This window comes from Ovis aries, chromosome 7, assembly GCF_016772045.2.
Source record: "Ovis aries strain OAR_USU_Benz2616 breed Rambouillet chromosome 7, ARS-UI_Ramb_v3.0, whole genome shotgun sequence".
Taxonomy (NCBI): domain Eukaryota; kingdom Metazoa; phylum Chordata; class Mammalia; order Artiodactyla; family Bovidae; genus Ovis; species Ovis aries.
The window spans coordinates 25964409-26036497 of record NC_056060.1 but is presented as its reverse complement, the minus strand read 5'-3'; the positions used below and the strand labels follow the sequence as shown (position 1 = coordinate 26036497).

The 72089-nt window shown below is 37.3% G+C and overlaps 5 protein-coding genes and 2 pseudogenes across 5 annotated transcripts in view; all 7 read right to left on the bottom strand.

Annotated features, from left to right (window-relative positions):
* Nucleotides 1-86, bottom strand: part of LOC101119566 (olfactory receptor 4F6-like) — a 948-nt gene extending 862 nt beyond the window's left edge. The window contains exon 1 of the mRNA XM_004010404.4: nucleotides 1-86. This exon is cut by the window's left edge and continues 862 nt beyond it. Coding sequence (XP_004010453.1) covers nucleotides 1-77 — 77 coding nt within the window. The 5' untranslated portion in view covers nucleotides 78-86.
* A 16983-nt stretch (nucleotides 87-17069) lies between these two features.
* On the bottom strand, nucleotides 17070-18294 carry LOC101107606 (olfactory receptor 4F21-like; annotated as a pseudogene).
* Nucleotides 18295-24147: 5853 nt separating this feature from the next.
* LOC114115836 (zinc finger protein 543-like) lies at nucleotides 24148-24965 on the bottom strand. The gene is made up of 2 exons (XM_027972237.1): nucleotides 24708-24965; nucleotides 24148-24609 (listed from the first exon to the last, which is right to left on the bottom strand). The coding sequence occupies exons 1-2, from the start codon at nucleotides 24963-24965 to the stop codon at nucleotides 24148-24150; spliced, it is 720 nt and encodes a 239-aa protein (XP_027828038.1).
* Nucleotides 24966-31720: 6755 nt separating this feature from the next.
* Nucleotides 31721-32716, bottom strand: LOC105613335 (olfactory receptor 4F15-like; annotated as a pseudogene).
* Nucleotides 32717-39215: 6499 nt separating this feature from the next.
* LOC101107102 (olfactory receptor 4F15-like) lies at nucleotides 39216-40151 on the bottom strand. The gene has a single exon (XM_027972236.1). The coding sequence runs from the start codon at nucleotides 40149-40151 to the stop codon at nucleotides 39216-39218; it is 936 nt and encodes a 311-aa protein (XP_027828037.1).
* Nucleotides 40152-54332: 14181 nt separating this feature from the next.
* LOC101106852 (olfactory receptor 4F21-like) lies at nucleotides 54333-55268 on the bottom strand. Its single transcript, XM_027972235.1, has one exon. The coding sequence runs from the start codon at nucleotides 55266-55268 to the stop codon at nucleotides 54333-54335; it is 936 nt and encodes a 311-aa protein (XP_027828036.1).
* Nucleotides 55269-65761: 10493 nt separating this feature from the next.
* Nucleotides 65762-66673, bottom strand: LOC114115710 (olfactory receptor 4K15-like). Its single transcript, XM_027972191.1, has one exon. It carries the CDS (start codon nucleotides 66671-66673, stop codon nucleotides 65762-65764), a length of 912 nt encoding a protein of 303 aa, XP_027827992.1.
* Between the last annotated feature and the right edge of the window lie 5416 nt (nucleotides 66674-72089).

Below are 72089 nucleotides of genomic sequence, written 5' to 3'. Positions count from 1 at the left end.
AAAAACTGCATCCCTGAGGATTGTGTAAGTCCCAGTAACACAAATTCAGTTACCACAGAGCCATTTACTTGGTCCATTGAATCATAAAGAAGATAAGACTGTCAAGTGACCTGCAACAAAAGAAAAGAGGGATCAACTTAATACAACTTAAATGTTGTGTTAAATGCTGATAATTTAAAGTTGGTCCTTTAACTTAATTGATTATAGACTACTTACAAAATAATGGGAACCAGGGTATAAAATATTGAATACAACAAAGCTTCACTCAGAGACAATCTTTCACTTTAAATGATCCTATTTATTTAAATATGTGAGCAATCAGACAATTTATGGTGTTAGGAAAGAATGTATAACATAAACTCAAGGAATACAGATGAAGTAAAACAATACAAGTTAAAAACAAAAATAATGAATACCAGAAAATTGGAAGAGGGTATAAAAGCACATAAACTGATTAAAAAATAGATAACTTTAAAAAAATAATCATAATAAAGTTAAATATAAGTTAGAAATGAATATGAAAAGTGTTAGTCACTCAGTTATGTTCAACTCTTGGCGACCTCTGTAGCCCACCAGGCTCCTCTGTGCATGAAATTCCCTAGGCAAGAATACTGGAGTGGGTTGACATTTCCTTCTCCAGGGGATCTTCCTGATCCAGGGATTGAACCTGGATCTCCTGTATTGCAGGCAGATTCTTTACCATCTGATACACCACACATATTGGAAATGAGCATAGACATGCATAATAACTGTTAAGATACCTCTGAAGGCTATTTCCTACATGTACTTAAAAACAATCTACTTTAAAAATCTTACATGAATTTGAAGTACCATAGACAGACAAAAGATTGATATTTTCATAATATTTTTTAAAAGTTCATTAAAAAATTTATTATTATTATTATTATTTTTTTACTTTACAATATTGCATTGGTTTTGACACACATCAATATGAATCCACCACAGGTGTACACGTGTTTCCAATCCCAAACCCCCCTCCCACCTCCCCCCCCTCCTACACCATCCCTCCAGATCATCCCAGTGCACCAGCCCCAAGCATCCTGCACCCTGCATCGAACCTAGACTGGTGATTCATTTCTTATATGATATTATACATGTTTCAATGCCATTCTCCCAAATCATCCTACCCTCTCCCTCTCCCACAGAGTTCAAAAGACTGTTCTATACATCTGTGTCTCTTTTGCTGTCTCACATACAGCGTTATTGTTACCATCTTTCTAAATTCCATATATATGCATTAGTATACTGTATTGGTGTTTTTCTTTCTGGCTTACTTCACTCTGTATAATCGGCTCCAGTTTCATCCACCTCATTAGAACTGATTCAAATATATTCTTCTTAATGGCTGAGTAATACTCCATTGTGTATACGCACCACAGCTTTCTTATCCATTCATCTACTAATGGACATCTAGGTTGCTTCCATGTCCTGGCTATTATTAGCAATATAGAACAGTCTTTTGGACTCTGTGGGAGAGGGAGAGGGTGGGATGATTTGGGAGAATGGCATTGAAACATGTATAATATCATATATGAAATGAATCGCCAGTCCAGGTTCGATGCATGATACTGGATGCTTGGGGCTGGTGCACTGGGATGACCCAGAGGGATGGTATGGGGAGGGAGGAGGAAGGAGGGTTCAGGATGGGGAACACGTGTATACCTGTGGCAGATTCATGTTGATGTATGGCAAAACCAATACAATATTGTGAAGTAGTTAACCTCAAATTAAAATAAATAAATTTATATTTAAAAAGCTCAAATCATTTAATAAAACCTCTGAGGCCTAATAGATAAATGGACAAATGATATGAAGAGAGAATTTAGAAAAGTAAACTATATATGTATTTTTGCATATATATATATTCCTCAAAAATCAAATCAAATATAAATCTATTATTTTTCTATTAAGTTAAAAAGGTTTTATAGTTATTGTTGTCAAAACCAACACTCATTAAAATAGGCACATTCATACACCACTGATAGAAATATAGACTAATCTAAAATTAAGAAAATATTTTGAAATGGTACTGATGAACATAGCAGAGAAGGGACTTGACACACAGAGGGAAGGTGAGGGTAGGACAAATTGAGAAAGCAGCATGGACATATATACACTGTCATGTGTAAAATAGATAGTAGGATGTTGCTATATAACACAAGGGGCCCAGCCTGGTGCTCCCTAACGACCTAGAGGTGGGGGTTGGGAGGAGTGGAGGGAGGCTCAGGAGTGTGCATGAATATGGCAGAAACCAACACAACAAGATAAAGCAATTTTCCACCAATTAAAAAAGAAGCGAAAGATTATTAAAGAAAATATTTTGAAATCATGTGTCAAGAATCTTGAATCTGTACCGCTTGGTGCAGTAGTACTCCTTGTGAAATTCTATTTGTATCAAAAAAGATTTTTGCACAAAAATGTTTGTCATACTTTACAGTTGATAAAACTTTGAACCATTTAGATATCAAATGTTAGGTTTAATTCTGTTATGAAGGAAAATATTAAAGTTATTAAAGTAAGTGTTAATAGAAATTTATAATAGCATTGGTAAGAATTTTATTTATAATATTAAGTGTATGAAAAGTAAACAGATTGCATAGTACAGTAGTTGACTTTTATTTTTTAGAACTTGAAAAATCCTTTAAATTTTAAATATCTTTCAGTATAATTATCATATTTATATTAGACTTTTGGATAAAAACATCCAAGAGCATAGAGAGCTAAAGGATGATTTATTAAGAAGGTTTACAAACAAAGAATAATTTGTAATTATTAGAAGACTAGCTGGGGAAGTAAAGGACTTTAATACTTCTCTCATCCAATTAGACATTTTCGTAAGCTGTCAGATTGATTAATAGATGATAGTATTAGGGCAGAATATAGCCAAATATGTATAGTGTCCTGATGGATCTGGATTTTGATGGTGGAAATAGGAAAGGTTTGATTAACTTCCTATTTCAGCAAGATACTATTGTTTCTGTTGCCTCTTGATTAATTTTTCTATTGTCTTCTACCTTCTCTCACCTAGATGTTCTAAACACTCTTCCTAGCGTTTTCTCTGAAAAGTATGTTTAACCATTTTAAATTTACTCATTCAATTATCAATGGACTTCATATCCATATTTAAATCACCCATGTCACAGGGGTGTAAGGACAAAGAATTTGGGCAGTGGAATTGAATCTGGGGAGCATTATAGAGTTTAGAAAGTCATCCCTAGAAGAGTTCATGGCAATACCCTCTAGTCTGCTGAGCAGAAGGTGTTTGTTGACTTCCTGATCTCACCATGCAATTCACTGTCTTGGAGTAATAAAGCTGAAGCTTAAGAATCATGTTGACTGCTTACGATCAAAGATTTTAACATGTAAAACTAACATAAAACATATAAACTCAATTCTTCAAGTCTCCGTCATCATGAAAGTGGATGTTTCATCTTATAAAAACAATTGAAGTTTTCTCTAAATTGATTTGTCATATTTGAAAATTTCCACCTGTATTAGCTTAGTACTGCTGAAATGGTGCTTGTCTTGGAGTGTGAGTGATAATTAAGTTTTTTAAACTGGAGAAGGAAAGGGCAACCCACTCCAATACTCTTGTCTGGAAACTCCCATGGATGGAGGAGCCTGTAGGCTACAGTCCGTGGAGTCGCAAAGAGTCGGACACGACTGAGTGACTTCATTAACTCACAAAGAGGAAAATCCAATACTCTTTGAATCTTAATAGCCTAAAACTGTAAGATTCCATTTAAAAGTGTAATTAAATTTATTGATAATCTTTAATTATGCTGCTGCTGCTGCTGCTGCTGCTGCGTCACTTCAGTCGTGTCCGACTCTGTGCAACCCCATAGACGGCAGCCCACCAGGCTCCCCATTCCCTGGGATTCTCCATGCAAGAACACTGGAGTGGGTTGCCATTTCCTTCCCAATGCGTGAAAGTGAAAAGTGAAAGTGAAGTCGCTCAGCCTTGTCTGACTCTTAGCGATCCCATGGACTGCAGCCTACCAGGCTCCTCCATCCATGGGATTTTCCAGGTGAGAGTACTGGAGTGAGGTGCCATTGCCTTCTCCAATGGTATAATTACAATATAAAACATGGCGCTATAAGCATAGTAGTGTGGTGAAAGTCAGTAACATGTCTAAGGAACAGGCAGGAAAGAAGATTTAAAGAAACAGGAAGAATGAAAATAGAAAGGGAGTGAAGAATTAAAGGAAGGCAGGGGATGGGATAAATAAAATCTAGGACAAATAAAGAGGATAAAATGATGATTAAAAGAGACATTGGTGCAATGTTGCACATCTTTGCTTAAATTGCCTGTCATTGTTTACATCAACACACATCAGTATATTATGAACACCTGAGTGTGAGCTTTATTTGCATTTCCATTCACTATTTTAGTACATTTTACCTGAAAGGATGGAAAGTAATAATAAAATTTTAGGGAAAATAGTCACTGATATGAAGAAAAGTTAAGACTTTAAGCAAATAAATAATGGATGTGGCAGAGGGGTTTGACAGTATGGAGTGGGTATAGTTTTGGCATGGTGGTTCAGCTGACAGGTCACCTCTAAAACATTAGGAAGTAACTGATTAAAAACACCCCTTTAACTTCCAGTCAGTATTTTGCTTTCCTTATTTCTAATATTTATAGCTGTTTGTAAAATGTAAAAATTAAAGTTCATTATGTAGGTACACTTTCTGCTTTGTCCAGCACTGTGTCACTTGATTAAAACAGGCTGGCACATAGAAAAAGCTCAAGGAATATTTGAAGAATAAATTGTCCAGAAATTATCACTAAATTGCCCAAGTAAACAAAATAGAAAGATAAGTGAAGAATGGGGTCACCCATTCTATTATAAACATCTAGAATTAATGTGTATCATTATTCAAGAAGTCCTGATGACCCGAGAGTGCTTGTTTGGAGAAAAAGACCACATACTTGGTTTCTCTGCCTTCTTAGGAAACACTGGTGACTGTGTGAAGTTCCCAGGAGTTCTTCAGAAGCCAAGTTCCCTTAAAACTTGCCATCTTTCCTATTGGAGATTTAAAATTTATCAGTTATCCAGTGCCTGGAGAGACAAATCTTTAAACAAAAAAGATTATTTGATACATTTTTATAGAAGTGAGAAAGAACTTTGAGATTATCTTGCCCAGTTATTTCATTCTACAGATGGAAAACAACCCAGTGAGGTTAAATGCCCAGTGTATTTGCAGCATTACATTCACAGAGCCAGCACTAGAAGTCAGCCTAACTCAGTCCAATGACCTTCCTCACTTAAGATCTACACCTGCTTGTAGAAAAAGTCATTAAAGAGCTAGACTGTTTATATTTGATAGTATCACACCAAATTGGAAGAGTCCTAGTCATCCCTGAGTTCTCTTTCCTTTTACAATAAAATGAGCCATCCCTTTCTGAAAGACTACTTGTTTCCCCCCATTGGGTATTGCTCATCCTCATCCCCTCTCCTATTTCTTCAAACAACCTGGTCAGTGCTCGAACAGTTCTCTTTCAGAATTTTCAGCCAGCATCTCCTCTGTACCATCCTCTGGCACAACACCAGAATCTTCTTTGAATCTGAGCATATGCTCTCAGTCTAGGCATTGGCTGGAGTCTTCAAATTCAGAGGAAAGTAATAGTGAAGGAGAGGGAATCACACTAGAATCCTGGAGGCTGAGGATTGAGATTTCCTTTTGTTTTAAAACAGAATTTGGTCCTCAGGAATACGTGAGTCCAGAAGTCTGTTTTGCACAATGGAAAATGAAGTTTAAAATGAAATGAAATTACTCAGCCATTAAAAAGAATACATTTGAATCAGTTCTAATGAGGTGGATGAAACTGGAGCCTATTATACAGAGTGAAGTAAGCTAGAAAGAAAAACACCAATAGAGTATACTAATGCATATATACGGAATTTAGAAAGATGGTAACAATAACCCTGTATGTGAGACAGCAGGGGAGACACAGATGTATAGAACAGTCTTTTGGACTCTGTGGGAGAGGGAGAGGGTGGGATGATTTGGGGGAATGGCATTGAAACATGTGTGGTGTCATATGGGAAATGAATTGCCAGTCCAGGTTCGATACCGGATGCTTGGGGCTGGTGCACTGGGATGACCCGGAGGGACGGTGCGGGGAGGGAGGTGGGAGTGGGGTTCAGGATGGGGAACACGGGTGCGCCCGTGACGGATTTGTGTTGATGTGTGGCGGAACCAATACAATATTGTAAAGTAATTAGCCTCCAATTAAAATAAATAAATTTAAATAAAAAAAATGAAATGGAAAGCACAAAAGCCAGAGACGTGAATCTTGAAAAATCTTCACATTAAGAAGAGAAGCTAAAAATATCAAAAGGTATACGTGTGTGTGTGATTAATTTTACAAGACAATGCAATTCAATGATTGAAATTTGATCATAGGAAAGAGATGGTATAGGATGAAAGGACAAATACATTTCAAAGGAGAAAACTTGACACAATATTTTTTCAGGGGAACAGAAATTGAAGGAAGGTCGAGGGTTATGGGGAGAGGGAAGCAACCATGACAGGGACAGTTTTGTAATTTAAAAGTGTCTTTCTTACTTGCCTGTTCAGTCACAGGGTGTATATTTTTAGAAGAGAAAGTCAGAGAGTGTACTCTTTATCTTTGTAAATAAGCACTCCCACCCCACTCAAAGACAAAGCTATATATAAGATTCTCCATAATGAGAAATAACCTAATTAGCTGCATAAGAGTGACCCACTGCTGCTGCGAAGATGTCTAATACTCAGCCCATTTTTAGATTCTCTTGGGGACTAAATCTTTGAGTCACATTGGTTTCCCCAAGAGAGAAATATTGAAAAAATTTTCTGGTGATGAAACAGAGGGAAAGAAGCAAAGTTTTTAAAAAAATATTATTGGGTTATAGTTGAGTTACAATGTTGTATTAGTTTCAGGTATACACCAAAGTGAATCTGTTTTACAGGAAGGTTTTGATATAACATATTGGATTGTATTAAAAAATTCCTCTTTATGGTGGATGATCTTGCTTTGAGTGACTGAGATGAAGGTGTGAAATATATCCTGAGAAACAAGATATTCATAGTACCAGACTTGAAGAAATAAATCTAAACCCTTGATAGGTAAAGATAATTCTCATAATTCATAATAGAATAATTTTCCTGTTTTTAATTATGGCAGATGTTTACCTGTGACTCTGCTTGTGCTCATAAACTTCGGACTACTGGGGATGAAGGTCTTAAATGGTTTTGAACTTTATTTTTCCTGACTTGATTGGATACAAGTAAATTTTGGATTTGTTGGATCAATGTCTGAAGAGAAAAAAATGTAGAGTTATTTTGAGTTGTCTGTAATAGGAGCATGTTTACCTGAGAAGGAGATAATTATTCAGATGACCTGCAGCAATCATCAAGATAAGCCTAGCAGCTTTCTCTGAGAAAGGCTGACTTTATCTTTGATATGTACATAAAAAAATATTGATCTCCAGGTTACCACGGTGGCCTCAAGGTATCAAAACTCTATCTTTGTTTAGAGTTGTATATCATTTTATCCTGCCCAGAAGCCATATACTCTAGAAGAGCAGCAGAGTTATGGCTTGTCTAAATTAATTTTGGTAAAATAGTGACATTCCAAATTAGTGGAAAATTTCTCCTGCTTCCCTCCGCACACCCAGGGCTTGTCCATAACACTGTGAGCAGTAAGTGTATGTGCTGTGCTTAGTTGCTCCGTCATGTCAGACTCTGCGACGATATGGACTGTAGCCCGCCAGGCTCCTATGTCCATGGGGATTCTCCAGGCAAGAATACTGGAGTGGGTTACCATGAGCTCCTCTAGGCGATCTCCCAACACAGGGATTCAAGCTAGGTCTCTCACATTGCAGGCAGATTGTTTACCATCTGAGCCACCAGAGAAGCTCTGTGAGCAGTATCAGTTCAGTTCAGTTGCTCAGTCGTGTCTGACTCTTTGCGATCTCATGAATTGCAGCACGCCAGGCCTCCTTGTCCATCACCAACTCCTGGAGTTCACTCAGACTCACGTCCATCAAGATGGTGGTGCCATCCAGCCATCTCATTCTCTGTCGTCCCCTTCTCCTCCTGACCCCAATCCCTCCCAGCATCAGAGTCTTTTCCAATGAGTCAATTCTTCACATGAGGTGGCCAAAGTACTGGAGTTTCAGCTTTAGCATCATTCCTTCCAAAGAAATCCCAGGGCTGATCTCCTTCAGAATGGACTGGTTGGATCTCCTTGCAGTCCAAGGGACTCTCAAGAGTCTTCTCCAACACCACACTTCAAAAGCATCAATTCCTCAGCGCTCAGCTTTCTTCACAGTCCAACTCTCACATCCATATATGACTACTGGAAAAACCATAGCCTTGACTAGACGGACCTTTGTTGGCAAAGTAATGTCTCTGCTTTTGCATATGCTATCTAGGTTGGTCATAACTATCCTTCCAAGGAGTAAGCGTCTTTTAATTTCATGGCTGCAATCACCATCTGCAGTAATTTTGGAGTCCCCCCCAAATAAAGTCTGCCACTGTTTCCACCGTTTCCCCATCTATTTGCCATGAAGTGATGGGACCAGATGCCATGATCTTAGTTTTCTGAATGTTGAGCTTTAAGCCAACTTTTTCACTCTCCTCTTTCACTTTCATCAAGAGGCTTTTTAGTTCCTCTTCACTTTCTGCCATAAGGGTGGTGTCATCTGCATATCTGAGGTTATTGATGTTTCTCTCGGCAATCTTGATTCCAGCTGTGCTTCTTCCAGCCCAGCATTTCTCATGATGTACTCTGCATAGAAGTTAAATAAGCAGGGTGACATTATTATAGCCTTGACGTACTTCTTTTCCTATTTGGAATCAGTCTGTTTTTCCATGTCCAGTTCTAACTGTTGCTTCCTGACCTGCATATAGGTTTCTCAACGGGCAGGTCAGGTGGTCTGGCAGTATAGAACTCCATAAATCATTCTACCATGCCAGTAGAACGATTGTGCTTTTATTCTAAGTGAGGAGATTGGGGTACCAGGGAAGACAGCATATTAAGATGAATGAGGGAGAATATAGGCAGAAATTGAGTCCTAGTAAGCTAGAAGCTAGGCACAGAGCATCTCCTGGGGCTATGTGAGATTCTCTCCTGGGGCATGTGGCACAGGTTAGTTAGCAGTGGAGAAACCTCAGTCCCAGTAGAAGATCTGAAATTGTTAATGTAGAGTTCTTGAGGGAGTATCAGAGAGGCCCGAGACCAGTGATTTACAGGCTGAGATTGGCTCAAGATTTAAATCGACCAAGCCTTTAAAAAAGAACTCACTGGTATATTTCACAGTAGATTTCAGTTCTACTTGAGGAGACAGAGGCAGAAAAAATTAATTAAGGAAAGACAAGTAGAAAAAAAAGGATTTCTTTAAATCTATGTGATCTTTGATCAAGAGTAAAAAGAAATCCCAATTGCTATGCAACAAATAATTCACATTGTTAATTTTTTATTCTTTGTTGGTGTTTACTAATTAATTAATTTTATTTTTTAAATAAAAAATTTTTGGAGTATAGTTGCTGTACAATGTTGTGTTAGTTTCTGCTATACAGGAAGTGAATCAGCTATCCATATACATTTATCCCCTCTTTTTTTGGATTCCCTTCTTATTTGGATCAACACAGAGCACTGAGTTGAGTTCCCTGTGCTATACAGTAGATTCTCATTACTTATCTATTTTATACATAGTAATGTATATATGTCATTCCCAGTCTCCCAATTCATCCCACCCTCCTTGCACCCTTGGTGTCCATACCTTTGTTTTATATGTCTGCATCTCTGTTTCTGCTTTGCTAATAGGTTCATCTGTACCATTTTGTCTAGATTCCACAGTTCAGTTCAGTCGCACATTTGTGTCTGACTCTTTGTGACCCCATGGACTGCAACACGCCAGGCTTCCCTGTCCATCGTCAACTCTCAGAGCTTGCTCAAACTGACGTCCACCGAGTCAGTGATGCCATCCAACCGTCTCATCCTCTGTCATCACCTTTTCCTCTTGCCTTCAGTCTTTCCCAGTATCAAGGACTCTTCGAATGAGCCAATTTATTGCATCAGGTGGCCAAAGTATTGGAGCTTCAGCTTCAGCATCAATCCTTCCAATGAATATTTGGGTGATTTCCTTTAGGATTTGATCTCCTGCAGTCCAAGGGACTCTCAAGAGTCTTCTCCAACACCACAGTTCAAAAGCATCAATTCTTCGGCACTCAGTTTGCTTTGTAGTCCAACTCACATCCATACATGAACTAGAAAAACCATAGCTTTGACTAGATGGACCTTTGTTGGCAAAGTGATGTCTCTGTTTTTTAATATGCTGTCTAGCTTGGTCATAGGTTTTCTTCCAAGGGGCAAGCATCTTTTAACTTCAAGGCTGCAGTCACCATCTACAGTGATTTAGGAGCCCAAGAAAATAAAGTCCTTCACTGTTTCCATTGTTTCTCCATCTATTTGCCATGAGTGATGGCACTAGATGCCATGATCTTTGCTTTTTGAGTGTTGAGTTTTAAGGCAGCTTTTTCTGGCTTTCTTTCCTCTTTCACTTTCATCAAGAGGCTCTTTAGTCCCTATTCACTTTCTGTCATAAGGGTGGTGTCATCTATGTATCTGAGGTTATTGATAAATTTCCTGGCAGTCCTGATTCCAACTTGTGCTTCATCCAGCCTGGCATTTTACGTGATGTACGCTGCATAAAAATTAAATAATATAAGCAGGGAGACAGTATATAGCCTTGACATACTCCTTTCCAATTTGGAACCAGTCTGTTGTTCCACATCTGGTTCTAACTGTTGCTTCTTGACCTGCATACAGATTTCTTAGGAGGTAGGTAAGGTGGGTGGTATGGTGTTCTCATCTGTTTAAGAATTTTCCGCAGTTTGTTGTGATCCACACAGTCAAAGGCTTTGGCATAATCAATAAAGCAGAAGTAGATGTTTTCTTGGAATTCTCTTGCTTTTTTGATGATCCAACGGATGTTGGCAATTTGATCTCTGGTTCTTCTGCCTTTTCTAAATCCAGCTTCAACATCTGGAATTTCTCAGATCACATTCTGTTGAAGCCTGGCTTGGAGAATTTTGAGCATTACTTTGCTAGTGTGTGAAATGAGTGCAATTGTATGGTAGTTTGAACATTCTTTGACATTGCTTTTCACAGGATTGGAATGAAAACTGACCTTTTTCAGTCCTGTGGCCACTGCTGGGTATTCCAAATTTGCTGCCTTATGAGTGTAGCACTTTCACAGGATCATCTTTTAGGATTTGAAATAGCTCAACTGGAATCCTATCACCTCCACTAGCTTTGTTCATGGTGAAGCATCCTAAAACCCTTTTGACTTTGCATTCCAGGATGTCTGGCTCTAGGTGACTGATAACACCATCATGATTATCTGGGTCATGAATTTTTTTTTTTTTGGGTGTAGTTCTTCTGTGTATTCTTGCCACCTCTTCTTAACATCTTCTGCTTCTGTTAGGTCCATTCCATTTCTGTCCTTTATTGAGCCCTTCTTTGCATCAAGTGTTCCCTTGATATCTCTAATTTTCTTGAAGAGATCTCTAGTCTTTCCCATTCTATTGTTTTCTCTATTTCTTTGCATTGATCAATGAGGAAGGTTTTTGTATCTCTTTGCTATCCTTTGGAACTCTGCATTCAAATGGGTATATCTCTGCTTTTCTCTTTTGCCTTTAGCTTCTCTTCTTTTCTCAGCTATCTGTAAGGCCTTCTCAGAAAACCATTTTGCTTTTTTGCACTTCTTTTTCTTGGGGATGATTTTGATTACTGTCTCCTGTACAATGTCATGAACCTTCATCCATAGTTCATCAGGCACTCTGTATATCAGATCTAGTCTCTTGAATCTATTTCTCACTTCCACTGTATAATCATAAGGGATTGATTTAGGTCATACCTAAATGGTCTGGTTGTTTTCCCTACTTTCTTCAATTTAAGTCTGAATTTGGCAATAAGGAGTTCATGATCTGAGCCACAGTCAGCTCCCGGTCTTATTTTTGCTGACTGTATAGAGCTTCTCCATGTTTGGCTGCAAAGAATATAATCAATCTGATTTTGGTATTGACCATCTGGTGATGTCCAAGTGTAGAGTCTTCTCTTGTGTTGTTGTAAGAGGGTGTTTGCTATAACCATTATGTTCTCTTGGCAAAACTTTGTTAGGCTTTGCCATTCTTCATTTTGTATTCCAAGGCCAAATTTGCCTATTACTTCAGGTATCTCTTGACTTCCTACTTTTGCATTCTAGTCCCCTATAATGAAAAGGACATCTTTTTTTGTGTGTTAGTTCTAGAAGTTCTTGTAGGTCTTCATAGTACCATTCAACTTCAACTTATTCAGCATTACTGGTCGGGGCATAGACTTGGATTATTGTGATATTGAATGGTTTGCCTTGGAAACAGATCATTCTGTTGTTTTTGAAACTGCACCCAAGTATTAAATTTTGGACTCCTCTGTTGACTATGATGGTTACTCCATTTCTTTTAAGGGATTCTTGCCCACAGTAGTAGATACAATGGTCATCTGAATTAAATTCACCCACTCCAGTCCATTTTAGTTCGCTGATTCTTAAAATGTCAGTGTTCACTCTTGCCATTTCATGTTTGACCGCTTCTAATTTACCTTGATTCATAGACCTAACCCAGGGTCCCATGCAATATTGCTCTTTATAGCATTGGACTTTACTTCCATCACCAGTCACATCCACAACTGGGCATTGTGTTTGCTTTGGCTCTGTCTCTTCAATCTTTCTATAGTTATTTCTCCACTCTTCTCCAGTAGCATATTGGGCACCTACCTTCCTGGGAGTTCATCTTTCAGTGTCCTATCTTTTTGCCTTTTCATACTGTTCATGGGGTTCTCAAGGCAAGAAAACTGAAATGGTTGCCCTTCCCTTCTTCAGTGGACCATGTTTTGTCAGAACTCTTCACCATCACCCGTCATTCTTGGGTGGCCCTACACAGCATGGCTCATCATTTCATTGAGTTAGACAAGGCTGTGGCCCATGTGATCAGTTTGATTAGTTTTCTGTGACTATGGTTTTCATTCTGTCTGCCCTCTGAGGGATAAGGATAAGAGGCTTATGGAATCTTCCTGATGGGTGAGACTGACTGTGGGAGAAACTGGGTCTTGTTCTGATGGGCGGGGGCATGCTCAGTAAATTCCACATATGTGTTTTTGTAGGATTTTTGTTTTTCTCATTTTCCCCTCACTCTGTATTTAGTGAGAAATGTTTATTGATTATTTTCTATACCATTGCTGTTGATACTGATGTTTGGCAGTAAATATGATGGCAGCATTAAACAGCTCCTCTTCTCAGGGAACTTAAATGTAATGAGGAAGACTGACATTGAATAAGAAATCATGAGTGTCACTAATGTTACAAAAGTGGTAATAAGGAGTGCTATAATAATACACAATAAGAAGAGAGTTCTTGGACCCAGGTCCTGGGAATTATTCCCTGGAAAAGTGTTGCTGAAACTGAGATTTGAAGAATAAGTAGATGTCACTAGGTGAAGCATGAAAGACAAGTGTTTCAGACAAAATGATTCATCAGTGCGAAGCTTCAGAGATGAGAGAGTTTGAAGTTTCCAGGCAAGTTAAAAAAACCACCAAATTGGCTCTGAAATTAAAGGGAAAGAGCATGTTGTTCTCAGAGGCAGGAGACATGGTGGGAACCAGGTCTCTGGTGGCCTGATAAACTTTGAAAGATAGGTAATATTTTAATTTAAGGTCTATGACAATTATGTTAAAGACATTGAGAAAAACAACTACATGCTAAAGGAGAACACAGGCAAAACACTCTCCGACATAAATCACAGCAGGATCCTCTATGACCCACCTCCCAGAATACCGGAAATAAAAGCAAAAATAAACAAATGGGATCTAATTAAAATTAAAAGTTTCTGCACAGCAAAGGAAACTATAAGCAAGGTGAAAAGACAGCCTTCTGAATGGGAGAAAATAATAGCAAATGAAGCAGCTGACAAACAACTAATCTCACAAATATACAAGCAACTTATGCAGCTCAATTCCAGAAAAATAAACGACCCAATCAAAAAATGGGCCAAAGAACTAAAAAGGCATTTCTCCAAAGAAGACATACAGATGGCTAACAAACACATGAAAAGATGCTCAACATCACTCATTATGAGAGCAATGCAAATCAAGGCCACAATGAGGTATCATTTCACACCAGTCAGAATGGCTGCGCTCCAAAAGTCTACAAGCACTAAATGCTGGAGAGGGTGTGGAGAAAAGGGAACCCTCTTACACTGTTGGTGGGAATGCAAACTAGTACAGGCACTATGAAGAACAGTGTGGAGATTCCTTAAAAAATTGCAAATAGAACTGCCTTATGACCCAGCAATCCCACTTCTGGGCATACACACCGAGGAATTCAGAATTGAAAGAGACACATGTACCCCAATGTTCATTGCAGCACTGTTTATAACAGTCAGGACATGGAAACAACCTAGATGTCCATTAGCAGATGAATGGGTAAGAAAGCTGTGGTACGTATACACAATGGAGTATTACTCAGCCATTAAGAAGAATATATTTGAATCAGTTCTAATGAGGTGGATGAAACTAGAACCGATTATACAGAGTGAAATAAGCCAGAAAGAAAAACACCAATACAGTATACTAACACATATATATGGAATTTAGAAAGATGGTAATGATAAACCTGTTTGTGAGACAGCAAAAGAGACACAGACGTATAGAATGGACTTTTGGACTCTGAGGGAGAGGGAGAGGGTGGGATGATTTGGGAGAATGGCATTGAAACATGTATACTATCATGTAAGAAACTAATAGCCAGTCTATGTTCGATACAGGATACAGGATGCTTGGGGCTGGTGCATGGGAATGATCCAGAGAGATGATATGGGGTGGGAGGTGGAAGGGGGTTCAGGATTGGGAACTCATGTACACCCGTGGCGGATTCATGTCAATGTATGGCAAAACCAATACAGTATTGTAAAGTAAAATAAAGTAAAAGTAAAAATTAAATAATATTTTAAAAAATCTCTCTACTGAAATGAAGATAATGGGATAAGATTTGAAGCATGAAGACCACATAGTTGACTTAAAATTCTATTCTAAAGAATAATATGTGATGGTTTCAACAAGAATGGTGACATTGTAGAAGTAAAGAAGGGGAGGTATATAAGAAATGTTTATAAAGTGGAATTAATAGACTTGCTGATTTATTGAATATTGAGGATCAGAGTGAGGATCAGAGTTCATTATTACCCCAGATTTTGGGTTGAACTACTGGGCAAGTGTTTGAGCCGTTTATTGTGACTTTGAAAGAACAGGAGGTTTGAGGTGGAGCCATGGGAATGGATGCAATCTAGGGACAGAATATAAAGTGAGAACAGGCTAAAGATGCAATTTTGAGGAATCCTAAGTTTGTTGGTTGAACAAATGAGGGAAATTCAGCAAACAGATGCTGGGAAGAAATTACCCAAGAGGTAGGAGGTAAACCAGGAGATTATAGTGATTTAGAGGCCCAGTGGAGGATTTGAAGGAAGGAGTTATCAGCAATAGTTAAGTTAAAAAGAAATTCCTGTCCAGATGAATAAGAAAAAATTTTAAAGACATATTATTGTCTTATTTATACAGAGGGGACAGAGATGTTACTGTAACTTTAACAAACTTTAACAAAATCTTTATTCTAGATGTAGAAATCCTCAATTAAATTGATTATGCCTCAACCTTTTGGGCTTTCTATTATTCCAAGGTTATCAAACACAGATACATAAACTCTTGCATGGGGCTGTGGGGTGGAGGGGGGAATGGTGCTTGTAGTGCTGGTGGGGTGGTGGTTTGACAGAACAGGAAACCATATTCAGGGAAACCAGGACCTCTAAATACACATTCTTTGGTGATTATTATCCTGTGAAGCAGCCATTAATTATACATCTTTTTAAAAGAATAAACTGAGCTGGTTGAGTGTTAGAAGTTCTTCATATTCAGGATAACAGAGAAGCTGAAAAAAAGTGCAAAAATATTTGGTCTAAATTCATCTAAAATAGTAAAATGACTACCCTGTATGCAAGACAGGGAAAGAGACACAGATGTGTATAACGGACTTTTTGGACTCAGAGGGAGAGGGAGAGGGTGGGATGATTTGGGAGAATGACATTCTAACATGTATACTATCATGTGAATTGAATCGCCAGTCTATGTCTGACGCAGGATGCAGCATGCTTGGGGCTGGTGCATGGGGATGACCCAGAAAGTTGTTATGGGGAGGGAGGTGGGAGGGGGGGTTCATGTTTGGGAATGCATGTAAGAATTAAAGATTTTAAAATTTAAAAATAAAAAAACTAAAATTAAAAAAAAATAAAATAAAATAGTAAAATAAAGTAAAAAAATACAGTAATAAACTCTATTGGTTTAGAAAAAAATAAATTCATCTAAAATATTTATAGTGTTAAAGAAATTCTGTACATGCAATCACTGAAATCTAAACAGAAAATTGAAATGGTATCCTAAACAGAAAAAAGCTCAGGGTATGGTCAAGTTTTGAATTCAGGGCTAAACATAAGTGATAACAGTTGATTTTATTCTTACTGTAAATTAAAATAAAATTAAAATAGAAAATTAGAAGTATATACTTTATTTATAATTTACCCAAACCTACCTTTTAGATCCTTAGTCTATTAGCTTACTATGAGATATATTTGTCAATTTTTTAGATATTTATTTATAATTGACAGTAATTACACCCAGCAAGTCCTAGGAAATAGCACCAGAAGATGGTATTTGAATGTTAAGCATATAAGTGGAGGTCAGCTTAGTTTTCTTTTCTCATCTCTTTTCTCTAAGAAGGTAGAGGAAGTCAATTTATTCCTTGTGATTGTCAAAATAAAGCCAACTCTAACTTGACAATCAATTTCTACAGGTGCATCTTTGTTGAACTATCATTCAAAATAGCAATTCTCAACCATAGTAATGATGATAGTCACATGACTCTGTTTTTGGTGAGCTTGAAGCATCGTGTACTCTAGATCTGCTCCATTCATTATAAGATCCTATTGGAACCTACAGTCCGTTTGCCCAGTCTCCTCATGGCAACTCTCATGTCTTTGTTTCTCAGTGTATAAATGGCAGGATTCAAGACAGAGGTGATGGCAAAGGCAGCATTAACAAATACTTATCTAGTGATGTTGTAGGGAAAGGCCGCACACAGAGAAACATACATGGCATAAAACACAAAATTACTACAGTGATGTGAGCTGACAGTGTGAAAAATGCTTTAGATAAGTCTCCTGAAGAATGTTTCCAGACAGTGACCAAAATGAAAATGTAGGATATAATTAAAGAGAAGAAGGCAGCCATGGAAATAAACCCACTATTAGCAATAATTACAAACTCTAGCTTGTAATTGTCTACACAAGCAAGTTTCATGACCCAAGGAAAGTCACAGTAAAAACTGTCTACTTTATTGGGACAACAAAAAGGTAAATTTGTGACAAAAACAAACTGAGATACAGCATGGATTATCCCCACTATCCAGGCAACCACTACAAAGGAAAGACACATTTTGGAGCTCATAACTGTCAGGTAGTGGAGAGGCTTACAGATTGCAGTATACCCGTCAAGTGCCATGGCTATGAGCAGCAACATCTCACTCCACACGTGACATGAATGAAAAATATCTGCGTCATACATTTTGGAAAAGAAATGATGTTGCAGTTAGTGTAAAGATCAGAGATCATTTTGGGCATCGTGGTAGAGGAAAGACCTAGATCAAGTAGGGAGAGATTGGCCACAGGAAGTACATGGGGGAGTGTAAATGAGAGTCAATAATTACTGTGAACACAATGAAGAGGTTTCCCAGGATAATTCCCATGTAGAACATGAAGAGGAGAAGGCAATGGCACCCCACTCCAGTACTCTTGCCTGGCAAATCCCATGGATGGAGGAGCCTGGTGGGCTGCAGTCCATGGGGTCACTTAAAGTTGAACACGACTGAGAGACTTCACTTTCACTTTTCACTTTCATGCATTGGAGAAGGAAATAGCAACCCACTCCAGTGTTCTTGCCTGGAGAATCCCAGGGCCGGGGGAGCCTGGCCGGCTGCCGTCTATGGGGTCGCATAGAGTCGGACACGACTGAAGCGACTTAGCAGCAGCAGCAGCAGAAGAACACGAAGAAGAACCAAAAAAGAAAAAGATGCATTTTCCATGAATCTGAAAGTCTAATTAGTACAAATTTAGATACACAGAGTCATTTACTCCATCCATTGACTCAATCAGAGAAGAAGCTAAAGTATTCTGAAGGTAGAAAATTAGAAGGAATTGAGAAATATGGGTACCAAAGATTAATATCTTATTTATCCATCAATGATTATGTGGAAAACATGTTGTAAATGCCAAAATATGAAGTGAGAAGAAATACAGAGAGGGACAGGTTAAAGGAAGATAATTGAATAGGAGAAAAGAGATAATGAAAGTTAGACCATAAAGACAAGGAAAGAAATCACATGGGAATATGGCAGGTAAAATGGAGGAATTAGGAATAAAGAGTAATATTTTCCCAGCAGAGAGCTGCTTTACCAAGCTTGTGCTGTGCTTAGTTGCTGAGTTGTGTCCAACTCTTTGCGACCTTATGGACTGTAGCCTGCCAGGCTCCTCTGTCCATGGGGGTTCTCCAGGCAAGAACACTGGAGTGAGTGGTCATGTCCTCATTCAGAGAATCTTCCTAACCCAGGCATTGAACCTAGGTCTCCTGCATTGCAGGCAGATTCTTTACCATCTAACCGACCAGTAAAACCCAGTTCTGGCTTCTTTAGTCTTGTTCATATATATTTTAGCATAACATCTTCCATGTCATGAATAATCAGCATGTCTGAAGTGTTCAAACTCTTAATCACATTTGTCCACAAAAGCATTAATCGTACATAGAATAGTTTCCAACCAATGAGGGCATGAATGTTGAACTGAAGTGGTAGCATAAAATGAAAAGGTTTACTTATCTAATCATTTACAACACATGGAGAATTAAGATACAGTTAAAATCAAAGGAAACTCCAAAGAAGGAGTGTCTAAAAACCCCAAAAGAGAGCTTTTGAGTACTTTGCTAAGCTTGAGAGAGATTCTGTGCTTTGAGAACTGTGCTATAGGATTGGTCTTCCCTGGTGCATCAGACGGTAGTGATTGGCAATTCAAATGTGAAACTAAGAAACAATGATGTCTTCACTGAAACAAAATATTTAGTCATGATACACTAAGAAAATGAGAAAAGCTGCAGACCATGAAGGTCACAACGGCTTGTCTTTCAAGTATTTGAAGCTTAGTTCTGCTAAAATGCTATCTGAAGGTGAATGAAACTGCTACCAACAACTTTTTAATAGAAAGTCTATTATCACTACAAATAAATGTAAACATTGATGACATCATGTATAACACATATTTAAATCCATTCATTATCCAATATGAAGAGACAAAATATAAGTATATTAAGGGAGATAAGCTATGAAACAGGGGAAACAGTGACAGATTAATTTTTTTTTTGCTCCAAAATCACTGAAGATGGTGACTGCAGCCATGAAATTAAAAGACACTTGTTCCTTGAAAGAAAAGTTATGACCAACCTAGACAGCATATTAAAAAGCAGAGATATTACTTTGCCAACAAAGGTCCATCTAGTCAAAGCTATGGTTTTCCCAGTAGTCATGTATGGATATAAGAGTTGGACTATAAGGAAGCTGAGAGCCGAAGAATTGATGCCTTTGAACTGTGGTGTTGGAGAAGACTGTTGAGAGTCCCTTGGACTACAAAGAGATCCAACCAGTCCATCCTAAAGGAAATCAGTCCTAAATATTCATTGGAAGGACTGATGCTGAAACTGAAACTCCAATACTTTGGCCACCTGATATGAAGACATGACTCATTAGAAAAGACCCTGATGCTGGGAAAGATTGAAGGCAGGAGGAGATGGGAGCAACAGAAGATGAGATGGTTGTATGGCATCACTGACTCAATGGACATGAGCTTGAGTAAATTCCAGGAGTTGGTGATGGACAGGGAGGCCTGGAGTGCTGCGGTCCATGGGGTCACAAAGAGCTGGACATGACTGAGCAACTGAACTGAACTGAAGCTATGAAAATGCGTACAGAAACAGGAAATTGATAAGATTGGTACCAAAATGAATATGGCCATTATAAATGATGTACAATTATTTTTTTGTCATGCCCACTAAATTGTTGACAAAAAATGATTACAAATGAGTGTCTTATGTGATGTGCTATTAATATTATACATTACAAAAATATGTTTATGTATACAATAACATCTCAAGAAGATAACTTTGATAATGACACTTCAGGTAATTTTAATATTAAAAATTTGAATATCTATATTTTATATTTTTCTAAACTGACCACATGTTTGTGATAAAAAATGAAAAGAAAATGAAAGGAGAGCAAGAGGGGAGAAAGAGGGGCAAGAAAATGAAAAAGAATAACACAGAGATTTATGGAGGTAGTGAAGTATGCATATATGTGGTGGTTAGAGTAGCAGTATGATTTTTGGCACTAGTTTAATAGTTTTATTAGCCTTGGTCAAACCACCATTTCTTGGTTGGTGAATGACAATTACTGGAAGTACATGAAGAAAACTCTGGATGTTCTATGTCAGATTTGGACCAGATATGTACATGCTTCCTTCTCTAGAGAAACGTTAATATATGTGACATTCTATAGAATCCTGGTTTGTTCATTATTTGGAATAGATAAGTCATACACTGAAAACAGTAGGAAACTCTCCCACTTTTGTTCATCAATTGAATTTTATTCTTTCCAATAGTCCCTTATATTTTCCAAAAAAGATAAGGTTGAGTGAAGAAATATGGCTAAAAAGAAAAGATAAACAAGCATAGTGCATAGTGAAATCAAACTTTCTCATAACTCTACATACACTATGGTGTACTGATTAATCTGTTTAAAACTTATCAGGAATTGGTTCTAACATTTAGCTAGTTAATTCTGAAATAGTGAATTACTGATAGTTAATTCTTGCTTAGAGGGAAGAGTATATCCAAACAAGTTTAAAATATTTATTTCTTTTGCTTTCTTCCATCTGAGCCACCAGGGAAGTCTTGTTTTGCTTTCTTAGAAAACATTAAAAAAACTCAGAACTTCTCCAGAGGCAGAGTCTCATAAGATTTGGTTGCTATCTCTGTTGGATATTTTGGCTTTAACATTTAGAACATGGAAACCTTATCAAAATATTTTTTTTCAAGCAAAAAATCAGATAGAATGTAGGTATTCTGACTTTAGTGATTAAAAATTCCCTCTCTTCTAAGGAGCCAAGAGAAATTATAACCATCTTAAGACTGAAAACACACATAAGGAAAGCTGTTCAAAACTCAGTTCTTCACTGATATACCATATTCATTATTTTTTCTTTTAATTTCTACCCTTAACCACCTTAGTTCACTGGTTATAGAATACTTAAAGAACTAATGGACACAAGTTCTATTCAGCTATGTTCATTCTTATCACTCTGTCTTTAATTCTTGATCCACTCATCACTAATATCATTGAAAGGTTTATCAGATATGCCAAATGGAGGGAACTCACTGAATCCAACCATTCATATGAGGGCAAATAGTCACTTCAAATGGTGTAATCTGTTTGAAGCATGGACAGGAATGGAATGGGCAAGATATGGGCTTATTCAGTCTCCACAATGGGAAATGTGGGGACTTCATCATATAAGATGATGAAGAAGATGGTGAGAGATACAGGAACTTTGAGATACTAACTCACCAAGGACAGCCATCATAAATATTGGTCCCTTCTTCAGGCATAATATAATCTGGTGAAGAATGGTGTCAAAAGGATTGGGAATAATCGGAACTGGAGAAAAGAAAGAAAGTGCTAGAGAAATATGAGATTGCTGTGATATGGTTCAGTTTTAGGTAAATTTTTATGACAACTTTTCTAGGATGCATTTGTTGAAACACAATAATTTAGATTTCTGCTTTGTAGTGTAATCACCTCTAGAACAGAAATACATAAGTTTTTTCCCGGTGAGATTATAGTTAATTAGTAGCACTAGGTTTGGGGGACCATTGATATTCTGAGATCCCTAGTAACCAGCATTTTATTGATTTCTCCTGGGAACCATGTCTACAAGTCATGTTAATTTTCCCAAGAGAAAAAGTATCAGAACAGTTACTTGGTGATGAGAAGTAAGAAAAAAAAAAAGAAGATATAAGAATATCTCCTTTATATTGAGAGAGATAACGTGCTGGATGGCTAAGAAATAAGTACCATTTGGAACAGAAAATTTGGAACCACAAACTCACTTACAGTTACTGAGGTGGGGAAGGGTAAGAAGTCGTTCACACTTCTTCCTGACACTCTCGTTCATTGACTGGGAGAGAATGAGGTTCATTTATCAATTTTTTTTTCAAGAGACAAGGCTTAGGCTTTATGCATGGGGCATATTCTCATAACAATTCCTGATTTATTCCCATTTAGTGATTTTTGCCTATTAACTGACATATTGTTGTCCAATAGATACATGAAAAGATGTTAACCATCACTAAGGAAATGTGAATCAAAACCACAATGGTATCACCTCACATCTGTCAGAATGGCTATTATCATAAAGATATGAAATAAAAAAGTGATGACATGAATTTGAAGAAAAGGGAACCCATGTGTACTGTTCTGTGGGAATGCAAATTAATGCAACCTCTATAGAGGTTCCTAAAAATTAAAACTATCATATAATCCATATATGATTTTATATACAATGATAAATCAAGACCAGAAGAAACAAAAACACTAATTAAAGTGATATCTGCACCATCATGTGCATAGCAGAAGTTTTCACGATAGTCAAGATATGGAAACAACACAAGTGTCCACTGATGGATGGGTAGATAAAGAAATTGTGGTACATACAGCTGGCCCTCCATATCTCTAGTTCCATATGTGAGGGTTCAACCAACTACAGATAAAAAATATTAGAAAAAATTCCAGAAAGTTCCATTAAGCAAAATTTTAATTTGCCACATGCTGGCATATATTTACATAGCATTTATATTCTATTAGATATTATAAATAGTCTAGAAGATTTCAAGTATAAGGAAGAATGTGTGTAGTGTGTGTGTCAGTTGCTCAGTTGTGTCTGACTCTTGTGACCCCATGGAATGTAGCCTGCCAGTCTCCTCTGTCCATGAAATTCTCCAAGCAAGAATACTGGAGTAAGTTGTCATTTCCTGCTCCAGAGGATCTTGCTGACCCAGGGACAGAACTCTGGTCTCCTGCATTGCAGGCGGATGCTTTACCATCTGAGCTACTAGGAAGCAAAGGTGGCTTTCAGTAAATCTTTTCAGATGTACTCTCAACTGTTTAACTCTCCTGGCAATGGACAGCAATGCATGTATATACAAGATAAATAAAAGGAACGAGGTCCTCTGATCTCTGCAACAACACTCCTCTTACCTCGGATAAACTAAGGGATGACAAATGCCATAGGCTTATCATGGAAATGAAAGCTGTGTTTGTATTTCTCTCTTTTCTCTTCCATGTCTCCCCCTTTTTTGTTTAAATGTCCCTGATATAATTTTGCAGTGTAAACTGAGGAGGAAGATGTGACTGAAACCTCTGCTATATGCACAATAAAGATTGGACCACTCTTCTGTGTGAATTATCAGATATAGAATAAGTTTCGAGGCTGAGTCCATTTCTAACATGACTCTTTAGATGAAAACTGATATCCTGCAATAGGTTTTTTCACAGGGAAGAAAAATGAGGGGATTTCTTTTGGATATGAATGATCAGATTCTGAGTAAGTTGTTCCCACCTCAGATTTTCCTCAGGGGTTACATGCAGAAGTCCCCAGAAGGAGTTCTTAGAGGTTGAACTCTTAAGTGTGGAACTACATAAGGGTGCAGAGTCATCCCACATCTGTCACATTGACAGGGTTTCTCCCATTATGAACCCTTTGATTCTCAGTAAGGGATGAGCTGCGACTGAAGGCCTTTCCACACTCACTTCACTCATAGGGCTTCTCTCAGGTGTGGATGATGGAGTGTTGAATGAGGCTTGTGCTCCACCAGAAGACCTTCCCACACTCAATTCATTTGTAGGGCTTCTCTCCACTGTGAATCTGCTGGTGGCTGGTGAGGTATGACTTGTGGTTGAAGGCTTTCCCACACGCTCTGCCCTTGTAGGGCTTCTCTTCACTGTGGATGGTGAAGAGCCAGCTGAGGCCTGACTGATTGCTAAAGGCCTTTCCACAGTCTTTGCATTCATAGGGTTTCTCTCCAGTGTGGGCCCTTTTATGTAAGATAAAAGTGGAGCAGTAGATGAAGGCCTTTCCACACTCAGTGCATACATAGGGCTTCTCCCCTCTGTGGATCTGCTGGTGCTCGTTGAGGTATGGCTTGTGTAGAAGACCTTCCCACACTTGAGGCACTTGTAGGGCCTCTCCCCAGTATGGGTGATGGAGTGTTGAATGAGTCTGGTCTGCTGTCACAGAAGCTGTTCCCACACTTGCTTCTCCCTGGTGTGGATCCACTGATGTGTCATGAGCTGTGACCTGTGGTGGAAGATCTTTCCATACTCCATGCACTCAAAGGGCTTCTCTCCCGTGGGGATGATGTGGTGTCACAGGAAACCTGTCTTGTGCTGGAAGGCCTTCTCATACTCGCTGCCCTTATAGGGCTTCTCCCCAGTATGGGTGATGGAGTGTTGAATGCGTCTGGTGCTGTCACAGAAGCCCTTCCCACACTTGCTTCTCCCTGGTGTGGATCCGCTGGTGCGTTGTGAGCTGTGACCTGCGGTGAAAGGCTTTCCCACATTCCATGCTCTTGAAGGGCTTCTCTCCCATGTGGATGATGTGGTGTCATAGGAAACATTTCTTGTCTCAGAAGGCCTTCCCACACTTGTGTACATTGTATGCAAATCCCTTATACAAATATATGACTTTGTATAAGGAATTTGAGCATCTTCAGATTTTTTTTTTTGTCTGTGGGGGAATCCTGGACTAATCCACTGTGGATTACAAGGCTGTTGTTTAATAACTAAGTCATGTCTGCCTGCATCCCCATGGCCTGTAGCACATCAGCCTCCACTGCCCTCCACTATTGCCCGATGTCTACTCAAATTCATGTCTTCTGAGTTGGTAATACTACCTAATCATCTCATCCTCCATTGCCCCCTTCTTTTGTCTTCACTTTTTCCTAACCTCATGGTCTTTTCCAATGAATCAGCTCTTCATATCAGGTGGTGAAAGTACTGGAGTGTCAACTTCAGTAGAAGTTGTTTTAATGAATATTCAGTGTTGATTTTCTTTAGGATTGACTGGTTTGATCTTGCAGTCCAAGGGACACTCAAGTGCCTTCTCCAGCACCACAGTTCAAAAACATCATTTCTTTGGTGTTCAGCCTTCTTCATGACCAACTCACACATCTGTACATGCCTACTGGAAAAACCATAATTTTGACTAGATGGACCTTTGTTGGTAGTGAGGTCTCTACTTTTTAAAAGACTGCCTATGTTTGTCACAGTGATCTAAGCCTATGCCCCAACCAGTAATGCTGAAGAAGCTGATGTTGAATGGTTCTATGAATATCTACAAGACCTTTTAGAACTAACAACCAAAAAATATGTACTTTTCATTATAGGGGCATGGAACACAAAAGTAGGAAGTCAAGAAACACCTGGAGTAACAGGCAAATTTGGCCTTGGAATACAAAATGAAGAATGGCAAAGCCTAACAAAGTTTTGCCAAGAGAACACACTGGTCATAGCAAATACCCTCTTCCAACAACACAAGAGAAGACTCTACACATGGACATCACCAGATGGTCAACACTGAAATCAGATTGATTATGTTCTTTGCAGCCAAAGATGGAGAAGCTCTATACAGTCAGCCAAAACAAGATCAGGTGCTGACTGTGGCTCAGATCATGAACTCCTTGTTGCCAAATTCAGACATAATTGAAGAAAGTAGGGAAAACACTAGACCATTCAGTTATGACCTAAATCACATCCCTTATGATTATATAGTAGAAATGAGAGATAGATTTAAGGGACTAGATCTGATAGAGTACCTGATGAGCTATGGATGGTGGTTCATGACATTGTACAGGAGACAGGGACCAAGACCATCCCCATAGAAAAGAAATGTAAAAAAGCAAAATGGCTGTCTGATGAGGCATTACAAATAGCTGTGAAAGGGAGAGAAGTGAAAAGCGAAGGAGAAAAGGAAGGATATTCCCATGTGAATGCAGAGTTCCAAAGAATAGCAAGGAGAGATAAGAAAGCCTTCCTCTGCAGTCAATGCAAAGAAATAGAGGAAAACAACAGAATGGGAAAGACTAGAGATCTCTTCAAGAAAAGTAGAGATACCAAGGGAACATTTCATGCAAAGATGGGCTCGATAAAGGACAGAAGTGGTATGGACCTAACAGAAGCAGAAGATATTGAGAAGAGGTGGCAAGAATACACAGAAGAACTGTACAAAAAAGATCTTCATGACCCAGATAATCACGATGGTGTGATCATTCACCTAGAGCCAGACATCCTGGAATGCGAAGTCAAGTGGGCCTTAGGAAGCATCACTATGAACAAAGCTAGTGGAGGTGAAGGAATTCCAGTTGAGCTGTTTCAAATCCTGAAAGATGATGCTGTGAAAGTGCTGTACTCAATATGGCAGCAAATTTGGAAAATTCAGCAGTGCCCACAGTACTGGAAAGGTCAGTTTTCATTCCAATCTCAAAGAAAGGCTATGTGAAAGAATGTTCAAACTACTGCACAATTGCACTCATCTCACACGCTAGTAATGTTCAAAATTCTCCAAGCCAGGCTTCAGCAAGCAATACGTGAACCATGAACTTCCAGATGTTCAAGCTGGTTTTAGAAAAGGCAGAGCAACCAAAGATCAAATTGCCAACATCTGCTGGATCATGGAAAATGTAAGAGAGTTCCAGAAAAACATCTATTTCTGCTTTATTGACTATGCCAAGTCAAGTGGCATAGTGTGGATCACTTTGTTCATAGTGATGCTTCCTAAGGCCCACTTGACTTCACAGTCCAGGATGTCTGGCTCTAGGTGAATGATCACACCATCATGATTATCTGGGTCATGAAGATCTTTTTTGTACAGTTCTTCTCTGTATTCTTGACACCTCTTCTCAATATCTTCTGTGTGAATCGCAATAAACTGTGGAAAATTCTGAAAGAGATGGGAATACCAGGCCACATGACCTGTCTCCTGAGAAATATGTATGAAGGTCAAGACACAACAGTTAGAACTGGACATGGAACAACAGACTGGTTCCAAATAGGAAAAGGAGTACGTCAAGGCTGTATATTGTCACCCTGCTTATTTAACTTCTATGCAGAGTACATCATGAGAAAGGCTGGGTTGGTAGAAGCACAAGCTGAAATCAAGATTGCCGGGAGAAATATCAATCACCTCAGATATGCAGATGACACCACCCTCATGGCAGAAAGTGAAGAGGAACTAAAAAGCCTCTTGATGAAAGTGAAAGAGGAGAGTGAAAAAGTTGGCTTAAAGCTCAACATTCAGAAAACGAAGATCATGGCATCCGGTCCCATCACTTCATGGGAAATAGAAGGGGAGACAGTGGAAACAGTATCAGACTTTATTTTTGGGGGCTCCAAAACCACTGCAGATGGTGATTGCAGCCATAAAATTATAAGACGCTTACTCCTTGGAAGGAAAGTTATGACCAAGCTAGAAGGCATATTAAAAAGCAGAGATATTACTTTACCAACAAAGGTCTGTCTAGTCAAGGCTATGGTTTTTCCAGTCATCATGTATGGACGTGAGAGTTGGACTGTGAAGAAAGCTGAGTGCCAAAGAATTGATGCTTTTGAACTGTGGTGTTGGAGAAGACTCTTGCATGTTCCTTGGACTGCAAGGAGATGCAACCAGTCCATCCTAAAGGAGACCAGTCTTGAGTGTTCATTGGAAGGACTGATGCTGAGGCTGAAACTCCAATACTTTGGCCACCTCATGTGAAGGTTTGACTCATTGGAAAAGACCCTGATGCTGGGAGGGATTGGGGGCAGGAGAAGAAGGGGACGACAGAGGTTGAGAGGGTTGGATGGCATTGCCGACTCGATGCACATGAGTTTGAGTGAACTCTGGGAGTTGGTGATGGACAGGGAGGCCTGGCATGCTGTGATACATGGGGTAGCAAAGAGTCAGTCATGACTGTGCTACTGAACTGAGCTGAACTGAGCTGAACTGAACTGATGTTTGTCATAGCTTTTCTTCCAAGAAGCAAGCATCTTTTAATTTCATGCCTGCAATCTCTGTCCATAGTGATTTTTGAGCCCCCAAATATAAAATCTGTTACTGCTTCCACTTTTCCCCTTCTGTTTGCCATGAAGTGATGGGACTGGATGCCATGATCTTAGTCTTTTGAATGTTGAGTTTTACGCCAGCTTTTTCACTCTCCTCTTTCACCCTCATCAAGAGGGTTTTCACTTCCTCTTCTCTTTCTGTTATTAGAGTGTATCATCTGTATATCTGAGGTTGCTGATATTTCTCCTGGCAGTCTTTATTCTAGCTTGTGATTCACTCAGCCTGGTATTTCACATGATTTATTCTGAATGTAAGTTAAATAAGTACGATGACAATATACAGTCTTGTCCCAACTTGGGACCAAAAGGTGACTATATAGTCCTATCCCAATTTGGAACCAGTTCATTGTTCCATGTCTGGTTCTAAAACTTGTTTCTTGACCTTCATACAGGTTCCTCAGGAGACAGGTAAGGTGGCTGGTACTCTATCTCTTTAAGAATTTTTCAGTTTGTTGTGATCCAGAGTCAAAGGCTTTGGTCAATGAAGCAGAAGTAGATGCTTTTCTGGAACTCTCTTGATTTTGCCATGATCCAAGAAATATTGGCAATTTGATTTTTGGCTCCTCTGTCTCTTTAAAACTCAGCTTGTGCATCTCAGTTCACATAACGCTGAACTCTAGCTTGAAAGATTTTGAACATTACTTTGCTAGCATGTGATATGAGTGCAAATGTATGGTAGTTTGGACATTGTTTGGCATTGCCTTTCTTGGCATTGGAATGAAAACTGACCTTTTCCAGCCCTATGTCCACTACTGAGTTTTCCAAGCTGGCTGGCATATTGAGTGCAGCACTTTAACATCATCATCTTTTAGAATTTGAAATAGCTCAGCTGGAATTCTATCACCACCACTAGCTTTGTTTATAGTAATGCTTCCTAAGACCCAGTTGACTTTATACTCTAGGGTGTCTGTCTGTAGGTGAGTGACCACATCTTCATACTTATCTGGGTCATTAAGATCTTTCTTGTCTAGTTTTTCTGTGTATACTTGCCACCTCTTTTAATCTCTTCTGCTTCTGTTAAGCCCTTACTGTTTCTGTCCTTTATTATATACATCCTTTCATGAAATGTTCCCTTTGATATTCCGGTTTCCTTACAGAGATCTCTATTCTTTCCCATTCTATAGTTTTCCTCTATGTCTTTGCAATCTTCACTTAAGAAGGCCTTCTTATCTCTCCTTGCCATTCTCTGGAACTCTGCATTCAGTTGGGTATATCTTCACCTTTCTGCCTTGCCTTTTGATTCTCTCCTTTCCTCAGCTATTTGTAAAGCCTTTTAAACCACTTTGCCTTCTTCTATAAGTGAGTCCACATGTCTCTTTCATAGACAGTCTATTACTACACCACATTTTAAATTGAGCGACTGAGTGTTTAACCCATTTACTGTGACTCTGAAAGAAAGTGTGTGAGAAAAAGGAGACAGGTTAGTTGTAGACCTGCTGAGTGTGCATTGTCTGTGAAGCATCCAAGTAAGAAGACAGATTTGTGGATTAGGAACTTAAGAACTAGTAACCTGGCTTTGAGAGCCCCAAGCTAAAAGCTAGGCATAGTAATTAAAACCGTGGGAATGGATGTCATCTAGGGACAGAATACAAAGTGAGAATAGGCCAAAGATGCAATTCTGAGGAATCCTAAGTTTGTTGGTTGAGCAAATGAGGGAAAAGCAACAAACAGATACTGAGAAGGAATTACCCAAGGTGTAGGAGGAAAACCAGGAGATTGTAGTGTTTCAGAGGCCCAATAGAGTATTTAAAGGAAGGAGCTGACAGCAATACTTAAGTAAAAATATAATTCCTGTCCAGATGAATAAAAAAAATTAAAAAGAAGTATTATTGATTTATTTATACAGAGAAAGTCAAAGATGTAATTGTAGATTCCTGAAAAAAGGACAAAAAATAAGCTTTCAGTTCTTTTAATTGAGCAGATTTTATTTCCAGAGCAATAGGAGATGAAAAAAAAGTTATGTGTATCTTCAACAAAATCTCATCTATTAAAATGAGGAATCCAGATGTAGAAATCCTCATTTAAATTGATTATGCCTCAACATTTTTGGCTTTCCATTTATCCAAGGCTATCAAACTAAGATACATAAACTCTTGTGGGAGAAGATAGTCTGATAGATAAGAAAACATATTCAAGGAAACCAGGACCTCTAAATGCCATCTTTGGGTGATTATTATCTTGTGAAAAAGCTATTATGGCTATGCTTTTCAAAAAGAATAAACTAGGCTGATTGAATATTAGAAGACATTCATTTTCAGAATGACAGGAAAGTAAGAGTCCAAAAATCTTTGGTCTGTATTTATCTAAAGTATTGATAGTGTTAAAAAATTTTTCTACCTGCAGTCACTCAAATCTCATTCAAGTCTAAACTCAAAACTGAAATAGCATCCTAAATTAAAAAAGCTCAAAGTATAGTCAAGTGTTGAGTTCAAGGCTTAACATAGGAAATACATAGCTGATTTTATTCTTATTTTAAATCAAACTAAAATTGAGATAGAAAATTTTAAAAATATACTTTATTTATAATTAAACTTCAGTTAAGTTCAGTCACTCAGTTGTGTCCAACTCTTTGTGACCCCATGGACTGCAGCATGCCAGGCTTCCCTGTCAATCACAACTCCTGTCGCTGTTTCCATTGTTTCCCCATAATTAAACTTCAGTTCAGTTCAGTCGCTCAGTCGTGTCAGACTCTTTGCGACCCCATGAATCGCAGCATGCCAGGCCTCCCTGTTCATCACCAACACCCGGAATTCACTCAGACTCACGTCCATTGAGTCAGTGATTCCATTCAGCCATCTCATCCTCTGTCGTCCCCTTCTTCTCCTGCCCCCAATCCCTCCCAGCATCAAAGTCTTTTCCAATGAGTCAACTCTTCACATGTGGTGGCCAAAGTACTGGAGTTTCAGCTTTAGCATCTTACATTTAATCTATTTAATCCATTATTTTGCTATGAGAAATTTCTAGCACTTTTTGAGATATTTATTTGTAATTGACAGTAATCACACCTAGTAAAGAAAGAAGTAAGAAATGTCACACAGAAAATGGTATTTGAATGTTAAGTTTATGCCTGGAAATCAGCTCAGTTTTCTCTTCTCATCTCTCTTCTCCATGAAAGTAGATGAAGTCAATTTATTCTCTGTGATTGGCAAAATAAAGTCAACTCTGACTTGACACATCAGTTTCTACAGGTGTACCTTTGTTGAACTATCATTCAAAATGGTAATTCTTACCATAGTAATGATGATAGTCACATGACTCTCAGTGTTTTTAGTGAGCCTGAAGTATCTTGTACTCTAGATTTGCTCCATTCACTATAAGATCCCACTAGAGCCTAGAATCCGTTTGCCCAGTCTTCTCATGGCAATTCTCATATCTTTGTTTCCTAATGTATAAATGGCAGGATTCAAGACAAGGGTGATGGCAAAGGCATCAATAAACAAATACTTATCCAGTGATGTTGCAGGGAAAGGCCACACATAGAGAAACATATATGGCATAAAAAACAAAATTATTACAGTGATGTGAGCTGACAGTGTGACAAACGCTTTGGATAAGTCTCCTGAAGCTTTCCAGACCGTGACCAAAATGAAAATGTAGGATATAATTAAAGAGAAGAAGGCAGCCATGGAAATAAACCCACTATTAGCAATAATTACAAACTCCAGCTTGTAAGTGTCTACACAAGCAAGTTTCATGACCCGAGGCAAATCACAATAAAAACCTGTTTATTTTATTGAGACCACAAAAAGGCAAGTTTATGACAAAAACAAACAAACATGAGATACAGCATGGATTATCCCCACTATCCAGGCAACCACTACAAATGAAACACACATTTTGGAGCTCACAATTGTCAGGTAGTGGAGAGGCTTACAGATTGCAGTATACCTGTCAAATGCCATGGCTATGAGCAGCACCATCTCAACTCCACCCATGACATGAATTAAAAAAATATCTGTGTCATACATTTTGGGAAAGAAATGATGTTGCAGTTAGTGAAAAGATCAGAGATCATTTTGGGTACTGTGGTAGAGGAAAGACCTAGATCAATAGAGAGGTTGGCCAACAGGAAGTACACAGGGGAGTGTAAATGAGAGTCAATAATTACTGTGAACACAACAAAGAAGTTTCCCAGGATAATTCCCATGTAGAACACAAAGGAGAACCAAAAAAATAAAAATAAAAAGTTGCATTTTCCATGAATTTGAAAGTCCGATTAGTACAAATTCAGATACCACAGAGTCATTTACTCCATCCATTGACTCAGTCAGTAGAGAAGAAGCTGAAATAGTCTGAAGGTAGAAAATAAGAAAGAAATGAGAAATGTGAGTACCAAAATTAATACATTATTTGCTCATCAATGAATCTGTGGAAAACATATTGTAAATGCCAAAATATGAAGTGAGAAGACTTACAGATAGGGGAGCTGAAAGAATGATGATAAGTGAATAGGAGAAACGAGATAATCAAAAGTTAGGCCAGGGCGACAAAGAAATTATGTGGAAACATGGCAGGTAAGGTGGAGGAATCAGGAAAAATGAGTAACATATTCCTAGCAGAGAGCTACTTTACCAAGCTTATTGTGCAATAATTCCAACTTCTTCCATGTTATTCATATTTATTTAATATAACATCTTACATATCATGAATAATCAGGTATATTTGGAGTGTTCAAGCTAATCATATTTGTTCACACACACACTCTAGGAGAATGTACTCTCTATTTTTCTTTTACTTCACACCTGAGAAATCTCAGGCATTAATCACACATAGAATAGTTACCAACTAATGAAGGCATGAATGTTGCACGTAAGATGGTAGCATGAAATTAAAAGGTTTACTTCTCTGATTGTTTCTGACACTTGGAGAATTACAACACACTTTAAATCAAGGGAAACTCAAAATTGCAAAGAAGGGTTTTCAAAAGACTCAAAAAGAGGATTTTTCAATACTTTATTAGGATTGAGAGAGATTTTGTGTTTTGAGCACTGTGTTATAGGATTAATGACTGGCAATTCAAATATGAAACTGAGAAATAATGATGTCTTCACTGAAACAAAATATTTAGTCATGATAAACTAAGAAAATGTAAAAACTACAGGCCATAAAGGTCATGACAGCTTGTCTTCAAGTATCTGAAGCTTTGTTCTGCTAAAATGCTGTTTGCAGGTAAGTGAAATTGCTACCAACAACTTTTAAATACAGGAGACTATCTATCATCACTTCATATAAACAGAATGATTATAGATGTCTATCTATAAGACATATTTGAATCCATTCATTATCCAATCTAAAGAGAAAAAATAGAAGTATATTAAAAGAGATAAGTTATGAAAAGGTATACAGAAAGGGGAAGTTGATAAGACTGGTACCAAAATAAATATGGTCATTATCATAGATGCAAATATAGTTTTGTTGTCATGTCCACTAAATTATTGTGACAAAAACTGATTACAAATGAGTGTTTTTTGTGATGTGCTCTTGATATGTTTATATTGCAAAAATATGTTCACATTGCAAAAATATGTTCACATTGCAAAAATATGTTCACATATACAATAACATATCTTGATAACTTTGGATACTGAATGTCATTTTAATATTAAAATTTTGAATATATCTTATATTTTTCTAATTGGCCACATGTTTGCAATAAAAATGAAAAGAAAATGGAAGGAGAGCAACAGAGGAGAAAGAGAGCCAAGAAAATGAAAAAGAACACAGATTTATGGAGGGAATGAAGTATGCATTTATGTGATATTAGAGGTAGAGTGTTATTATGATTTTTGGCACTAGTAATACATGAACCGTGAACTTCCAGAAGTTCAAGCTGGATTTCGAAAAGGCAGAGGAACCAGAGATCAAATTGCCAACATCCTCTGGATCATCAAAAAAGAGAGCTCTAGAAAAACATCTATTTCTGCTTTATTGATTATGCCAAAGCCTTTGACTGTGTGGATCATAATAAACTATGGAAAATTCTTCAAGAGATGGGAATACCAGACAACCTGACCTGCCTCTTGAGAAACCTATATGCAGGTCAGGAAGCAACAGTTAGAACTGGACATGGAACAACAGACTGGTTCCAAATAGGAAAAGGAGTAGAGTACATCAAGGCTGTATATTGTCACCCTGCTTATTTAACTTCTATGCAGAGTACATCATGAGGAACGCTGGGCTGGAAGAAGCACAAGCTGGAATCAAGATTGCCGGGAGAAATATCAATAACCTCAGATATGCAGATGACACTACTCTTATGGCAGAAAGTGAAGAGGAACTAAAAAGCTTGATGAAAGTGAAAGAGGAGAGTCAAAAAGTTGGCTTAAAGCTCAACATTCAGAAAACGAAGATCATGGCATCCGGTCCCATCACTTCATCGCAAATAGATGGGGAAACAGTGGAAACAACGTCAGACTTTATTTTTTTGTGCTCCCAAATCACTGCAGATGGTGACTGCAGCAATGAAATTAAAAGATGCTTACTCCTTGGAAGAACAGTTATGACCAACCTAGATAGTATATTCAAAAGCAGAGACATTACTTTGCCGACTAAGGTCCGTCTAGTCAAGGCTATGGTTTTTCCAGTGATCATGTATGGATGTGAGAGTTGGACTGTGAAGAAAGCTGAGCACCGAAGAATTGATGCTTTTGAACTGTGGTGTTGGAGAAGACTCTGGAGAGTCCCTGGACTGCAAGGAGATCCCACCAGTCCATTCTAAATGAGATCAGTCCTGCGTGTTCATTGTAAGGACTGATGTTGAAGCTGAAACTCCAATACTTTGGCCACCTGATGCAAAAAGTTGACTCACTGGAAAAGACTCTGATGCTGGGAAGGATTGGGGGCAGGAGGTAAAGGGGGCGACAGAGGATGAGATGTCTGGATGGCATCATCGATTAGGCACTCCAGTGCTTACATAATGGCCTACGAATGAAGAACTTTTAAAAGGCAAGGATGAAGTCTTTTTATGAGTTCTTTCAGCATAGTTACTTCTCATAAAGGCAATTCTAGCTATCACCACCCTTAAAAGTTTGACCTTTCAGAAGCAAACATGGATGAGTGCTCAATGCTTGATATGGTTCCATCTATTCAGTCATTTTATCAGCAACTTAATGGCAAGTTATTTACATTGGATTCCTTCCATGTTGGAAGAACAACAAATTGTTTTTCTTGTATACATATATTTTCCAGGTATCACTTTGACTACTCTTACAGCAATACCTTGGCCATTTGGTTCAGTCACTCAGTCGTGTCCGACTCTTTGTGACCCCATGAATCGCAGCATGCCAGGGCTCCCTGTCCATCACCAACTCCTGGAGTTCACCCAAACTCATGTCCATCGAGTTGGTGATGCCATCCAGCCATCTCATCCTCTGTTGTCCCCTTCTCCTCCTGCCCCCAATCCCTCCCAGCATCAGAGTGTTTTCTAATGAGTCAACTCTTTGCATCAGGTGGCCAAAGTATTGGAGTTTCAGCTTCAGCATCAGTCCTTCCAAAGAAAACCCAGGACTGATCTCCTTTAGAATGGACTGGTTGGATCTCCTTGCAGTCCAGAGACTCTCAGGAGTCTTCTCCAACACCACAGTTCAAAAGCATCAATTCTTTGGCATTCAGCTTTCTTCACAGTCCGACTTTCACATCCATACATGACCACTGGAAAAACCATAGCCTTGACTAGACGGACCTTGGCCATTAGGTGATCCAAAAACACATAGGATGCTTAATGTCCTTCATAACATTGCTTAGGACAAAGGAATATGTTGACAAGAAAGAAAGAAAAAATGATCACACAATCAAGTGATCCACTGGTGATTCAGTGAACAGAAGCTATCAGCTCTTAGAATGTGGGGATAGCTTTTTAAAGGTATAGGTTAAGATGCAAGTTAGTCCCAGTTTGGAAATGGCACTCTGCGCTTTAACTTTGAACCATTAGTATAATGTATTGTGCCCCAGAATGCATAGGTGTGGGAGCCAAGGGTAGATAGTAAGTGGCTTTATTCACCATCACTTCATTGGAGAACTTGAGCTTTCTGAACCTACAACTTTGAACTCTACAGGGTTGGGAAAATGCTCCTTCTGAGGATAGAGTAAGCATTCCAATAAACCTGAAATTTTGGTAGCTCTCTGGTCATTTTGATTTTCTTGTGTCAGTAGATTATCAGACAATGAAACAAGTTTCTATCACTCTAGGAATAATTAACCTTAATTAACATGAATAAATATAGTTGCTGCTACACTTGCATCAACAGTAATGGATGATAACTTTAAATGAGCAGCTGTAGAACTTACAGTCTGAGAAGATTATGGGCTTGGACTTAGACTGCTCACGTAGGAAGGTATGGATCTGGGCAAGTAATCTGGATTAGCAAAAGTGATGGATAAATGTAAAGATGATCTAGAAATGGTTGTGGAGGAGGAAGCTGATGGATACCAGATACAAACTACTTTGTATAAAATAGATAAACCATAAGAATATACTGTAAAGAACAAGGAATTATAGCCATTATATCTTGTAATAGCCTATAATAGAGTGTAATCTGCATAAATACTGAAGCACTATGCTATACACTGAAAGTGATATATAACATTGTAAATCAACTATGCTTCAGTAAAAATAAATTTTAAAAAGATGATGAATATCATCCTAGGTGCATGTGCAATGACAGACAAATGAACACTTGTTCCATTTACACTCTTGTGTTTATAATAGCCAGGACATGGAAACAACCTAGATGTCCATCAGCAAATGAATGGATAAGCAAGCTGTGGTACATATACACAATGGAGTATTACTCAGCCATTAAAAAGAATACATTTGAATCAGTTCTAATGAGATGGATGTAACTGGAACCGATTATACAGAGTGAAGTAAGCCAGAAAGAAAAACACCAATGCAGTATACTAACACATATATACGGAATTTAGGAAGATGGTAATGATAACCCTGTATGTGAGACAGCAAGAGACACAGATGTATAGAATGGACTTTTGGACTCTGAGGGAGAGGGAGAGGGAGAGGGTGGGATGATTTGGGAGAATGGCACTGAAACATGTATACTATCATGTAAGAAACGAATCGCCAGTCTATGTTCGATACAGGATACAGGATGCTTGGGGCTGGTGCACGGGGATGATCCAGGGAGATGATGTGGGGTGGGAGGTGGGAGGGGGGTTCAGGATTGGGAACTCATGTACACCCGTGGCGGATTCATGTCAATGTATGGCAAAACCAATACAGTATTGTAAAGTAAAATAAAGTTAAAATTTAAAAAAAGTTAAAAAAAATTAATGATGGGGTGAACTTACATGGGATGTGAATGCCTCTAAGCAAGACATCTGATCCTCTTAGCACCTGATGCATGTCCCTGTGCACTTAATATTTCCAAGAATGTACATTGTTCTCTATTATTGAAGAAGAAAAGTTAAAATTTTATGTAACATCCTGCTCATTCTGCCTCTGTAACTCAGCTTGCTCCTTGCAAAGTCTGGAGATCCATGTAGTCTCAGAAAGTGGGGGCTTACTATACTAGGAACTGGAGCTTATCTTACCCTTGTCCTGCTCTTTGCTATTGCCCAGCCCCTGCAAACCTGCTTAATCATGCCTGTCCGTGTAAAGGTCAGGCATCCCCATCTTGACTGCTGTTCCCACGCACGTGAAGCCCCTTAGTTCAAACCAGCCTATTAACATCTATTGTCGCCCTCTATAGTCTGTCTATAAAAACTCTGTAACCCCTTTGTTCAGGGCTCAGAGCTTAGAGTGTTAGCTCCTCTGGGCCTGCTGGCGTAATAAACCTGAGTTCTCCAACTCTCTGAGTGTGGTGCTTGGTTTCTCAATTACTGGTTTCTGCAACGCTATGAGTTCCAGAAACTTTCTACCTGAAGACATTTTCCTGGCTATCAAATTGTTCAACCCACTGTGTGGGGAAGCCTAGAAATGCCATGGAGTTAATGCCTCAGAGCTACGTGTGTGTTAGTTGCTCAGTCATGTCTGACTCTTTGCAACTCCCTGGACTGTAGTCCACCAGGCTTCTATGTCCATGGGATTCTCCAGGCAAAAATACTGGAGTGGATTGCCATTCCCTTCTCCAGAGGATCTTCCTGACACAGGGATCGAACTCTGTTCTCCTGCATTGCATCCGGATTCTTTACCGTTTGAGCTACAGGGAAGTCCCTATGAGAGCTATACTAGTACAGAAATAAACACCTTCCTTGCATCTCAGGTGGAACAACTGTAAGTCATAGACTCTATACAGTTTTTTAGAGGGTCACAGCAAGATTTCTCCCCACTTGTGTATAGTAGTAGGATACCAATTAATATGTTCTTTATTGGCATCTTCCCTTTGTTGTTTCGTGTTCCCACTTCTGAACAATTGTGTTCTAGGAAACCTTTCTAAATAAACTACTTGCATTCAGATTTTCTCTTTTAAATAATAAGTAAAATCATTGCAACTACATATATAGCAATTCAATGTGGTGATTCTTAACGTTAATCACAACACATTTACAGGTTATTTTTTTACACCTCATGAATAACAGAAGCAATATCATTATATCTTTTTATTTGAAAAATAACCCCAAATTCAAAATTTTCTTTGTCAGATCACTCTGTTCTCTGTAAGGATATCAATTCTTAGTATAATATATTTACATTTCCCATGATGGTAATGGTCTTATACTCCACAGGTAAAGTAGTAGCAGATATAAGATGGCAGATGATGAGTCTATTCTGGGAATGATAAATCTGAGGTGCCTAAGTGGAGACGGGCCAGCTGGATATATACAGTTTTCAAGCTTCAAAAAATGCTGTGGTCAACAAAATCTGGAAAAAAGTATCTTTTTGAGCAACCTTTTTATTGCTACCTTTATGTCTTTGTTCCTCAGTGTATAGATGGCAGGATTCAACACAGGGGTAATAGCAAAGTCAACAATGAACAGATTTTTATCAAGTGATGGTGGAGGAGAAGGCCAGACATAGAGAAACATGCATGGAGTGAAAAACAAAAACACCACAGTGATGTGAGACGACAAAGTGACAAGTGCCTTGGACAAGTCTCCTGAAGAACGTTTCCAGACAGTGACCAAAATGAAGGAGTAGGAAAGGATTAGCAGGAAGAAGGTGCCCATGCTCATGAAGCCACTGTTGGCAGTAACAATAAACTCAAGCTTGGCTCCATCTGTGCATGCAAGTTTTATAATCTTAGGAAAGTCACAATAAAAGCTGTCTATTTCATTAGGTCCACAGAATGGCAATTTAATAACAAATAAAAATTGAGACATAGCATGGATCACCCCAATTACCCAGCCAGTGATTACAAATGAGACACATATTTTAGGGTTCATGATTTTCAAGTAGTGAAGAGGCTTACATATTGCTGTGCACCTGTCAAATGCCATGGCTATAAGTAACACCATCTCCACTCCTCCTATGGTGTGGATGAAACATATCTGTGTCATACAGCTTTGGAAAGATATTATTTTGTCTTCATTTAAGAGGTCTGTGATTATCTTGGGAACTGTGGTAGAGGAAAGGCCCACATCAATGAGGGACAGGTTGGCGAGTAGGAAGTACATAGGAGAATGTAAGTGAGAATCAAAAATTACTAAAATCAAAATAAAAAGGTTTCCCAAGATGACCCCTAAGTAGAGCAAAGAACATATCAAAATAAGAAAAAGCCTTTTCTCCCAAGAGCAAGAAAGGGCCAATAACACAAACTCATTGACCATAGAGTCATTTAGTCCACCCATTGATAGGGACAGAAGAGCTGATTTTTAAGTGACCTGAGGATAAAAATTAAAAAGAATAGGTATCACTGGTTCAGACATAGATTGTCTATTTTATTGGTAATTAAATTAGATATAATTGATTGAGAGGGGAAGCTTAAGAATTTGGAAGAAATAAGGTTAGCAACAAATTCATTGTACTATAGATAATATCTGAAGGTAAAATTGTGACTGTAATTTTTGCAGACAGAACCAAAAAGAGTTAACATTCCATAGTTAAGTCTCTTTTTATTTTTTCTCAAAAAATTTTAGATCATTTTTCTGATCATTGCTTGTGTTCTCACATCAAATAACCATCACCTCTTCTGTTATACAACTATTAATAGTTGTATTAATAGTTTAATACAACTTTTATACTAATTCTGTATGCTCTAAACCAAACATTTCTTAGTCCATTAATATTCTCAAACTTCTTTGAGCTTATTGAGATCACCAGGACAAAAACACTTGAACATATTTAATCAGTTCTTACCATCAGCTTTTAAAATTTAAATGGAGCTCAGGTGCACAGGACTTAATAATTATAATACTTGATTTGTGGTATATCTTCTTTGGTCCATGACCACTTTTAATAAATATGTTAATTAATGAGAAACTAAAAATAAAATATTGGCTGAGGTAAATAATGGTAAATATGGTGATAATTAAGAATCAGCTATGATCACAGCTAACATTTGAATATCTTCTATACTCAGGTAATTGTAAGTACATTATCAAAGTACATTGGGAGTACAAACCTCCTAATGTCTCCTTAAGATATGTTCAGTTTTATTATACCTATTTCACCAGTGAAGAAACTGAGCCCCATAAAGGTAAGTGGCAAAGCCAGAATTTGAATCAAGAGCCACAAAACTTTCAGAGTACTCACTCCAAGAACTGCTTTATGCTTTTCAAAGCCAGCACCTCCAAGTATACTAGATTTCCCTATGGATCTAGAAGCATCAATCAACCCATTTCCTTTATCCCCAATTAATTACTCTACATGTTGCCCATCCCAAAGCATTTTCCCTCCCCATTTCTGGATAATGGAATACCTACCTATTTAGGTATTTGGTAGAGATTTCTCAATTTTAAAAAAGGGTAAATCCTTATCCTCATCCCCAGATGAAGCATGATAATCCAATGTCACTTAGCCATGAACTGGTTTATGAGGAGCATATAACCTAGATTTGTACAATGACATATAGAATAATGTCTTCTGGGCAAAGTTTTCTTTCCCAGTTTAAAATACAAAGCTTCATATGTAGAAGGCTCTTTTCCTGGCCCCTTTGTTCCTGCATTCAATGTTAGTGTGATGCCTAAAGGGAAAAGGGAAGCAACATTTGTGCTAGATAGTTTTACTCATATCCTCTCAAATCCTCAAAATATCAGAAGAAATGAGTTATACTTCTCCTACTTTATAGGTGAATACATTTCATCACCATTATTTGTTAGCCTGCTCTGGTTTATATAGCTTCTAACTGGCAGAGTTAGAATGTCAACCAAAGTTTCAAAAGGCTTAATGGTTCTGTTTTGTGATGACCAGGAATAACCCAAATAAAAACATATGCAAAGACAGAGAAATGTGAAAAAAATACTATGATATATGGAATTTATTTGTCCTTTTCCCCTTTATTTTTCAAGACATACATTAAATGTCACCTACTCTGGAAAATTTATTGAAGACTGTAACCAGAGTAAATAACTTCTCTCTATAAACTATCATTAGTTATATTTTATGTATTCTTTATAATAAAATATATTAGAATTTTTTGTAAATTAGTTCTCTATATTCAGCTAAGATTTTAAAGGAAAGGAACTGTTAGCTGATTTTGTATGCCCCAATATTTTGCACTATTTCTGGCACAATGTAGGAACTACTAAAGGATAATCTTCACTAACATCCTTATTGTAGAGATTAATAAGTAAAATCAGGGGCCTTGAAGCCCCTGTGATGAATTTGGAGCAAATAGCCACCAAATGATTTCAGGAATTGAATTCACTGATACTTATACACTGAGACAATCTGAAAACTTTCCTGTCATGTGCCTCTTAGAGTGATATCAACACCCTTCATTTCCAATTAGATTCTACACCTAATACAATAAAACTAGAAAGATACCTTTCTCTTTTGCCTCAAACAAAATGTTTATAGGCACTACAGAGTATCTGACAATTTCCCTCCAGTTATAGTGGAGTATTAACATAAAACATAGTATAGAGATATTGCTGAGCAGAAAAACATTATCAGATATTTGATCAGCAATTCAAAAGAACAGTACAGTTTTGATAAGCAAGGTTCCTGTAAAAAGCAATTTGCTACATAAATAAGGAAGAGAACCTTTAAATACCTCTGGATTTTTGATGCACATATAATAAATTAGAAGTTCTGATAAACTAACCTAAAATACATAATTTGTCATTAAGTTAAAAGAGATTATAGAGTATAAAACTGCATATAAAGTAAATGTGTATGGAAATATTTAGACTATATACTGCAAGATCTTTAGTTTGTAGGGTTTCAGATGATTTCATATTTTTCCTAAATATTACCTCTTGTTTCCTGTATTTTACAAGAAATGTTTATGGATTTTCTAATTTCTAAGAAAAATTTGAAATTAGTGAAAGAAATAAAAATAATATAAGAACAATTTCATAAATAGTATAATGTCATAACTAAGAGCATGGATTCTAGGGCCAGACTACCTGGGTTCAAATCTCCATCTGCTTGATTTATTAGTTAGGTTGTCCTTGGGTGAGTTACTTCATTTCTCTTTTCCTCAGTTTCCTCATCTGTAAAATAAGGATGATAATAGTACTTACCTTATAGTGTTGTTGTGAGGATTAAGTGAAGTAATAAATGGAAAACATCAGACCATACTCTGGCATATAATGAGTACTCAATAAACTTTTTTTTAGTAATTTTAATTTTTAAGACTTGATATTCAATTCTTTCCAAAAATAAAGATAGCATGCTCTGCCATATGTGGCCTGTTGGAATGAAATAGCTAAGACATACATTTTTATTTCCATGAATCTAATTTCAGAGAGAAAAATAATGGAAAATTGAAGCCCCTTCACAGATCAATTTAATAAAGATAAGTGCTCTTTGAAGATAAATTTACCTCACAATACAATTGAAATAATGAAAATGAGACCGGAAGGATATAAAAAATGTGAGTGAAAATCATTCAAAAGGAAACTGGAGACAGAGGAAGGAAGATTTGCAAGCAAACTGAAACCAGTTGCTAGGCTTTGGAGAACAGGTTTTCTAGGTACCTGCTCAGTTGCACACTTCACTCAGCAGCAGCTGCAAGAGACTGAAGCACACAGGAAGTTAATAATCTTTTTGAATTGCCACCATGTCTTCATTTCTTAATACAGAGAGTTAAAAATAGTTCATACCATTAGAAAGGAAGTCAATTAGCAGGACTGGATATTGTCCATAATTTCTTCTAGTGGAAACCAGATCTTCTGTGCACATTGGTTTTCCCAAGGGTAAATTATTACAATTTGCAGAAGTGTTACTGAGAAATCGAAAAATTCAATATGATATTGAGCAGTAACTTTTTACTCTGAAAATATATTCTTTTTTTCTCAAAGATTAGATAATTTTAGGTTTGCTTTAGATGTTCATTGAGTTATTGCACGTTATATGAACAACTTTTTGGCACCAATATAAGTTTGAGAACCATCATCTACACTCTTAGCCACTTGTCACACTTGGAATTTTGAGAAATAGTGAATTGATATTTGAAAAAATTAGGGGAGTTTCAAAATAGTGCCAAATTAGACTGGGAAAATCTCAATTGGTATTTTTTAAGTGAATAAACTTCAGTTTTTAGCACAGTTTTAGATTTACAGAAAAATTATGTGTAGAATCCCCATATTCCTCCTCACATGCCCTCCACAAAGTCCTTTTACATTAACATCTTGCCATAGAGTGGTGTTTTTGCTACAACTGATAAGCCAGTAGTGATACATTATTATTAACTAAAGTCTACAGTTGGCTTAAAACTCAGCATTCAGAAAACTAAGATCATGGCATCCTGTCCCAGCACTTCATGGCAAATAGATGGGGAAATAGTGGAAACAGTGACAGACTTTATTTTGGGGGGCTCCAAAATCACTGCAGATGGTGACTGCAGCCATGAAATTGAAAGACGTTTGCTCCTTGGAAGAAAAGTTATGACCAACTAAGACAGCATATTCAAAAGCAGAGACATTACTTTGCCAACAAAGGTACATCTAGTCAAGGCTATGGTTTTTCCAGTAGTCATTATGGATGTGAAAGTTGGACTTAAAGAAAGCTGAGCCCCAAAGAATTGATGCTTTTTAACTATGGTGTTGGAGAAGACTCTTGAGAGTCCCTTGGACTGTAAGGAGATCCAACCAGTCCATCCTAAAGGAAATTGGTCCTGAATATTCATTGGAAGGACTGATGCTGAAGCTGAAACTCCAATACTTTGGCTACCTGATGCAAAGAACTGATTCATTAGAAAAGACCCTGATGGTGGGAAAGATTGAAGGCGGGAGAAGGGGACAACAGAGGGTGAGATGGTTGGATGGCATCACTGACTCCACAGACATGAGTTTGAGCATTCTTCGGGAGTTGGTAATGGACAGGGAGGCCTGATGTGCTGCAGTCTATGAGGTCACAAAGAGTCGGACATGACTGAGCAACTGAACTGACTGACTGACAGTTTACATTACACTACATTCTTTGTGTTGTACATTCTATGGGTATTGAGAAGGATATAATGACATGTATCCATCATCATATAATCATGCAGAATAGTTTCATTCACAGAAAATCCTCAATGCTCTGTTGATTTATTTTTAGCCCCTAACCTTCCCTTGGCAACCATTAATCTTTCTTACCATCTCCAGTCTTGCCTTTTTCCAAACAGTCATATAGTTGAAATCATATAGTTTATAGCCATTTCAGATTGGTTTAGCAATATGCGTTTAAAGTTCTACCATGTCTTTTCATGGATTGATAGCTCATTTCTTTTTATTGCTAAATAATATTACATTGTCTGTATATATCACTCATTTATGGAAGGGCATTTTGTTGCTTCCAAGTTTTTTCAATTATGAATAATACTGCCATAAACATTCATATGCAGATTTTTGTTTGGATATAAATTTTCAATTCATTTCAGTGAAACCAAATGGTGCAATTTCTGGACATATGGTAAGACTATGTTTAACTTTGTAAGAAATCTACCTTTTAAGGGATGTTTGCCTTTTTATTGTTTAAGTTTTTTATAGAATTGTACCTTCTTGATATATGAGTTCTATTTATATATTCTAAATTATATACCTATTCTGTATATTATTTCTCAGTGTGTTTATGTGTGTGTATGTTCTCAGTGGTTAGTCTATTCATTTTCTTGACAGCATCTTCTTAAATTGAGGTACAACTGACATGCAACATTACATGTATTCTTTTTAGGTTTATACAATGATTCAGTATTTGTATACATTATGAAATGTTCACTACAATAAATCTAATTAACATCTGTCACTATATGTAGTTATGAAAATTTTTTTCTTATGATAGTAACTTTTGAGATAACTCTCTTAGTGACTTTCAAATATACAGTATAGTTATTAACTATAGTCACCATGCTGAACATTGTATCTCCATGACTTGTTTATTTTTTAACTAGAAATAAACACTAGTTCTTTTAGACTCCCTCCACCCATTTTTGCACTCCATCAGCCCTTACTCTGGCAACAAGAAATCTTTTCTTTATATTCATGAGCTTGGGTATTTGTTTGATATTTTATTTCTCATATAATTTAGATAATACAATGTTTGCCCTTCTTTGATTTATTTAACTGAGAAAATAACTAACACCTAAAAAAGATGTCCTTTTCATTATAGGGGACTAGAATGCAAAAGTAGAAGTCAAGAAACACCCAGAGTAACAGGCAAATTTGGCCTTGGAATACAAAATGAAGAATGGCAAAGCCTAACAAAGTTTTGCTGAGAGAACACACTGGTCATAGCAAACACCCTCTTCCAACAACACAAGAGAAGACTCTACACATGGACCTCACCAGATGGCCAACACCAAAGTCAGATTGATTATATTCTTTGCAGCCAAAGATGGAGAAGCTCTATACAGTCAGCAAAAACAAGACCGGGAGCTGTGGCTCAGATCATGAACTCCTTATTGCCAAATTCAGAATTAAATTGAATAAAGTGGGGAAAACCACTAGACCATTCAGGTATGACCTAAATCATATGACCCTTATACAGTGGAAGTGAGAAATAGATTTAAAGGACTAGATCTGTTATACAGAGTGCCTGATGAACTATGGACAGAGGTTCGTGACATTGTACAGGAGACAGGGATCAAGACATCCCCATGGAAAAGAAATGCAAAAAGGCAAAATGGCTGTCTGGGGAGGCCTTACAAATAGCTGTGAAAAGAAGAGAAGTGAAAAGCAAAGGAGAAAAGAAAAGATATAAGCATCTGAATGCAGAGTTCCAAAGAAAAGCAAGGAGAGATAAGAAAGTGTTCCTCAGCAATCAATGCAAAGAAATAGAGGAAAACAACAGAATGGGAAAGACTAGAGATCTCTTCAAGAAAATTAGAGATACCAAGGGAACATTTCATGCAAAGATGGGCTTGATAAAGGACAGAAATGGTATGGACCTAACAGAAGCAGAAGAGATCAGGAAGAGGTGGCAAGAATACACAGAAGAACTGTACAAAAAAAGAGCTTCACGACCCAGATAATCACAATGGTGTGATCACTCACCTAGAGCCAGACATCCTGGAATGTGAAGTCAAGTGGGCCTTAGAAAGCATCACTATGAACAAAGCTAGTGGAGGTGATGGAATTCCAGTTGAGCTCTTTCAAATCCTGAAAGATGATGCTGTGAAAGTGCTGTACTCAATATGGCAGCAAATTTGGAAAACTCAGCAGTGCCCACAGGACTGAAAAAGGTCAGTTTTCATTCCAATCCCAAAGAAAGGCAATGCCAAAGAATGCTCAAACTACTGCACTATTACACTCATCTCACATGCTAGTTAAGTAATGCTCAGAATTCTCCAAGCCAGGCTTCAGCAAGCAATACGTGAACCATGAACTTTCAGATATTCAAGCTGGATTTAGAAAAGGCAGAGGAACCAGAGATCGAATTGCCAACATCCGTTGGATCATCAAAAAAGCAGGAGCATTCCAGAAAAACATCTACTTCTGCTTTATTGACTATGCCAAAGCCTTTGACTGTGTGGATTGTTGTGACAAACTGTGGAAAATTCTTAAAGAGATGAGAATACCAGACCACATGACCTGCCTCCTGAGAAATCTGTATGCAGGTCAGGAAGCAACAGTTAGAACTGGACATGGAACAACAGACTAGTTCCAAATAGGAAAAGGAGTACATCAAGGCTGTATGTTGTCACTTTGCTTATTTAACTTATATGCCGAGTACATGATGAGAAATGCTGGGCTGGATGAAGCACAAGCTGGAACCAGGATTGCTGGGAGAAATATCAATAACGTCAAATGTGCAGATGACACCACCCTTATGGCAGAAAGTGAAGAACTAAAGAGCCTCTTGATGAAAGTGTAAGAGAAGAATGAAAAAGTTGTCTTAAAGCTCAACATTCAGAAAACTAGGATCATGGTATCTGGTCCCATCACTTCATGGCAAATAGAGGGGGAAACAGTGGAAACAGTGGCTGCTTTTATTTTAGAGGGCTCCAAAATTGCTGCAGATGGTGACTGCAGCCATGAAGTTAAAACACACTTGCTCCTTGGAAGAAAAGCTATGACTAACCTAGATAGCATATTCAAAAGCAGAGACATTGCCAACAAAGGTCCATCTAGTCAAAGCTATGGTTTTTCCAGTAGTCATGTATAGATGTGAGAGTTGGACTTAAAGAAAACTGAGCCCCGAAGGATTGATTCTTTTGAACTGTGGTGCTGGAGAAGACTCTTGAGAGTCCCTTGGACTTAAGGAGATACAGCCAGTCCATCCTAAAGGAAACTGATCCTAAATATTCATTGGAAGGACTGATGCTGAAGCTGAAACTCCAATACTTTGGCCACCTGATGCGAAGAACTGACTCATTGGAAAAACCCTGATGCTGGGAAAGATTGAAAGCAGGAGGAGAAGGGGATGACGGAGGATGAGATGTTAGATGGCATCACTGACTCCATGGACATGAGTTTGAGTGAACTCTGGGAGTTGGTGATGGACATGGAGGCCTGGCGTGCTGCAGTCCATGGGGTTTCAAAGAGTTGGACACGACTGAGTGACTGAACTGAAGTGAGGTGGTGATTCGGTTGCTTTGTTTTGCATGTGTCTATACAACTTTTCCAACACCATTTATTGAAAAGAACTGTCCTTTTCCCAGTAAGTGTTCCTGGCTGTTTTGTCATATATTCATTGAATGGTTATGTGTGGGTTTATTTCTGGGCTCTCTAATTTATTCCATTGATCAATGCATCTTTTTTTGCATTCATACAATAACTGTTTTGATGACTGTAGCTTTGTAATAGATTTTGAAATCAGGGAGCATGATGCCTCCAGCTTTTTCCTTTATCAAGATTCCTCTGGCTATTTGTTTTTTATGGGGGAAGTCCATACCAATTTTATATTTGTTTATTCTATTTCTGTAAATAATCCCATTAGAGTTTGATAGAGATTGTGTTGAATCTATACATGCTTTGAGTAGTATGGATATTTTGATAGTACTAATGCTTTCAATGCATGAGCACAGAATACCTTTCCATTTATTTGTGTCATCTTCAGTCTTTCATTATTATCTTATAGTTTTTAGTGGGTAGATTTGCTTTTTTGCTAGACCAGTTTGTACATGACCTAAACTCCATAAGAATGAACTGAGGGGTATCCCATGTTACCCCTTAAAACAGTGATTCTCATCTCAGTATATTGTCTCTAGGTGACATTTGACACTGTATGGAGGTATTTTGGGTTATCAAAATTTGGGAGGATGATTTGCTGCTACTGGCAGGGATACTGTCCCAAATTTCACAGCATATAGAACAGTTTCCCAAACAGAGACTTAATAGCCTCAGTATTAATATTAATGATGCTGAGGGTGAGATACCTGGCCTTATACCAGTTGGTTCCCTGTCTAAAAATGAAAGTGTTAGTCACTCAGTTGTGTCTTTGTGAACCCATGCACTATAGCCCACCAAGCTCCTCTGTCCATGGAATTCTCCAGGCAAGAATACTGGAGTGGGTTGCCATTTCCTTCTTCAAATAAAGTAGGGTTCTCAGTACTATTATGAAGATGCTACATGAGCCTACGAGAAAGATAACTAACTTGTACATGACAATGTTGTCTAGGAAGAATGCCAGTTTTATTTATAACTTTAAATATGTATACATTTTATTTAGTATTCCTACCTTATTTTACTCATAAAACCCTCATTGCTATAACAAGAATGTGGACATATTTTTGATCTTGGAGGAAAGCTCTTAATATTTCATGTTATCTGCAATATATATGGTAGTTTTTATGTAAATATACAGAATTAGTTTCCTAGGGCTCCTGTACAAAATACCACAAACTTGGTGGCTTAAAAAATTTATTCATTCAGGAATTTGTTATTTTTAAATTTTTGTTGACTTTCCTTGAACATTAAAGATTTTTTTTTTTTTTTTTGTTTTTGGCTACACTGGGTCTTTGTTGCTGGGCTTTTCTCTAGTTGCAGTGATGGGAGTGAGTCTCCAGTTGCACTGCATGGGCTTCTCACTGCAGTTTCTTCCCTTGTTGCGGAGTATGGGCTCTAGGCACACAGGCTTAAGTAGCTGTTGCACGTGGGCTCGGTAGTTGCCCTTGGGCTCGGTAGTTGCACCTCCCAGGCAGTGGGGCACAGGCTCAGTAGTTGTGGTGTATGGGCTTAGTTGCTCCACGGAAGGTGGGATCTTCCTGGATTCGGGATGGAACTGTGTCTCCTGAATTGGTAGTCGGATTCTTTACCACTAAGCCACCAGGGAAGCTCAGGAATTAGTTCGTTCAAAGTTCTGGAGGACAGACCTTCAAAATCAAGGTGCTGACAGAGCCATGCTCCCTTTGAAGATTCTAGGAAATAATTTTTCTTTGCCTCTTCCAGCTTCTGGTGGTTGCTGACATTCCTTGGTTTGTGGAGGCATAGTTCTAACCTCTGCCTCTGTCTTCATAGAGCCTCCTTTCTTTTGCTTCTCTGTGTCCTTCTTTGTACCTTGAGGTCACTCATTTGATTTCCAGGTCCATTCTAGCTCAGGATGACCTCATCTAGAACCTTACCTTAATTAAATCTACATGGTTTGATCTCCAAATAAGGCCACATTGAGGTTTTAGTGAATGTGAATTTTTTGGGAACACTATTCAACCCACTATACCTTCTATGCTTAATTTGCTACAGCTTTTGCTATGAAACTTATTGAGAATGGATATTTGTTTTCATCAAATACTTTTTTCTATATCTACCATGTTGTTTGTATGATTTTTTTCCCCCTTGTAGCCTTAACATGGTGGATTCCTTTGGTTGATTTCCAAAAATCTTACATTCTGTGAGTAAAACTGACTTAACCTGGTGTTTCATCCTACTTATATATAAGTGGCTATAGTTTGCTATTACTTTTTAGAGTTTTGTGTTTGTGTTGAAGAGATACACAAATTGGGTTGTAATTTCCCTTTCTTGCAATGTTACTGACCTTTAAAAATATTATGGCTATTGAAAGGAAAGGATTGATAATGGGTCTGTAACTCATCTGCTGTTTCATGGTAACCAAGAGAAAGAGGGATGGTGGAAGGGAGAGAGAGAGTGCGCGAATGGAGAAAGGAGTCATAGAGGTAGAAACAGAGAAGACAGAGAGAGGTAGAATGATGGGCTGGGAGAGACTGAATGAGAATAAGAGGAAGAGGTGATCTGGTCAAATCTTCATGAATACATACTTAGTGGATCTCTTCCTAGTGATGTTTTTTAGAGTATGGATAATGGAATGTTATTAATAGCAGGATATATCTCGTCCTTCTAGTTTGCTCTTGGTAAATTAATATGGAATTTAGGTTCCATGGGGTACATGACCTATAGAAAAATATTAGTGTTCCTCTGTAATTACTGGGATATTATAGGGAGAGATTTCATGACCAAAATAGATTTCATGACTTTTTCTAAGTGATATTCTTAATGCATCATTGGAGATCACATTTTATATCTGGGTCAGAGAGCATCCTATTGCAATAAGAAAGAACCTGAGCAAGCTACACTGGCAGTCTCAGACTCCTGCTTCACTTTGTGTCTTCCAGTTACCTGAATCCTTTGAATTATTACGATAGTTTGAAACTGTAAAACTGTAAAAACTCTGATTCCTCTGTGTTTGGTTTGACACTCAAATCTTTTGTCTCAACCTTATAAACTTAAAAATATATATATTTCTAAAGGAGTTTAAGAGTTCTTGTTTTCTTCTTAAATGTTTGGCAAATTCACTAGTAGAACCATTTAAGTATTTTTCTTTTTATTGGAGTGGAATGTATCAGATTGCAGCTAGGTGATAGGAATCACACAACTAAATTGTGCAATGAGAATTTAAACAATCATTACCTTTGTTAAAGTGTTTAGCTAGGTAATTGAAAGGATAAATGATTGTTAATCTCTTCTCAGTCCACCTAATTTTTGCACAATGGGTTCACCTGTGGAGAAGAACTATGGAGTAGGCCTCTTACACAAGCTTTTTCTAGCTTCTACCCCTGTAGAATGTTTGGCCTGTTGGCAGCATAGATAGGTCCTTCAAATGATACTGTCTTTTTAGGATGGAAATCAATCCCTTGAAGGTAGTTATTAATATTTAACCCCTTCTAAAATGGAAAAGACAGAAATATTTCCTTCCTGGCATTAATAAATAATTCTGAGTATAGATTATCTTTCCCATTTTTAGTGCTTTGTCCAGCACAACTAGCCAAGTATTCCCGGTATCTGATTTTCAACATGAAATCATGCATAATATTTCCTTAGGCTGAAAGTGCTCACTTTATAGCAAAGAAAATTCACAAAAGCAAACATAACTAGGGAACCAATTCAACTTATCATATACTGCACAACTGAGATCTGATAGCACATTGGCAAAGCCTGTTAAAATTACAACCGAGGCACTAGTTTGAAGATGATACACTGCAGAGTTGGGGTCTGTGCTTCAAAATAACATGCTTTGAAGTGTCTTTTGATAAGTGCTATGTCCCCCACAGATAAATACGTGCATGTGTGCTCAGTCGTGCTCGACTCTTTGCAACCCCATGGACTGTAGCCCGCCAGGCTTCTCTGTCCGTGAGATTCTCCATGCAGGAATTGTGGAGTGGATTGCCATGTCCTACTCCAAGGTAGCTTCCTGATCCAGGGATCGAAAAACCCATGTCTCCTGTATTGACAGGCAGATTCTTTACTACGGAGCCACCTGGGAAACACATTAAATGCACATCTCTGTAAAGCAAGTGTTAGTCGTGCAGTCATGTCTGACTCTTTGTGACCTCACGGACCATAGTCTGCCCGGCTCCTCTGTCCATGGAGTTTTCCAGGCAAGAATACTAGAGTGGGTTGCCATGCTCTTCTACAGGGGATCTTCTCCTATAAAACAAAGGGATAGAGAAAACAGTACTATCTCTTATCATGAATTTCAGTAAACTTCTTGTGCAGTTTGTGTTTTCTATTCCTGAAATCTTAGGATCTGCTGAAGTGGGGAGAATGCTTTTTTGATGAGATATAGTATGGTTTCTAAAAAACAATTTTTGGCTGCTTTTCTGTCATTTGGGTTTCCTCATGTTAGAAGAACAACAGTGAGAAGGCTGAGTAATCTCATTTTTATCCCATATTGGATAACGATAGGGTTGCTGCTTCTTAATGGGTTATACAATGAAGAATATTTCTAAAATGAGAGATCCTTTTAGGCTACATGGTTGGCTCCATGGTTGATGGTAGCTGTAAAAGTGCAATTGTAGCAACAATAGGCTGGCAAGAACATTTTAACCAGCAACTCAAATGCTCATAAATTAACTGGGTCATCTCACTGGGTAAGCAACATGGATCATTGGAAGAAGTGCATAAGGATGAGGGGGATTTAAATGAGTAACAGAAGAAAATATCAGTGAGGAACAACAGTGCTGCCATAGCCTGTCTCTCCTGTTTAGAGTCTTTCTTTTGTGAAATTGAAAACCACCATTTTGAAGAGTCTATGACAGGATGAAGTAGAGTTAAACAGGAACTAAAGTGGACTATGCCTGGACATTTATTGTTTTCAAACAAGGATATGGTTTCCCACTGCCAGCAACTGAAAGTATACCTGATGACTTGTCTCTATATACAGTATCCTGTGTGGGAAAGGCTGGGTATGCTGAGGAATTAATGTACTCTTTAAAGGTGAAATTAAAGAATACTACAGCTTCCTTTCCTTACTTGGGACATTTCTAAATCTCAGACTTTATTGAGTCCCCCAGAGGGCTACAGTAAGACTATCCGCCAGCTACATTTACATTCTTCACTTGTCTCACTTTGCTAAATAATGATGTTTCTGAAAATAAGCTTTCAAGTAAATCAGTTTAGTTCAGTCGCTCAGTCATGTCCGACTCTTTGAGACCCCGTGGACTGCAGCACGCTAGGCCTCCCTGTCCACCACCAACTCCCGGAGTTTACTCAAACTCATGCCCATTGAGTTGGTGATGCCATCCAACCATCTCATTCTTCAAGTAAATCACCCATAATCAAATTTTGTCTTTAGGTCTTCTTCTGAGGGAACACTAAAGAGTAGCTAGGTAGAGCTACTAGTTTTACATATATTCTATGTGATGATTCCTAACATTCAGCAAAGCAAGTCTGCCACTTATTTTCAAACCTTATGAGAAACAGAAGAGATTCCATTATATTATTTCTATTATCAAGATGATACATTTTAAATTATAAATATGGTTTAGTAAAGAGTGATACTGTATACTAAAATAACCATTTTTTTTTTTGTTGGATTCACTTTTCCAGTAGTAGTTAAGGCAAAGAGCTGATTCTCTATAGAGCTGAAGGAATATGTTCAGTGGGGTAGACGCCATGTCCATATCTGGCCATGTTAAATATCAGATGCCTAGTGTAGATATCTAAGGGACAGATAGATGGATAGTTTTAGAGTTCCAAACACAGCTCTAGTCAGCAAAATCTGACATAATGTCCCTCTTTGTTCAATCTTTTTATATCTACCTTTATGTCTTTGTTTCTTAATGTATATATGGAAGGATTCAAGGTAGGGGTAATAAGAAAGTCAACAATGAAGAGGTATTTATCAACTGTTGATGTGGGGAAAGGCCATACATAGAGAAATATGCATGGAGTGAAAAAAAGAACCACCACAGTGATATGAGCTGACAAAGTGACAAATGCCTTGGACAAGTCTCCTGAAGAACGTTTCCAGACAGTGACCAAAATGAAGATGTAGGAAAGGATTAGCAGAAAGAAGGTACCCATAGTCATGAAACCACTGTTGGCAGCAACAATAAACTCAAATTTGGCTGCATCTGTGCATGCAAGTTTTATGATCCTGGGAAAGTCACAATAAAAGCTGTCTACTTTGTTAGGACCACAAAAGGGCAAGTTTATAATGAAAGCAAATTGAGACATAGCATGGATCACCCCAGCTACCCACCCAGTTATTACAAATGAAATGCATATTTTAGAATTCATGATGTTCGAGTAGTGAAGAGGCTTGCAGATTGCTGTGTACCTGTCAAATGCCATGGCTATGAGTAACACCATCTCCACTCCTCCCATAATATGAATGAAGCATGTTTGTGTCATACAACTTTTGAAAGAGATTATCTTGTATTTATTTGGAAGGTCTGTAATCATCTTGGGGACTGTGGTAGAGGAAAGGCCAACATCAATGAGTGATAGGTTGGCTAATAAGAAGTACATAGGAGAATGTAAGTGAGAATCCAAAATTACCAAAAACAAAATGAAGAGATTTCCCAGGATGATTCCTAAATAGAGCAAGGAGAATATCAACACGAGAAAAAGTGCAATTTCCCAAGAAGTAGAGAATCCTAACAACACAAACTCAGAAACCACAGAGTCATTTGGTCTATCCATTGACTTGGGCAGAAGAGCTCTTTCTCAAATCACCTGAGAATAGGAAAAGAAAAATCACAGTCAGTAGTACAAAAGCAGACTTCCAGTTTTTTTTTGCTAGTGTTTCCTGTGGGTTCCACTTTCCTGAGTGTGAAATAATTTAATTGGATAAAGAAAAAAAAAACATAGAAACATTTCGACGATCAGGAGAATTTTTACATAAAGAGAGAAAAATGAATATTTCAGATGGGGATAATTGTGGTTGCATTCCTTCTTATTCCATTATTAAGATAATTATTTTGTTTCACCTCTCAAGAATTGCTAAACATTTTCATTGACTACTGACGTTGGTATTCTCTCAGCTGAATAGTCTTAGCCATTTCTGTCACCTTGATATTAATGCTCTCATACTAACTTGTAGTCCTACTTATCTGAATTTCTTGTTCACTGGTCAAATGGAGATCTTTCAGCCAAAATTGTTTATGTAATTGTATTTCACCTTGCTTCACCCAGTATGTGGTTGTTGTTTGTTTTTATTTGCATGTGTGTGTGTGTGATTTACCTGGGAAGTCAGAGGCTCAGATTGAGATTATTCATAATGTTCTATTCAATACGTTACCATAATTGTGCTTGCATTAGCCTATATTTCAAATAAAATATTAGATATAATAGAATAAACACCAGTAAGTGTTTAAAAAATAAAGTTGTTATTAATAACATTTATTGATTCCTTCATGCAAGGCACTGTAATAAGCACATGATCTTTTTTTTACCTATATAAAATTCCATACGATAAGCACTATTTGATTAGATTCATTTTACCCATGGAGAAGTTGAGTCTCAGCAGGATCAAATGTAAGAGCCAGAACTGTGTCTATAGGTTTAGGGTACCGCAATGCATACCCTAAACCTTGGCACTGTGCTCTCAAAGGCCAGCCTCTTCAAGTATACCCTAGATATTTCCCAAGGATCCATCAATGAACTTTCAAGTTTATATTTTCCTTGATTTATTAGTATAGTGAACTGTGTTAAAAAAACAACAACAACAACAAAACTCTGGATTTTTTTGTCCCCTTGTTATTATTCCTTTTTTTCTCAACTATTCATTGGCAAGCGTATTCTCACACTTCATTAGCTAATACTGGTACCCACAGATTTCTTATTTATAGAAAGGAACTCTGGATTCTCAACATATCATATGATAATCACTTTTCAATGATTATTTACCCTAATCTCCCTGTGAGGTTTAGTACTGTTTATTATGTGACTTTTGTGACTCCACCCTCTGCTCTTGATTCTTGCCTCACTAAAGCTATTCACCTTTTCACTCTTTGTCAATAAAAATTCAGTTTTTCAGTTAATGGACTACAATCTCTCAGTTTTAGGAGAGAGCAGCCCTATTCCAGCTTGAGAGCATGTTTTATGGTTTTTCTAAACCAGATATTGTAATCACATTTTCCTCGGCCATGGATTATTGTAAGGAGGAGCATGTAGTCTGGAACTTTTCAACAAGATGTAAACCAATAAAAACTATCTTTCACAATAAAAGGAAAGGATTTTCCCACCCCATTTTTTTCCCTCCATGTGATGCTAATTTTATGCCTGAGAGTGAAGCAATCATGCAACTCGAAAGCCTATATACAAAAGAAATAACAAAAAGTTAGGGAGGAATCAGGAACCCAAAATGCATGTTGAATCACTTAATCAAAGCCCATAATGGTCTTTATTCTTGTGCCTTCTAGTATCTACATGGTCACATCAGCGTCAGTACCTTTACCACTGGTCTCCAGAGTAGTCTATTTAAGCTCTATGGAGCATATACAAACGGAAGTCCACCTGCACCTTCAAGTTAACACATGGAAATTTGAACTCATATTACATCCACTCCAATGCCTTTATAAATGTTATTACTACTCCCTCAGGTCCCCACTATAGACACCTGTGTGGTACTCTTGTTTGTACTTCACTTTCCATCTCTAGTTGTATAGTTTTTACCATCAAATATTTCTCAATTCACTTCCCTTTTCTTCATTTCTATTGTTTTTTTGTGTTGTTGTTCTAGACTTCATATTTTCCTACCTTGTCTGAATGATTTCTCTGATCCATGCTTCTCTGCATCCAACTCATTTATAGTCTGATTATAGATGTTTATCTAAAGTCACATAAAATCAAAGGGCTTTCCCACTTAAAGACTCTGACCTATCAAGAGAAAATTCTTGAAATCCCACAGCATATCATAAAATATCTGAGAGGAGATGAGCAATATTTGATTTTAGGAGATATTTATATAGAAAATTTAGGGTATGAATATATCAAAATATTACTGAATAAACTTCAAAATTGATTTCTGATAAAAACTTTTTAGTGAAATCATTTAAACAGATATATTGAATTTAATAAAAACCTATAAAGTATAAGAAAGATCTCATTCATAAATTAAACAAATGTACTATGTATGCATTCTATTGAAAAAAACATAAATTTTTCTGAGATATCTGAAACAGACAAAATGGAGATAAAACCGTGCTAATGGAGAAAATCATGCTAAAAGCTTCAGGCTATAAAAATATAAATTGTCACTGAACTAATCTGTAAAATAATTACAGTGCTCATTAAAAGTTCAGTGGAGTTATTTTACAACATTAAAAAGTGATCCAAAAGTTCATTTAAAAGCTCAGGTTTTGAAAATATAGCAAAATGGCACTTGGGGGAGAAAAGAAATGTTTTCTAAAGATATTTAAATATATCATAAATACATGCTAATTAACCTCAATAATTTGACTACATTTGAAAACATAAATGTAACAAAGCACAGTTAAGAATTAGATACAAATTAAGGAATTTAGTATATGGTAAAAGGCATTGCTATTATATAGAAAAGTAAAGAGTTACTTAACACATTCAGAGTATTCAATAGTTGTTAAATATGTAGCCCAACACTGGAAACCTCAAATTTTATAATACATCTTACATATTTATAGCAAAGTAAGTTTGGGATAGTTAAAAACCTTAAATCTGATAGTAAAATTATAAAATTCTAATAAAATATTTCTGAATTAGTTTCTAAAGCAAGGTGGAAGAGGTCTTTGTCCTATTCAAATTTAGAAATTAGATTCGGTTTTACATTTTATTCTCTACAGAATGAAACAACCCCCATTGCTGTGAGATGGAGGAAGCAATGCTTCTCATGCTCAGCTGAAGGGCATGTGAAGAGGTGCAATCATTCCAGAGGACGATTGAGTAACAGATGCAAAAAATCTTAACTGTATCACCAAGTCCAACTGGAATTATTTTGAAAGGAAATAAAATGAACAATGTGTATTAATGTTAGTTTACTTATCATCTTTTTATAGGAACAGATTGGAACAATACTAAGTGTTTGAGTAAAGAATGGATTAAATGGCTATACTTAAACAAACCTTTGAAGGATATTTTATGTTCATGGCACAAAATAGTATTAACTATGAGAATAGGACCATACGATATAAAACAACATGAGTGAAAGTCATTCACATAAGGAAATAAGGTGAATTAACAAAGGACAAGGGCAACAAAAAGAGAAATAAACTGTAGAGAGTCAAAAAGGAAGTGATAATTATGGAGACAGATGCTGAAGAATTTAAGAGTGAGTTCTCCCCTACCTGCAGAGGCTCACATTTCTCTTTCAGTGGCTTCAAAGGATTGAGAAACACAAGTAGATTGACTCCTTTTTATATTCATCATTATTGTTAAAGACATATAATATTTAAACCATTCCTACCATGGTTATTAGTGACTAATATCTCTTCCATTATTGGCTTTTTATAGAAATTAGGTCTGTCATGAACGTTGGCTTTTCCCAAGGGCCAAGTATCAAGAGATGTAGAACAGAGTAATCGGGAGATTGAACAATTGGTCTTATAAGTAGTGACTATGTGGTTCTGACAATATTTTTTTCTAATTTGAGATTATAGCTGTTCATTAAATTATTGATACCATTATTATAATTGATTATATCTGTTCAGTATCGATATCATATTAAAGACCAAATACAATAACATGCTTTTAATCACTAATCCCAATTAGAATTTTGAGAAGTAATGAGCTGGTATTTGAAAAATATGGGAATTTGAAGATAGTGTGAATATGAACTCAAAAATTTCACTTGGAGTTTTCATACCTAAAATTATTCTGTAGAACTCTAGAGACAAAATTTGTTTTAGTAGAAGGCAACATGTAACTGGTATTTTCACAGTCTTCACAAACCACTTAATAACAGCTCATCCTATCTAGGGCTTCACTGTAGGATCACTTTTGATTTCTATCTGTAGAGCTGCTGCTTGGGATCCTTTTTGTCTAGAAATAATGCAGTTCCCATCTAAAGGAAAGAGAAGCTATTTATTTAAGGTGAATCTATTTTCTGGAGATATTAGCTCCAGGTTTTTAGTCCTGTTTTGGCTAAAATGGCAAGCAAAGTTTTTTTATGTCATGTGTATATTGGCTAATTTTCATAGAGCTAGACAAATAGTGGATTAGAAAGTGATGAGAATATAATGTCTGAGAATAATAAGATTATAGTATGTAGTTGCTCAGTTGTGTCTGACTGTTTGTGACGCCATGGACTATAGCCTACTAAGCTCCTCTGTTCATGGAATTTTCTAGGCAACAATACTGGAGTCAGTTGCCATTTCCTTCTCCAATAAGATTATAACCAGAGATCAAATTGCCAACATACACTGTACCAGAGTAATAATATAGTACAGTGTATGAAGTGTGAATTGTGTGGAAGAGGAAAAATCAAGACAAGAAAGCAGTGAAGAAACAACTAAGTGAATTGAGGATCTTTTCTTTGCAAACTTGAATCCATAAATATTTACTGTTCCCAGTGAGGCAAAATTATAGAGTGGGAAGGCAATAGGTACAGGGTTTAAAAATTAAGAATACAGTCTCTATTGACTATTTGTTTTCCTCCTCATTTTAGGAGTATGGACTATAGGGAAAGGTGAGGCAAAAAATAAGAATGTGTAATTACATGATTTATTATTTAAACTGACGGCAAAAGTCAGGAATATTGATCAGTTTTATATGGCTACTAGTTTAGAAGCATGAATATTCTTACATGGATATTATTATTAAATTAAAAAATATTTTTAATATTTTGGGTCATCAAAAAGCAAGATAGTTCCAGAAAAACATCTACTGCTGCTTCATTGACTACACTAAAGCCTTTGACTGTGTGGATCACAGTAAATTGTGGAAATTTTTTAAGAGATGGAAATATCAGACCATCTTACCTGCCTCCTGAGAAACTTGTATGCAGGTCAAGAAGCAACTGTTAGAACTAGGCATGAAACAACGGCCTGGTTCAAAATTGGGAAAGGAGTGTGTAAAGGCTATATATTGTCACCCTGCTTATTTAACTTATATGCAGAGTACATCATGTGAAATGCTGGGCTGGATGAAGCACAAGCGGGAATCAAGATTTCCAGGAGAAATATCAACTTCAGACATGCAGAAAGTGAAGAGGAACTGAAGAGCCTCTTGATGAAGGTAAAAGAGGAGCGTGATAAACCTGGCTTAAAGCTCAACATTCAAAAAACAAAGATTTTGGCATCTGATCACATCACTTCATGGCAAATAGATAGGGAAAAAGTGGAAAGAGTGACAGATTTTATTTTTTTGGCTCCACAATCACTGTATATAGTGAGTGCAGCTATGAAATTAAAAGATGCTTGCTCCTTGGAAGAAAATCTATGTCAAACCTAGACAGTGTGTTAAAGAGCAGAGACATCTCTTTGCTAACAAAGGTTTGTTTAGTCAAAGCTACGGTTTTTCCAGTAGTCATGTACAGATGGGAGAGTTGGACCATAAAGAAGGCTGAGAGCCAAAGAATTGATGCTTTTGAACTGTGGTGTTGGAGAAGACCTGAGAATCCTTTGGACAGCAAGGAGATCAAACCAGTCAATCCTAAAGGAAAACACCCCTTGGAAGGACTGATACTGAAGCTGAAGCTCCAATATTTTGACCATTTTATGCAAAGACCCGACTCATTTGAAAAGACCCAACTCATTTGAAAAGACCCTGTTGCTGGGAAATATTGAGGGGCACGAGGTGAGGGGAGTGACAGAGGATGAGATGGTCGAAACCCATCACTGACTCAATGGGTGAGTTTGAGCAAACCATGGGTGATAGTGAAAGCCAGGGATGTCTGGCTTGCTGCAGTCCATGGGGTCACAAAGAGTTGGACACAACTTAGAAACTGAACAACAAGACTATTCTATACTTGAGAGGCCTATAGAAAGGATATGTAACTTTTAAACAAAAAATTATCTATGAAGAGTAAGTTTACTTCACATAGTCACAGCAAGCAGAGGGAAAACCCAGAAAAGCAGAGGAAAGAGTCTTTTCTCCTTTATAGTCTTGCCATCTTCCTCTAGCATGCTCTGTCTTCAGAGCACAAAATAGAGACAGATGGGAAAAACAGAAATGTGGTTTGCAGAGTCCCATGAATAGGAAGCACAGTTGAGAGACTATAACAAATAAGACAGTAAATGTTTTAATTGCGGATTCATTTTTTTCAGTAGTACAGGACCATCAAGATATTTCTGCTTTAGTAGCTAGCTTCTCTGAGGAACTTTCTTATTTTGTGTAAATTTAAAAATTTTGCATAATATCCACTTGCAACATTTTTGCTGTAATGATGTGCCCATTTTCTATTTTTGTATTTTTTATGGGTGCCTTTTCCCTTTTTCTTGATTGGTCTTTGGCCTCTTTGAATAACCAATATTGCTTTTGTTGATCTGTTGATTTTTAATATTTTAAAAGTTTATTAATGCTTATTATTATTTTTCCCTTCTACTATTCATAGTTTACTTTTGTTGACATGGATACTTGTACCATTGATGCATCTACACATCTTTCATTAATATTTTTAAAAAATATGTGCTGACTGTTTTTAATAGCCAGGACATGGAAACAACCTAGATGTCCATCAGCAGATGAATGGATAAGAAAGCTGTGGTACATATACACAATGGAGTATTACTCAGCCGTTAAAAAGAATTCATTTGAATCAGTTCTGATGAGATGGATGAAACTGGAGCCGATTATACAGAGTGAAGTAAGCCAGAAAGAAAAACACCAATACAGTATACTAACTCATATATATGGAATTTGGAAAGATGGCAATGATGACCCTGTATCCAAGACAGCAAAAAAGACACAGATGTGTATAATGGACTTTTGGACTCAGAGGGAGAGGGAGAGGGTGGGATGATTTGGGAGAATGGCATTGTAACATGTATACTATCATGTAAGAATCGAATCGCCAGTCTATGTCCGACGCAGGACACAGCATGCTTGGGGCTGGTGCACGGTGATGACCCAGAGGGATGTTATGGGGAGGGAGGTGGGAGGGGGGTTCACGTTTGGGAACGCATGTACACCCATGGTGGATTCATGTCAATGTATGGCAAAACCAATACAGTATTGTAAAGTAAAATAAAGTAAAAATAAAAATTTTAAAAAATTAAAAAAATATGTGCAGATATATAAAGTCTCTGCAAGCATTTTATAGCTGCATTCCATATGTTCTTATGTAGGTATTGTATAATTTTTTCTATTAAATTCAAAAATGTTTAAATTTCTATGTTTATTTTTTTGTGAAATATGGATAACTTAGAATCAAATTATATTAAATTGATCATGAATTAAATGAAATTCATATGCTTTGTAACTAGATGGAGGGTAGGACCTCATTTTGTAAGTCTGCTAGAACTAATTATATAATCTAGAGAGGACTCAATCAGGATGCAGTGTAATTATATTCTTTCATAGAGAGATATGAAAGGAAGTTGCATGCAGGCTTCAAATCACTTATGAATCAATGGTGGCCTCTAAAATTAAAAATTTATATCAATGAGCACAACTAAGATAATTTTATTTAAGAAGTATCCAGGCAGCCATTATAAGATCCAATATGTGTCTGTAGACAGATGAAGTTTCCATGATCATCTGGTTTGGACTAATGTAAATTTTCAATTATCTCTTGATATAGTATGCACTTCTTCTAAAATGTATTTTCTTATATTTAGAAAATTAATAACTATAATTATTTGCAATCTTTCTTAGGTCAGTTGTATTGTCATCATGGGTGCTTTGATTATTGGCACAGAGATAAAGATTGATATGTCAGGATTAAGTTTATTGTTGTTAATATAGGGATCTGACCCAATAAATCCTTTTTTCTTCTGTTCACAGGAATAAAGTAACAATGAATATACTGTAAAGATTTGTTAATATAATTTTATTCAACCAATGACAAATATCATCCAGGGTTATGAAACATGCACTACTACACAGGCCAACTCATTTTAAAAGTTTACAAGATGGAAACATAGCTAGTACATTCCTACTTACAGTAACACCAAACTGCATGGCTTTTCCTTCTGTATATATTTTACTATTTGAATATGATATATGTGTCTAGGTACATATGTACTTTTTGAGGGGGTATCAGGTGAACCCTTCCCTAGAAATCGAAACCGATTAGGTATACAGCCCAGAACTACAAGGACTTTCTGAAATCTGCAGTGAATGAATGAGCAGTTGTATTTTTTTTTTTTAATGCCAAAGAGAAAGGTTTTCCTTTATTTTTCCCTTAACTTTGCATTATACAAGATTTAAAGTGTAGCAGACAAAATAAATAACTCAGGATGAACAATGCATATTTGAACAATGGTACAATGCTAAATAGGACATTACCCACAGCATTCAAGTATTCTTCTGGAGTACATCCTTTTCCTGGTTGGAGCATTGGCTTTGCTCAACTTGTGGCTTCCATTATTGACTCCAAGGCAACTGTTCCAGGTGTTTCTTAATCCCAGCCACTGGGACAGAGGAAAGAATCCTGAGCTAATATCAATATCTTTTAAGTGATAGCTTGAAGGCACACACATCATTTCTCATATCCTGTTGCCAGAATTTAGTCATGTAGCCACAACTATCTATGGACATTAGGAAATCTCTGTAGCTGGGTGGTCATGTATCCAGCTATAATTTGAGAGGTGTTCTGTTAGTAATAGGAAGAATAGGCACTTGACCACTGGGAAAAGTTAGGAGACAGTCATTGATATATAGTTTATTCACATGTTTAACTTTACAAAACAATATAAATTGTTTTTCAGAGAGGTTAAATCAATTTACACCCACACACAAGGCAAAAAATTTCCATGAATACACATTCTCAACAATAACTGCTGTTGTTTGATGTCCTTTTTATAAACCTGTTTCACAGATATAAAATACCATTTCATCATGATCTTGTTACATATTCCAGATTACTTATGAGACAGTTTTCAGTGAAATAAATACCCGTTCATGTCTTTTGCCCATTTTCTGCCCTTTTGGGATGTTTACCTTTTTTATTCACTTATAGGAGGTATTCTGATTTCTGTAAAATATTATTGTTTTTTGTTGATGGTTCACTTTGACCTCATCACTCTGAATTTCTTTTGCTTTGAAGCAACAAATTCTTAATATTTCTTCAATATAAGTTAAAATAAGTAAATAAAATAATTTATTAATATAAGAAAAGATAATTTTTCAATCCAGTGAAAATCCATTTGTTTGTGTATTTAAGAAAAAATTTTCAAGGGAACTTCATTTTTAAATCAACATTTGACACTTGAAAACTTGAATTACAGGGATTATATTGTGCAATACAAGTATTGTAGCTTGATTTATTTATATTTTGTTTTCCAAGTAGAGACAGACCACTCAAATATCTTCCTTAACCTTTATAAGCTGATTTAGATTTAGGAGGAGTAAATCAAATATTTCTAGAAATGAGAATAATGATAATTAAACCAAACTGATTTATTAAGTATACATAAGTTAGGTAAAATGCTTAGCATAGTCTTGGGAATATAGGTAGTATTTAATAAATAGTAGATTAATTTTTTCAGAGAAGGCAATGGCAACCAACTCCAATACTCTTGCCTGGAAAATCCCATGGGCAGAGGAGCCTGGTAGGGTGCAGTCCATGGGGTCGCTAAGAGTTGGACATGACTGAGTGACTTCACTTTCACTTTTCACTTTCATGATTGGAGAAGGAAATGGCAACCCAGTGTCGTTGCCTGGAGAATCCCAGGGAAGGGGGAGCCTGGTGGGCTGCCATCTATGGGGCTGCACAGAGTCGGACACAACTGAAGCGACTTAGCAGCAGCAGCAGCAGATTTATTTTTTATAGTTCTTGTTATCATCATTATTACCATCTAGTAATTTTGTATCATATACAAAAGAATATATAGGCAAATTTTTATTCTCTTCAAGTGATAAGAATATAAGTACTAGAAATTTGAATTTGTATTCTTAATGGAATAAATAGAAATCATATATCTGAGACTGCTTATAGCTTATAGATATGAACATATTTTCAGTTCAGTTAACAGGTCAAAATATGTCTAAATTGGGGAGCACACAGTGGAATTGCTGACTATATGAAAGATCTAAAAATTACACCTTGAATCCATATACTAACTTATCAGTCTCTTTATGGCATTCTTAATCTCTTTATTTCTCAGTGTATAAATGGCTGGATTCAAGAGAGGTGTGATTACTGTGTAAAATACAGCAAGAAACTTGTCCACCCAAGTGATGCTAGGTGGCCACAGATAGATGAAGATGCAGGGTCCAAAGAACAGCACCACCACTGTGATGTGGGAAGTACAGGTAGAGAGTGCCTTTGATGCCCCATGCTTGGAGCTAAGACGGACAGTCACCAGGATGTAGGTGTAAGAGATCAGCAAGAGAATGAAGCAAGTTGTAGCCAAGACTGCACTGTCAGCATTTATCAACAGTCTCAGAGTATGAGTATCCATGCAGGCTAGTTTAATCACTTCGGGAATATCACAGAAAAAGCTGTCCACTATTCTGGGTCCACAGAAGGGAAGATCTAAAATCATAGCTAGTTGACTTGTGGCGTGGACAAAGCCAATGATCCATGATGTCAATACTAGCCAGATGCACTTCTGTCTGTTCATGATGCTGGAGTAATGGAGTGGCTTGCAGATGGCTACATAACGGTCATAGGCCATTGACACAAGCAGTACCATCTCACCTCCTGTAAATACATGCACACAGAGGATTTGGCTCATGCAACCCTCAAAGGAGATGGTTTTATTATCGTTTAGGAAGTCTGTGGTCAGTTTAGGAGTGGTCACTGAGGAAAGGCAGAAGTCAACAAATGAGAGATTGGCTAAGAGGAAGTACATTGGAGAATGGAGATGAGAGTCAGTGATGATTAAGAACACAATGAAAAGGTTGCCCAGGACGGTCATCAGGTAGAGTGCAGAAAATGGCAGTAAGAGGAATTTCTGGAGCTCCTTTGAATCACAGAGTCCATGAAAAATGAACTCAGATACCACAGACTGATTTGCTCCTTCCATTTAGTGCATTTCTAATGTGACCAGAAGAGCTGAACTAAGAACATCTAGAATGGAAAGCAGAATTTATGTTTGGGTGCTAGAGAGCAGATAAAGTGCACTCACGTGAAAATTGAAACCTTAACAGTGTACTAAATTCCAAAATGAAAATAAAGTTTTTCAAATTTATGGTGGTCACAATCACCTAGCTCCAGAGCTAATTAAATGTAGAAGGGCAGGTCAAAAACTTTACCTGTCAAAGGTATAGTTCTTATGGTTATGCAAAATTAATATTCTGATACAAGTGCCAGTATGGCACATTACTATGTATTTCATAAACAGTTTTTCCAAGACTTTAACCTGCATTTTTTTTGCAGGGAAAATGAATGTGTAATATATATTTGGAAGTTCTTTATTTTTTTAGGCTCTGTTCATGGTAATAATCTAATACTACATTTCTCGCACAAAACTTGCTTCTCAGAAACAAAACTATTTCTAAGTAGATGTGTATGAACAGACTGAATTGAACCAGTCTTAAAACTGTGAGAAAGAATAGTTTATCAAGTTGCTTGAGAGAAGAGGTTCATGTTACAAAGAAACCCCAGAGGCTGGTTGCACTTTTCTAGTGCTAATATTTATTTCCACACATTTTGAATCTCCCCATGATAGGATATATTCATAAAATTATATATTTCTGAGCCTGAGTAACTCCAATTATTAGCATATATTGACTACTCCTTGGCCCTCACTTGAAGCAAATTTCTTCTTTGAGAGTAGCCTAAATAATAAAATACTGAAAGCTATGTTTACTCCTGACTCCCCTTAGAAGACAACACATACATTTTAATATCACTTGTACCAAAGTGGTCACTTATATAAATTGGTCTCTGTCAAAATATACGTATATGAGTTTTTCTGTATTATGTAAGCCAAACAGCAAGATCTTCTTTCCTTCCTTCCTTCGGTCAGTCAGTTCAGTCTCTTAGTCGTGTCCGACTCTTTGCAACCCCATGGACTGCAGTATGCCAGGCCTCCCTCTCCATCACCAACTCCCAGAGTTTACTCAAACTCCTGTCCATTGAGTCGGTGATGCCATCCAACATCTCATCTTCTGTCATCCCCTTTTCCTCCCACCTTCAATCTTTCCCAGTATCAAGGTCTTTTCAAATGAGTTAGCTCTTCGAATCAGGTGGCCCAAGTATTGGAGTTTCAGCTTCAACATCAGTCCTTCCAGTGAACACCCAGGACTGATCACCTTTAGGATGAACTGGTTGGATCTCCTTGCAGTCCAAGGGACTCTCAAATAACCTAACTCTACACCTAAAGCAACTAGAAAAGGAAGAATTGGAGAACCCCAGAGTTAGTAGAAGGAAATAAATCTTAAAAATTAGGGCAGAAATAAATGCAAAAGAAACAAAAGAGACCATAGCAAAAATCAACAAAGCCAAAAGCTGGTTCTTTGAAAGGATAAATAAAATTGACAAACCATTAGCCAGACTCATCAAGAAGCAAAGAGAGAAAAATCAAATCAATAAAATTAGAAATGAAAATGGAGAGATCACAACAGACACAGAAATACAAAGGATCATAAGAGACTACTATCAGCAATTATATGCCAATAAAATGGACAACGTGGAAGAAATGGACAAATTCTTAGAAAAGTACAATATTCCAAAACTCAACCAGGAAGAAATAGAAAATCTTAACAGACCCATCACAAGCACGGAAATTGAAACTGTAATCAGAAATCTTCCAGCAAACAAAAGCCCAGGTCCAGACGGCTTCACAGCTGAATTCTACCAAAAATTTCAAGAAGAGCTAACACCTATTCTACTCAAACTCTTCCTGAAAATTGCAGAGGAAGGTAAATTCCAAACTCATTCTATGAGGCCACCATCACCCTAATACCAAAACCTGACAAAGATACTACAAAAAAGGAAAACTACAGGCTAATATCACTGATGAACATAGATGCAAAAACACTCAATAAAATTCTAGCAATCAGAATCCAACAACACATTAAAAAGATCATACACCATGACCAAGTGGGCATTATCCCAGGGATGCAGGGATTCTTCAATATCCACAAATCAATCAATGTAATTCACCACATTAACAAATTGAAAAATAAAAGCCATATGATTATCTCAATAGATGCACAGAGGGCCTTTGACAAAATTCAACATCCATTTATGATAAAAACTCTCCAGAAAGCAAGAATAGAAGGAACATACCTCAACATAATAAAAGCTATCTATGACAAACCCACAGCAAACATTATCCTCAATGGTGAAATATTGAAAGCATTTCCCCTAAAGTCAGGAACAAGACAAGGGTGCCCACTTTCACTGCTACTATTCAACATAGTTCTGGAAGTTTTGGCCACAGCAATCAGAGCAGAAAAAGAAATAAAAGGAATCCAAATTGGAAAAGAAGAAGTAAAACTCTCACTGTTTGCAGATGACATGATCCTCTACATGGAAAACCCTAAAGACTCCACCAGAAAATTACTAGAGCTAATCAATGAATATAGTAAAGTTGCAGGATATAAAATCAACACACAGAAATCCCTTGCATTCCTATACACTAATAATGAGAAAGTAGAAAAAGAAATTAATGAAACAATTCCATTCACCATTGCAACGAAAAGAATAAAATACTTAGGAATATATCTACCTAAAGAAACTAAAGACCTATATATAGAAAACTATAAACCACTGATGAAAGAAATCAAAGAGGACACTAATAGATGGAGAAATAGACCATGTTCATGGATCGGAAGAATCAATATAGTGAAAATGAGTATACTACCCAAAGCAATTTACAAATTCAGTGCAATCCTTATCAAGCTACCAGCCATATTTTTCACAGAACTAGAACAAATAATTTCAAGATTTGTATGGAAATACAAAAAACCTCGAATAGCCAAAGCAATCTTGAGAAAGAAGAATGGAACTGGAGGAATCAACTTGCCTGACTTCAGGCTCTACTACAAAGCCACAGTCATCAAGACAGTATGGTACTGGCACAAAGACAGACATATAGATCAATGGAACAAAATAGAAAGCCCAGAGATAAATCCACACACCTATGGACACCTTATCTTTGACAAAGGAGGCAAGAATATACAATGGAGTAAAGCCAATCTCTTTAACAAGTGTGCTGGGAAAACTGGTCAACCACTTGTAAAAGAATGAAACTAGATCACTTTCTAACACCGCACACAAAAATGCACTCAAAATGGATTAAAGATCTAAACGTAAGACCAGAAAATATAAAACTCCTAGAGGAGAACATAGGCAAAACACTCTCAGACATAAATCACAGCAGGATCCTCTATGATCCACCTCCCAGAATTCTGGAAATAAAAGCAAAAATAAACAAATGGGATCTAATTAAAATTAAAAGCTTCTGCACAACAAAGGAAACTATAAGCAAGGTGAAAAGATAGCCTTCTGAATGTGAGAAAATAATAGCAAATGAAACAACTGACAAACAACTAATCTCAAAAATATGCAAGCAACTTATGCAACTCAATTCCAGAAAAATAAATGACCCAATCAAAAAATGGGCCAAAGAACTAAATAGACGTTTCTCCAAAGAAGATGTACAGATGGCTAACAAACACATGAGAAGATGCTCAACATCGCTTATTATTAGAGAAATGCAAATCAAAACCACAATGAGGTACCACTTCACACCAGTCAGAATGTCTGCGATCCAAAAATCTGCAAGCAATAAATGCTGGAGAGGGTGTGGAGAAAAGGCAACCCTCCTACACTGTTGGTGGGAATGCAAACTAGTACAGTCACTATGGAAAACAGTGTGGAGATTCCTTAAAAAATTGCAAATAGAACTACCTTATGACCCAGCAATCCCGCTGCTGGGCATACATACCAAGGAAACCAGAATTGAAAGAGACACATGTACCCCAATGTTCATCGCAGCACTGTTAATAACAGCCAGGACATGGAAACAACCTAGATGTCCATCAGCAGATGAGTGGATAAGAAAGCTGTGGTACATATACACAATCGAGTATTACTCAGCCGTTAAAAAGAATACATTTGAATCAGTTCTGATGAGATGGATGAAACTGGAGCCAATTATACAGAGTGAAGTAAGCCAGAAAGAAAAACACCAATACAGTATACTAACACATACATATGGAATTTAGAAAGATGGCAATGATGACCCTGTATGCAAGACAGCAAAAAAGACACAGTTGTGTATAGTGGACTTTTGGACTCAGAGGGAGAGGGAGAGGGTGGGATGATTTGGGAGAATGGCATTGAAACATGTATACTATCATGTAAGAATCGAATCACCAATCTATGTCCGATGCAGGATACAGCATGCTTGGGGCTGGTGCACGGGGATGACCCAGAGGGATGTTGTGGGGAGGGAGGTGGGAGGGGGGTTCATGTTTGGGATGGCATGTACACCCGTGGTGGATTCATGTCAATGTATGGCAAAACCAATACAGTATTGTAAAGTAAAATAAAGTAAAAAAAAAAAAAAAAAAGAGTCTTCTCCAACACCACAGTTCAAAAGAATCAATTCTTCAGTAATCAGCCTTCTTCACAGTCCAACTCTCACATCCATACATGACCAATGGAAAAACCATAGCCTTTACTAGATGGACCTTTGTTGGCAAAATAATGTCTCTGCTTTTTATTATGCTGTTTTGGTTGGTCATAACTTTCCTTTCAAGGAGCAAGCATCTTTTAATTTCATGGCTGCAGTCACCATCTGCAGTGATTTTGGAGCCCCCTAAAATAAAGTCTGACACTGTTTCCACTGTTTCCCCATCTATTTCCCATGAAGTGATGGGATCAGATGCCATGATGTTCGTTTTCTGAATGTTGAGCTTTAAGCCAACTTTTTAAATCTCCTCTTCCACTTTCATCAAGAAGCTCTTTAGTTCTTCACTTTCTGCCATAAGGGTGGTGTCATGTGCATATCTGAGGTTATTGATATTTCTTCCAGCAATCTTAATTCCAGCTTGAGTTTCCTTCAGCCCAGCATTTCTCATGATGCATTCTGCATATAAGTTAAATAAGCAAGGTGACAGCCTCGAGGTACTCCTTTTCCTATTTGGAACCTGTCTGTTGTTCCATGTCCATTTCTAACTGTTGCTTCTAACTGTTCCTTTCTTCTCTCCTTTATTTCTATTCTTTCCTTCTTTAGTCTCTTTTCATATCTCTAATTCTTACTACCCTGGTTTTTAAACAATATAGTTTAGATTATGAAGTTGAATAACTAGCCCTTATTAACTAGCAAGTCTATGTTCAGAACTTTAGAAATATTTATTTGCTAGATATTCCTTCCATAGGGCTCAAAGCATTTTGCGTTTCCAATTGCAATGTAAAGATTGTCTCATTTTTGCAGCATTGATAATACAATATGTTGCAATTATGATGATGAGAAGTGGTATTAG

Bases quoted from the DNA above. Each gene is read 5' to 3' on its own strand.
- LOC114115836 (XM_027972237.1), bottom strand. From the start codon at position 24,965: ATGTACACAAGTGTGGGAAGGCCTTCTGAGACAAGAAATGTTTCCTAT. The intron at 24,610-24,707 runs GCCTTCCAGCAC...CTTCCACCACAG, and splicing joins AGGGCAGCGAGTATGAGAAG to GTCACAGCTCATGACACATC.
- LOC101107102 (XM_027972236.1), bottom strand. From the start codon at position 40,151: ATGGGTGGACTAAATGACTCTATGGTCAATGAGTTTGTGTTATTGGCC.
- LOC101106852 (XM_027972235.1), bottom strand. From the start codon at position 55,268: ATGGATAGACCAAATGACTCTGTGGTTTCTGAGTTTGTGTTGTTAGGA.
- LOC114115710 (XM_027972191.1), bottom strand. From the start codon at position 66,673: ATGGAAGGAGCAAATCAGTCTGTGGTATCTGAGTTCATTTTTCATGGA.